The sequence below is a fragment of the Camelus ferus genome, chromosome X, assembly GCF_009834535.1.
Source record: "Camelus ferus isolate YT-003-E chromosome X, BCGSAC_Cfer_1.0, whole genome shotgun sequence".
Classification (NCBI taxonomy): Eukaryota; Metazoa; Chordata; class Mammalia; order Artiodactyla; family Camelidae; genus Camelus; species Camelus ferus.
The window spans coordinates 90,494,149-90,566,237 of NC_045732.1; the positions used below are offsets into that span (position 1 = coordinate 90,494,149).

General features: G+C 38.1%; 1 protein-coding gene across 5 annotated transcripts; it reads left to right on the forward strand.

Moving 5' to 3' along the window:
* Nucleotides 1-6,328: 6,328 nt before the first annotated feature.
* MBNL3 (muscleblind like splicing regulator 3) lies at nt 6,329-46,936 on the forward strand. Of its 5 annotated transcripts, XM_014561668.2 has the most exons (9): nt 6,329-6,443; nt 14,335-14,499; nt 28,040-28,231; nt 29,275-29,511; nt 32,450-32,600; nt 34,236-34,271; nt 36,608-36,702; nt 37,634-37,707; nt 39,550-39,688. In XM_014561668.2, exons 1-8 carry the CDS (start codon nt 6,417-6,419, stop codon nt 37,688-37,690), a joined length of 960 nt encoding a protein of 319 aa, XP_014417154.1. In that variant the 5' UTR covers nt 6,329-6,416; the 3' UTR covers nt 37,691-37,707; nt 39,550-39,688. The 5 variants fall into 5 exon arrangements, with proteins under 5 accessions (XP_014417154.1, XP_032331839.1, XP_032331840.1 ...); XM_032475948.1 differs by lacking the exon at nt 37,634-37,707 and having other exon boundaries at nt 39,550-46,936; XM_014561670.2 differs by lacking the exon at nt 34,236-34,271 and having other exon boundaries at nt 6,330-6,443.
* Nucleotides 46,937-72,089: the final 25,153 nt, after the last annotated feature.

Genomic DNA, 72,089 nt, shown 5'->3' on the forward strand with positions numbered 1-72,089 from the left:
TTTGTCCTTTCAATATATGTTATAAATAAAATGTAACAGCCATTTGGGCAAAGTTAAAATAGAAAAATTACCAATGAAAAAATACAGTGCTCCAAACTTTTTCACAGAATAGAAACTACTTTGAATGTTTTGATTCATTATGATGCTAAAGTGAATTTTCGTTATGTGAGATCTTAAAGTAAGAAGCTTGTGTTGGTGAGAAAGTGTCTCTTGACTAGATAAACGAGTCTAAGCAGGCACTGTCTTATTACCAATTGTAAAGGGAGCAATAATTCCTTTCTCTTTTAAGTTGTTTGTAAAGATAAGACTAAAGCCTGGATCTGTTTCTTTGTCCTCTGCCTTTTCACCTACCATACCGCTGAGCTCTGGGAGCAGCAACTCTGTAACAATATCCAGTTCCAAGAAGAGAAGTGTCCTTGGTTTCTTTAACATTGTATATAAATATCCAGTTCCAAGAAGAGAAGTGTCCTTGGTTTCTTTAACATTATATATAAATTCCCTCCCTAAACATCTGATAATTTAAATTACAAACTCAAGGATTCCTCATATAATAATGCATTATCTTTTGTGGGGAGGTGAAATGGTAAAGCACAATTTGTAATCTGTCAGATTTTTTATACTAATTCACAGCAACCATTTTAGCTCTGTTGTAAGGAACTAATAAAAAGAAATGTAATATTTTTTACTCATTTTTCTTCCAAAGCATAGTAAATTTTACTTTTTCACCTTTATTCTTTCAAAGGACTTAAGAAGTATGTAGGGGCAGAAACTATTCCTAGGAAAACTGATGAACAGAATTGGAAAATAATTTAGCCGTAATCTAAAAGTAATTAGAATCCAGGACATTTAAATCCCTGTTTAGTCTTCTTTCTAATAAAATACTGCATTCATATTAAAAATTTAGATTTATTCCTGCTTTGTCTAGGAATAAATGCATTAGAAGTCAATATTAACTGCCTGTGACAGTCCAAACAATTGGTTCATTTCAACATTGGATTGATTTATTATCATCATTATTTTCCCTATCATATTGTCTTTAAAAATGTAAGTACACTTTTGGATTCTACATGTTCAGTTGTCCAGTCACTTATTATAAGACCTAGATTCCCTACTATATCATCAGCAAGTATCTAGAATGTTTTGGCTTTTAAAAGCTGTGGGAAAACCTCAGTGATAACTTAGATTGCATAGAATTGAAACATATTATTGTTTACCTGATGCATCCACATGTTGATTGACATTTGCAGTGTTTAGTATTATTTTGTGTATAATCTTTGCTTAACCAGAAATAAATTGACAAAATAGAAAAGAAAATAAACAACGTAACTCTTGCTCATCGGCAGGGCTGAAGCCCTGAAAGAGTCAAACCCTAGTTCCCAGGCCCACAGATCACCACCCCATGTTGCACCATCTCAAAGTTTGTCCATCCTCTGGTCATTTAAGTCCATTCCCCACAACAACTGAGCTTTTGATGGCATAGTCTTGTGAGGTGGTACGTGTGTGAATTCTTGTTTGACTGTGCTCTTTGCAGAACCAACACTTCAGAAGAACATTTCGTACTTCTTTGTGATAATGTTGATCTTTTGTCATTGCTCGGGATTTTCTCTGCTTTGTCATAGTGTTGAACTTGCAGCACTCAGACATTTATGGTCTGAGTAAACCTGCTTCTAAGTGGCACTGCCACATTTTGGAAAGATTCTTCTTTTAGAGCGGTGATCATAATAGTCACAAAATGCACATGACCGCCTCTTTCCCTGAGCCGCTTGCATCTGTCCGCCATGCCCGTGGGGTTCTGCAGGACTGTTACTTTGGCCAGGTTGTGATCACTTGTGCTCTCTTAACCCGACTCTCAGTTACATGACACAGCTTCTCCCAAACCAACTGGCACAATTCTGTTGTGCAAACATTTACTAAAAAGCTGTGCTAAGAGATGAGATGTTGGTACTGATTGTCGTGCTTTGGTTAGGACAAAAGACTTAATAATGCACAGAGAGCACTTTGACCGGTGCCCAGCCCATGGTTAATACACAATAAGGTTAGCTGTGATTATTCAGGTGGATGTGGTGTGTGTATGTATATGTGTGTGTGTGTGTGTGTGTGTATAATTTATATATATTTTAATATATATATATATATAAAAAAAACTGGACCTTCAGTTACCTGGTCTTATTCATTTTCAAGTCACCCAAGATCCCTAGGTACTTAACAAAAACATCCCATTTTCCATACATTTATCTGTTAAATAGTTTCTAGACATACCTAACAGCCAGTTGGTATGTAATCTTTATTAGAATCTTAAAGGGAAAATAGTGGCCCAAACATTAGAAATATTTGCACTAGCTCATTCCTCCGCTTAGCACATCAGGGTGCTGTGAGGCAATAGTGTACAGGTTAGGAATGTGAACTCTAGACTTGGAACACCTCGGTTCACATCCCAGCTTTGCCCCATTAGTTCTGTTACATTGTACGTGAGTTTCTACACCTCTCAGTACCCTGGTTCCTCAGTAGAACCCTGACCTAGGGTGTTGTGAAGATTAAAGGCGATAATGCATATAAAGCCCTTGAGCAGTGTTTGGCACGAGGTAAATTGACAATCAAGTCAGCTGTTAATTCAGGTGGACATGGTGTGGAAAAAAAAATGTCAACCAGATCACTGCGTTCAATAGGTCCCTCAGATAAGTTTTGTCATTATGACTCCTTTCAGGATATTAATGGAAAATACAATTTTGCAGGGGCCTTAACTTGGTCTCTAAATGTGTGGCAACAATTGTCATGTGCCAAGTAACATGCACTAAACCCGTATGCACAATTATTCTCTAGCACACTCATAAAGGCTCAGAATTAGTTCACATCTGAAAGGTCATTTGACCCGATACACTAGAGTCTAGTAGGTAAAGCCAAAGTAAAACCTGAAACAAAAGGAAACCAATTAAATGCTCCAGTCCATCTTTAGTAGAAAAAGCAAATGTGAGATGTTGGCATGCTGACCTTTTACATGGCCTCGTTTATTTTGGTTTGTCATTTGTCAAGTATTTTTCTAGAATGGGATTTGATTTATCTTACAGAAGAGACACATAAACTGGACTCTTTATTTCAGAAAGACATATTTTCTGAGGTTTTCTAATTTTATTCTGATTTTCAGGAAAGGTACAATGAAGCTAGAGTAGATGTGGTTTTTTTTTTTTCTTCACTGGAATAAAGATTCCACGAATTAAAAGGGACTGATTAGACCCAAGAAACCTTGTTATGCTTAACATGGAGGGTATATTCATTTTTAAGGAACACTGCATCCTTATAAGAGTACCATTCTCCCAGTAACTCTTGTTCCAGCTGTTAAAACGGACTTGAGGAGCACAATAGATTTTAAAACAAATTAACTTTTGCTGTCCTTTGCTTTACTTTTCCTTGTTTTAGATTTGGAGATAGGCATTCTTTGGCAGAGGTCATATTTCAGCTTCTTCTCTGTAAGGATATGAGACGTTTATGGTTGAGGGATTGATTTATTTTCAAACATAAAACTTGCACTTATCGTTTTATCTTCTTTACACAACCCCATTTCTAGTTACATTGTTTGTGGATGGCCTTGTTTAGTTCTTTAAATACCAGGAACAGTTTCATCATCATCAAATATTAACTGCTCACTGAAAGTAGAAGATGAGCTTAACAAGGTTGCTGTATTTACAAAGTTAGTCTGAGAGGATCATTTAAAAACATAATATTTTTTTAAAAGTAGTCTCCATAGTTTCATCTAGAACTTTGGTCAATTCCATGCACATCTCTGAAACACATTTTGGATGAAACTTAATATATTTGGTAGATATTCAGGCTAGGAGGAATAGATCTTTATTTTTAAAAGAAAAAGAATTTATATCAATAAATTTCTTCTTTTTATGTCTGCAAAAAAAGAAAACAAGCAGTAACTTGGCCTAATTTTCAGATGTTTTTTTAAAAGAATCACTTGACTAAAAACATCACTATTTAAATAGTCAATGTGTTTGGAGTTTGGAGTTTTCTTGGGAGATTTGTCTGATACTCTAAAATGCCTACAGTTTTAATAACAAGTTAGCACAAAGGTTTCAATAAGACTTTTGGTGATAAAAATATATTATCATTAACAAAATGTAGACTTAGTCCACGCGTTAGAGTATTTTTAATGGCAGTCCGTGTCACCAAGTAAACCTTTCTGCTTGGAAACTGCATATTTGGTATTAGTTTGATAGTTGGATAGGAGTGTGAGGAAAATGCTTATTTTTAATTGGATACACTTAGCTCTATTTGAGGTTTAAAACATGATTTCACACTTGTGAATTTAGCAAGACTCTGTAAACAACCATTTGGTATCATACTTTTAAATCTCTATCTGAAAGAAAACTTATGTGTTGCAAAAAATGTTCTGATTTTCATCTTTGTGCCTCTAATTTCAAAAATGCAGGGGTAAATCAGTAACTAAGTCTGCCGATTATAAAACGTGGCTGGCTGTAGAGCTGTAATTATTTAATTTATTCTTAGCAGCATAGTAGCTCTGAAAAGATAAATTGTTTAAATCTGAACAATAATCAATGCCTTTTGCACCTTATACTCCCCTTATAAGTTTGCAAGATATTTGTCTAAATTTAATTCTTCTTTGAAACTTTGTTTTTACTTAGAGACAGGAAATTTAATTTTGCCAAGTGGAAACCGCAAGGTTTAAGTTTCGTGCAAAACTAAGGCCCTCAGGGACTGAAGGGATTGCCAAGTACCTTCTTACTTCCCAAATTTTAGTGCCGTTAAAACTCACTTGAGACCTCTAAGTCATGGAAAACCCAAGGTAACTGGCATGATTTCAAGGGATAGAAGTCACAGTGTAGGAAAGCCAGTTAGACCGAGAAGGCTTGAACTTGTTATTTCCGAAGTTGCCTGACTGAAGCAAACAAAAGGAGAGAGCCTTTTGGGAGAATCTGGCAGAATTTACAGCTCTGGCAAAGGGCTTTGGGTGGAGGATTGTGGCATCTTTGTTGGTAGCAATCATAGGAAACATCTCCATCTCGTTAGCTTTGGGGAGATCAAGTAATGGGCACAAACGTTAAATGTCATTTCTACAGATGATCCAGTTCTTTGGAGCTCACGGTGTGCCATGGGGCTTGCTTTGAGCTTTAGTAGGAGGGAGTTGAATTAGATCAGTTTTTGCATAAGGATACTCTCATGAGATCTGTTCAAAAATGTTTTATGAAAAAAAGGGATGGTTTCTGTGATTGAACTATGTTGGGAAATCCCGAGTTAACAGAAGTCAGCAGGTGTCTTTACTGTCGGACATGTGAGAGAGAACCTTTTACTGTGCTCCAGTGGCCTGTTAATCTCCAAGAGAGGACTGTAGTGTGCCATCTTCCAAGTATTTCACCCGGAAACTCAGTTTCTGAGGCTCGTCTCTTGAGAATAGTGCTCTGTGGTACACACTCTGGCAGACACTGGACTGAATGATCTCTAAGAGCCTTTGCAGCTTTACTATTTAATGTTTCTGTGACATGTCTATAAACATAGAAGCTTCCCCAGTGGAATACAAGTTCATTCTTTCTGACCTTACTAATTCTGACTCTTTGATAATTCCCACGAAGGAGCCTGCAATCTTAATGAATAAAAAAATAAATTCAGCAGTGTATCTAGTAATGTATTCCTAAATGTTCACCGTTGCTCCTTTTGTGATAGACATATTCTGGAATGTGGGGCTGTCATGGATGGCCATTTTTTTCTGAATATATTCTTTTGTTCACTAAAATTAACCATGCCTCTCTCCTCCCTCTCTTTTAATATGAGTAATCAAAGGTTGACTGAAAAAGACATCTATGCAAATAATGGCTATTCGTGTCATTTTTTTTTCTGGCATGTTTTGAATATGTATCTGCATCGATCTTCTGGGTGCATATAGAAACATGATGCTTAAGTAGACATCTTCCCCGGGCTTTAATGGATAACTTTTGCTTGAATTGGACTATGCCACAGACAGAACGGGAGAAATGAAAGTTAACCTGCCCTCCTCTCCCCTCCACACACACTAACAAAAACCTTAAAAACACAAAAGCCTCATAATTCATATGTTCAAAAACTGTGCATAAATGTAGAGTCAGGAGTTAGACATCGTGGTCGTTCACCCTATCCCCATCCCCCACCCCGACCCGCATCCTGGTTTAGAGGAGGAGCTCCAGCAGGCATCAGAGTCATTTGAATATACAGTTGCGCCACTGTGGTTGGGCAGGGGGAGTGGCTGACTGGGTAGGGAGCCCAGTGAAGCTTTTGGTGGGAGGAGCCATAGAATAAAAAATTGCTGTCTCCAGCAGTCAACTTCCTTAAATTCCTTGCAGCTGGTCAGGTAAGCTTGGGCTGAGAGTGCCTTCTGCTCTGCTCTGGGCAACTGAAGGCCTAGTAGAGCCTGGGCTGATTCCATGAGAGGGGCTGCTCATGACCTGAAGGTAAAGGGAGTAAAAGGGGCTTTGGAGGATTTGACTTGATTTAGCTCAGCTCCCCAGGGCGGAAGCACAGAAAAGGAGAGGGTTGTCAGGTAATATATTGGATGGGGCCTACTTATACTCAAAAATTAGTCATTGTGTATCTGAAATTCAAATTTGATTGGGAGTCCTGTATTTTCACCTGGTAAATCTGGCAACCCTGGATAGGATTCCAGGCAGAAGCCCCGGCCTGGGAAGAAAGGGTGCAAGGAGCTCGTGTCCTTTTTGTCCTGGTTCAAAATTGCTGTGATTAGTGACTGAGTAGGGTGCCCAGAAAAGGAAGACGAGAGAATCCTAAGAGCCGGAGATTTGTCTAAGGACCGAGGTTGACACCCCTTTATGTTGTTTCATAATGAAGCCTATGGAGTAAGTAGCTTTTTGAAGTCGCCTGATTTTACGTTTATTTTATTTCTTGGAGTAACAAATTGAGTATCATTCTTTTTCCTTTCCTTTTATTTCTCCCTGTATTTTAATGACATTTTATGTTGGCAGCCATCAACTACTTTAAAGACAGCTTCCATGAACCCTTAACATCGGAAATACCTTCTGACTTTTGGTAACTTGGTCCCAGTGCGCTTCAATTGTCTGTGTGTTTTAATTTGATTCTGGTTGGGTGTTTTGTAAACAGAGGTGATGCATCTTTGGGGAACATCTTACTGAACAGATATTGAGTTCATGTTTTTCTAAAGCAATGGAAGATATTGCATTAGACCGTAGGGGGAGAAATTGGGGAAGGGGCAGGAAGCAGATTTGGGGTCTTGGGGAGGCAGGCTGGGTTTCACTATGAACAGCAACTATGATTTTTAGTGTTATTTGCTCTTCAAAAAATTTCAAGCTCATGATTATTTGAAAATAAATGTTTAAGGTGAAGGCAGTTGAACCTGGGCCTTAAATCACAGTGGGAACATTTTTCTTGGAAGCAGTCACCATAGGCAATAGAGAACCAGGAGAAGGCCCCACCCGGTGTGATTATCCTCAAGCCAAGTATTCCACCTTTGTCTAAGTAGCTTCAGGGAATTTGACTTGCAGCTTGTTAGAGAAATGCTGGGTGGGGATGGAGCAGTCTGTTGACCCTCGAAATGCAGGACTGCCCTAGGGCGGGCCTAGGTGCTGATTAAATACAATCTGCTGCAGGTTCGTATTAGGTATTAGCTGGGGGTGGGGGCTGTGTCCTGGGGGTTCTTGTGGCCACAGACCCCTGAGAATTAGTCCAGGGTTTGTGTCTGTGTCCCTCATGGCTTCCTTTCTGATTCAGTTATACTGAATTACTGGGGGTTTTCAGCCATGATGGTCATATATACCTGAGAGTATATTTTCAGAGCAAAAAAAAAAAAATATTTTTGTTGTTACGAATTAGCTATTTTCTGGACCTGAGTGGAGTAACAGTTCATTTGAAACAGAAAACCAAAAACAGCCCCAGTCCTGTGTTGGCTATTGTTCTCTTCTTGGAGGAGGAAGAGAGAACTTATGAAAGGAAATAGCAAGAGCAACAATTAGGTTTCTAAGGCAGACTTAGTGTTCAGCCCTATAAAGTCAGTCTCACAAAGTTTGTTCAGTCATTCAGCAAACTTTTCTAGAGTGACCACTATTTACCAGGCATAGAAACATCCCCTGAGGTTCAAAGATGAGGAAGATACGGTCCTGCCTTTAGACAAACTCAAAGCCGCAGGGGGCGATAGGCATGCAAACAATTTATCAGTGTGCGCGGTGATAAGTGCAATGATAAAAGCTAGTACAAGGTGCAGCTGGAGGCACCGAGAGGGAGAGAGAAGTGGGAGTTGTGGTTGGGGTGGGGACATGGCTTCAGGAAAATCTTCTTAAAGCCAGAGTCCTTTGAACTGAAAAAATCCATATTGGGTAGTGAGAGTCTGGAAACTTGGCTTCTGTCCTTACCGAGCTGCCTGATCATTTTGGGATAAGTCATCTCATCAATTTGGCCTTCGCTTTCTCTGTGAGATAAAGGGGCACGAGATGTTCCTTAAAATCCCGTTCAGCACTAAATGTTCAGATTCTTATACTCAGGTTATCTTTGTGGGCTGTTGCAGAACAATGGTGTGATTGTTAAGCCTACCCCTCCCTTCATCTTTTGGAGGTCACCATTGGAAAGCTTTCTTGAAGCAGATAGGCAAGAAAATTCTTGTGCCCTCCTCCCAGCTTCTTACCTATTCAAACTGTGTGTCTAGTTTGCACCGAAGTCATTACCTTGTTTCTGTGTATGTATATGGGATGTCAAGACAGCAGAGTTTCAGCACCAAAAAGAAATGAGATGCAGTGCTGACCGAAATGGTTGGGTTGCTTGGCTGATCCTCTGCATGGAGTGGGGGTGGTCCTACGTTCAGCCTCATTAATTTGCCCTCAATATATTCAGGAAATGGTTTACTAAAGGCTTTGTAAAAGACTTCTTCTCTGCATCCCAAATTTAAATTAAAAGTTGTATGCAGGACTTTAAGGATGCTTTTTGTGTGTATATATCAATATTCATAGATGGTACAATACTGGAGGAGAAAATAATGCCGATTATATCCATTTTTATAAAGACAGAACTCTAAAAAAAGTGGGAGATTTGCCATCAGTCTGCTGACATCTGGCTAATACTCAGTTTGTCTTGATCTTGCCTCACTTTTACGCTTTTTGGATTGTTCCTAGCCTTTAATAGATCCCTGATGGTTGTAGGAACCAGGCAACCTAGTACGTATGATTTGTAATTTTAAAATGACTCTCACTTCCTCGGAGAAGCCATGTCTCTACCTGTAAGTATGTTTCATTGGGGCCATGTAATCAATAGGATTTTTCATTTAACACATGATCGTTAAAATGTAATAATTTTTTATCATAGAAATTGAATCATCTGTTCGTTGCCTTTATTGAACTTTTAACTCTTGGTAGTCCAGCAGAGCATCAAGATGTCTTGGAAAAGGTAATCCAATTATCACTGTATTTGAGAAAAAAGGTCCCCCCTCCATAATTCCTAATGTATTTGGAGAAGCAAGTCATTCTGCAAACAGCTGTTCCTGTTAAGATCCTGTGACTGACAAATGGTAATTTTCAGCTTCCTAGGGTCCTTTTCTTATTCTGATGGATGGTAGAGCTTTCACTCATGAACATTAAAAAGTACATTTCACAGGGTTTTTCTGCCACCAAGTGCATAGGGAGTTTTGTATCTGACAGACTCACACTCTCATAACTCCCAAGACTTAGGTGGAATTTGAATCTCTACAATGCTGCTTTTCTCTCTCAGTCAGAGGCTTTGTACTCATTTGTGAAAAGCCTGAAGGTAGGAAAAAGGAAATAGATTGAATTTTGGAGATTTTAGAAATGCTCTGCAACTTTTTCCTTTGTCTGTCATCAACTTTTTGATGCTAATGTGTTTCAGAAATCTCATTGGTCATTTTCTTCCCCTGCTGTTTTTTGGGTGCGTTTTCAAAGAAAGTAGATGGGAAAGGGGTGCTGGAAGATCCCCAGAGGCAGTAGCCCTTATTTCAGCAGAGAATCACTTTCCCCTTGAATCACTTTGCTGTGTTCTTGACTCACTATCATAATGAAAGACCAGATGAGAATGATTTGTTTTTAAGGTTAGAGGAGATGGAAAAGGAGTGAAATTGAGGCGAGCATAAATAAGCTTGCACTCGAATCTTTTCAGTGCTGCTTTAATTTTGTGTGGATACGCAAGGCAGGGAGAGAGAGGTTTACAGGTCTTGACTAGCCTTAGCTGCTGCCTTCAGGATATAGCCAGCTCTACCAGTGGATAGCGATTGTCACAGACACAACATTTATAGGCTCATTTATGACATGGTCTCATACTTTGCACTGAGCACACGGCAGCTGAACCTGTGGATCTAGAAGGGAGGGCTTGGGACACCATTGACTTGGCTTGGGAAACCTGAGGGGTGCTTTTTTTGTCAAACCAAGATGGCTTCTAGGCTGTTATAGACCCAGGGTGATGGGGTATCTTGTGGCCCCATTCTGAGTGCTTAGCTGGTCTGTGGAAAACATTGGAGGCTTTCTAATCCACAGTCACTGGGTTTCCAAAGGACAAAAACAGTAAGTGATTACATATTGTGCTGGGCAGATCCCTCCCCAGCCTCCACTCCATCTCATCCATACATGCTTACCAAAGCCTGAATCCCCTACAAGGACTACAAGCAAATGTTAGCAAACATTAAGAACAAAGTTTGAGGCACCCTCCCCAACTCCAATTAAAGTCTTTTGGCCTATAATTAAGTTTGGACCTCTTGAAAAATGAATTCTACACAGAGGAGATTGATTATCACCAAATGTTGTGCATATAAATATATTATCCCGAGTTCTAAAGTCATTTTGAAAAAACAAGGGGCTTGGTTTTCTTTTGAAATATTGTGTTCCACAGATAACATCGATATTAAATTATTTGGTCTCATCTATTGTTTGGTTAGAGAACGCTGGGTGTTTTTTTCTCTTTTATAAGCTTTCTTGAACATAAGCAGCAGTCTCTGGTAAGGTAGTATTGCTCTCCATTTGCATTGTTATAGAATTAAATTATGGATTCTGTCATTCAAAAGAGACGGCTTTATAAATCAAGTAAAATCTCATAAGATGAATAAGTTTTTAAAAATCTTATGCTGCCTCATATTACATTCTTTAGTTTTATAGCCTAAGTTGATACAATTTTTAGTGTAGTTCTCTTTTTTTCCTATTTCTGTGTACTGTTTTTGCTTTGTAAAACTGTCCTTAGTTTCCCAAGAAAAAGCTTAAGTAAAGTTATTGTATGTAAAGGACAGTGATATAAAAGCACAAAGGCAAATAGTAATTCTTTATCTGGAGATTGGCAGAAAATGTGCCAAATACACTGTGTTCTCTACCTCCCTTCATTCCTCCCCCTTCTCTCTGATTACATTCAATATAAATGACATTACAACTCTAAACTGTAACAAATGGTAAAACCCTAACATATTGTTTTCCCTTTAAAGAAAAAATCTATTGTTTAAAATTCCTGAATGTAAGAGACAGTCCTCATATAGTGGTTTTTTTTTTTTTTTTGAAGGGGGTTACAGATTGTGTTCCGGTTAAATGTTTATGGTCGTGTTTCCCACTTGTCTGGTTAAACTGTCATGGTGGGTTGGCAACCCTAAGGCAATCCTGCTCAGCAGGTGCCTAACTTCTTTTTTCAGGGCTGCTATGTAACTGTCCCAAAGCATGGGAATTGGAGCGATGGCCCTAAATGCTAGTATGCAGGAAGAGGAAAGACTGTCTAAGGAGAAGGTCAGGAATAAGTTATGTAGACCTGGCTAAGGGGCAGGATTTCCAAATGCAGCTGCAGTTAGTGACTTAAAAAAAGGGGAGGCCCCTGAAATTCAGAAGAAGGGTCAGAGGTAGAGATAGAGATGTAAGATCTGAGCAATTGAAGTGAGAGATGAAACTTTACAAGATCTCCATTTCTCCAGGGGAAAGAGATTAGAGAGCAGAAGATTCGGGACTGTACCTGGGGGGAGTCTTTAATGTTACGGTGTGAGAGGAGACAGAGAAACCCCAGAAGTATAAAGTGGAAGCCACCAAGTGTCACTGCTTACCCTGAGCTGTTCATTCGGAGCCAGATCATCTCAGTTATGCCAAGTGGAGGGTGGAGAATCTGGGGACTAAAATCCTTGGGAGTCTCTTTGCCTTGATGCAGGTAGTAGTAGATGTAAAAAGAAGCTTATGTTTTGTCTTAGGGGGCACATGAATGGGGGCAGGGGACCCTCCATTATTGTACTTTTTAGCTCATATATGGATTTCCTCATAGTCCTTACATGTGCTGAAATTATGTAGCCATTCCTAGGCTACTTTTATGAATTCCGGAAGATTCAGGAAGGGTTAATACCATTCTCAACTCTTACTCCCAGTATGTTCTTCCTTTGCCATGATTTGCAGAGGAATGTAAAGGTACATTGAAACAAAGCTACTGTTTGATTTTATAAATAATTTGATTAAAAATAATTGATCAGCTCACAGCAAAAAAAAATGATGAATATACGTATGTTCATGTATAACTGAAAAATTGTGCTCTACACTGCAATTTGACACAATGTTGTAAAATGACTATAACTCAATTTAAAAAATAAATAAATAAATAAGATCAGTGGCTTAAAAAATAAATAAAAAATAAAAATAATTGATCAGTTGGAGAAAGAAAAGGTCAGAAAACAAGAGTGGCTGCCTTGATTTCTCAAGCTGTGGTTTAAGTTATACTCAGCTTCTTGCCAGGGAAGATAAAAGAGCCACCTCGCCCCATTGATCTAACATTGCAAAGAGCAGTTGCAGTGCGCCTGGTTTTGCATTAGTGGAGCTCTATCACGTTTTGAAGGACACACCTTGATTCTCTGAAATGATAGAAATGCTATTGGGTAAACCGTTTTGGCATCATAAATAAGGAAAATGCATAGCATGTGTTGAAAAGGCTTGAGGAACTAACTCCTTTTCTCCTGGGAAGTCAGGTGGCCTAGCAACTGGGTTCAAACACAGTTGCCTTTTTTCCACCCCTCCCTGCAGTAAGCTCCTGCGCTCTAACGCATACGCGTCTTTGCAACTGTGGGAAAAAGAATTTCTAGCAACTGGGCTTCTCTTAAAAGGATTGTGGTGGACCTAGTAATCCAAATGACAGAATCATTAGCTGCTTTGTATAGTGCTCAAGAGTTAAACAAAGACAACAATAGGTCGCATTTGACAATGTGATAAATACCTGTTCAGTGACATCCTTTGCCGCCACATGGTAAACACTGTAATTAGCAGCCATGTCAGCATTTAGGTAACACCAAAGGCATGTTTGGTTCCACAGGACTGACATATATTCCTGTCTGGAAGTGCTTCAAACATCAATAAAACATTTAAATACCCGAGACTCCAAAATACACTTTGCTCTCAGTTATCCAAGTGATCCAGGGCCAATGCTTCTGGAATCTAAAGAACGGCGTGGCTATGAGGTGTAGAGATTTATTCTTTGAGTAACAAAAAGGCACTGGATTTCAGGGTGGTTCTCCTTTTGTATGGATGCAGAAAAAAGGACTGTAAAGCCCAAATCGTCCAGAATAATGGATTTAGAAGGTATATTTGTGTGTATATATTTAACTTTTTCCCTCAGTTTTCTTGATTATTTATATAGGTAGATCCAAATCCTAAATTATATTTAATTTTTTGGTCTTTTTTTGGGAGGGGGGTAATTAGGTTTGTTTATTTATTTATTTAATGGAGGTGCTGGGGATTGAACCCAGGACCTCATGCATGCTAGGCAGGCACTCCACCACGGAGCTATACCCTTCCCCCATATTTAACACACATGATTTTATGTCTCATGTTGGGAAATTTTTATTTAAATCTGTAACGTTATGATGATGTCATACTATTCCTAATGTTATATGTTTTAAACCTAATGTGATATATACCAAAGTAGAGCAGAGCGAAGCGGCTAAGAGAATGAGTTCTGGAATCAGGCTACCTGGGTTTTAGTTCTGGCTTTGTCACATGTTAACTGTGTCCTAAGTGTCTCTTAGTCTCAGTTTCCTCATCTAGAAGATGAAAATTATGAGAGTATCAATCTTAGAGGGCTTGAATGAAGATCAAATAAGTTAATTCATGTAAAGTATTCATTACAATTCTTCACATATGTTAAGTGATTAGTAAACTTTTTTAATTTAATTTAATTTTTTGTTTGGGGGGAAGTAATTAGGTTAGTTTGTTTATTTTTTTTAACGGAGGTTCTGGGGATTGAACCCAGGACCTCATGCATGCTAAGTGCGCGCTCTACCACTGAGCTATATCCTCCCCCCTAAACTTTTATTCTTTTCTTTTCCATACCATATTTTTAGAAATATGAATGCAAATTCAACTAATTCTTCATTTGTAGGGTCGGTGTGCTCGAGACAACTGCAAGTACCTTCACCCTCCTCCCCATTTAAAAACGCAGCTGGAAATTAATGGACGGAACAATCTGATTCAACAAAAGACTGCCGCAGCCATGTTCGCCCAGCAGATGCAGTTTATGCTTCAAAATGCTCAGATGTCATCACTGGTAAGTCACTGCTCTGCTTTTTAAAAATTGCATGTGTATGTCTTTTTTGTTTTTAAGGATCTCCATCTACATTGGAATAACCTTGCAGGGACTTTGGAAAGGTATTTAGGGTGCAAGCTGATATGCAAATGGACACTACAAAGCTGTTGTGCTTGGGAAGGGAGCAATCAAGTGGTTTGGATTTAAAACCTGGGTTGCATCAACCATAAACTGAGTTTGTAGAGGAATATTAATAAAGGAGCAGGGACATTTTAAAATGAGGAGGAGGTTTGATTATTATTACACATAAGCCTTTGAATTTAGGATATTAATTCAAGGAGATCTCTTTGCTCTATGATGGTAGTTTTGTTGTTACTTTTTATTTTAAAAATAATTCTAGATTTAAAGAAAAGTGGCAAAATTAGTACAGAGAGTTCCCATGTTACCCCTCACCTCACCCGGTTTCTCCAACTGTTAATATCTTATATGTCCGTGGAATGCTTGTCAAAACTAAGGAACTGACATTTACACTTTACTGTTAACTAAACTCCAGACTTTGTTCAGACTTCACCAGATTTTCCATTAGCGTGCTCTTTCTGTTTCAGTGTCCAATCTAGGGTACCGCAGTGCACTTCTTTGACCCCACCTCTCTCCCCTGCTGTGTGACTGTTTTTCAGTCTTTCCCTGTTTTTCCCTGATCTTGACAGTCTTGGGGAAGACTGGCCAGATATTTGATGGGGTTTTAACTTAAGCTAGCCACAGAGTTTCCCTTTGCAGAAATTAATAATATTAGGTATCATTCTAGACCAGTGTCCAGTATTTTTTGTGAATCAGTGAATTTAAGTGGATCATTTAAAAAGTAATTTTGTCCTGTGGAGAATTCATCTGGTACTGATACCTTAAAATATAAAGTTGCAGTTTGGTCTTAGACCTTTTAGAGGAAATTGAAAATTGTCCCTTTCTACTGAGTTCTTCCAGGTCTCAAATTCAGTTTCACAGTGTCTCATTCTAATTCCAGCTGGCCTACTTCTCTTAAATCATCACCAGGATACTACTTTGAAAGGGTTATGTTGCCTTTGTTACTCATTTCATTGGTGACTAGGTCATAAATGCACTGAAAGCTGAAAGCTGGGTATAGTATTTAGATGCAATGAAAATGTGGGACTAGGTCAGTCTGCTCTCAGCAAAACCTATCTCATTATAAAGTTGATTCTCAGAATTCAAGGACATCTGTGTAGGTAGGGCACCCCTTTTTTAGTACATCTTTATAAATAATGCAAAAAAAATAGGTGGTAGGGGCATTGACAGGTCACTAAACTTTTGTACCATGATACCCTTTCCAGAATGTCTAGAAAAATTCGAGTAACATAAATAGATCACGTGTTTTATATTATTAGTTTGCCAAAAACATTTGCCTTGGAACTCAGTGCTGATTACATTGATAAATTCGTTCCCAGAAGGTCACCAGTGGGCTCCTCAGCGTTCCTCCTTGACCTTTAGTAATACTTTGTATGGTTGAATTCCTCCTTCCAACTCTCCTTAGCTTTCACGCACTGAAACATTTCAGTTCCTCCCTACTTCTGAAGGGTACAAAAGACAAAGTGTTCTAGATACTGAGAATAGTATGAACAAAGCCACAGAGAAATGAATAGGCTCAGTGAGTCCAGAAACTGTGAGTAGATGGGGAATAAAGCAAGGGAGGCTTTTACCCACCATACTCCTCTTGGCCTCTTATGGGATGTCCCAGTTTCAGACTGAACAAATACGAGCCAGGTTTTATCACACACCTGAGCCCAGCACTGCCTACACAGCTGGAGCATATATTTTTTCATAGGTCAAGGGACATCAATCAGCTGCCTTGTTTCAGGGAATCAGAGAGCAAGGCCTGGGGTGTGAAGTAGGGGTAAAGACGGGAGGCAGACTATCCATCTTTCATTCAGCCTCCAGTAGAGTATCTCCATTCAAGTCCCAACCCTTCATGCATTATTGATCATGCTGACTCACACTGGAGAATTGGGAGTGGCTTTTTTAGAGTCCAGTGAGAGACATCCATTGAGTTTTTCGGCCTCTTGCACTTTCTAATTTGATTCTCTGTGCTTTCTATAATTGAATACATTTCCCTTTTTTCTTTGATGAGGGTAATTTCAGCTCTCAGGCTGTAGAATATGACTGATATGACTCACAGGAGAACAATTTCTTTTATAGCATATCACAAGAAACAAGACATTACTTAGAAGACCCTAGGGAACAATCAGAAATTGCTTTTCTACCTTGTAGGTTATTTAACAATCGCTGTTGTGATGTGATAAACTGATAAAAGATTAATTTCTGCAGTTATTATGTGTACAAACAGCTAATCCCGAGACAATTGATATGATCTTCTTTTGTGGTCTAGAAAGCTGCTTTTGTGTTGTAATTGAGCTAGTGTGAGCAATTTTAAGTGACATTTACCAGTCTGACTTGAAAGAAACGTTCTTTATTCTGGATCTTGGTTTTACTATGGAAGTAATGTAGAATTTTACTTCATCTCTTTGGTACCTACTCTCCCCAAACAACAGTTTGTCCCTAAAATATTCAAGCTTTTGTGTAAATTTCCAGTCCTAATATTTGCATGGCTGCATATTAAGACTTACTAGGTATCACTGTTTTGAACTTCAGGTCTTCCCACAAAGCACACTTTGATCAATTTCTGGGATACCAGAAGAGCACATATGCTTTTGGAAAATTGAGTGTGGTTTGCTTATTATAAGCCTCCAGATAAAAGAAATGTCAACCTAAATGTAGCTGGAGAATGGATTCTGTTCAGTGTGACCGAACAATGAGTAAAAGCCACACCAACTCAATTTGGGTAGAATGCTTGCTGTAGCAGGCAAGTTTGTTCACTGTAATTAACAGGGCAGAATTGACATTTGCTAATATAAAATGCCACCTCTGAAAGCTTTTTTGTTAGTTGTATTGACGAAGTTTAGCAAGTGAGACTAGAGGGTGTGACAGGATCCTTAGTGTTTTTCAGTGCAGTTTAAGAGAGAGTTCTGATGTTCACAGCAAAAAATGACACAATTAAGAACTCCCCTTGGCATAATTAAAAGGCAAACATGAGCCCTGTAGAAGAATTTTAGGGAAAGCAAACACGCTGGATTCCTACCCTCAAGCAAAGCTACTGTTTTAAAATTTCAGGTCTTTTCACAACTTGGAATTTTCATTACCTGGGGGAAGGATTCTCTCTGCTGAATATAATATATGTATTTATACGGTGGATATGATGCTATAAGGCTATTAAAAGTATTTTTGACTTAGACACTTTATGTAATCTAGACCTGTCCATAGCTAGGAAATTCCTTTTGTTTCTCTCTCTGCACGTGGTGATTCACATGGAGGCAGTTCTTTAAAACACAGGTAAATTTGACCCAGTCGAGTGTATTCACCTGATTTATACAGAGGTTATTGGCTCAGCCATTGGGGTGTGCCAAGTCCTCTGATCTGGTGTATACTTTTCATGGCTTGAATTCCTATGGCCACGTTGTGGTGTTCCAAACCACAGAGCCTGTCAACATGGGTTCCACTTCAGGCTTTTTCTTTATCATAGATAGAACCATCTGATGTCTGTCTGGACCCTCCCCACCTTTTTACATCATTTTCACAATTCTGTTTATCAAATAAATTTCTCATAAACCAGCTTATATGTCTGTCTGAAGTTCTAACACTTCAGAACCAAATGGTGAAAAAATAGGAAGTTCCAGTAGATAGGAGGAAGGGAGGTGTACTAATTAATAATACCAGTATTTTTAGACTCCAACGATTTTACTGTTTTTCTAATTTACTTAAATAAGAGCTATAAGATGTTACTCTATGAAACTTTGGACTAGGACAGATTTAGGTGAATAGAAGTAAAATGGCAGAATATCTGTTTACTTTTTAAGAAAATGTTAAGTAGTTGAATGATTTTGTAAAGACAAAGGATAATACCCTTCCCTGATCAAGATACATTAGACATTTTGCATATTCACATCAGTTACAGTTTTTCTGGTTCACATAAACTACCTACCAGCTGAAGTATTTATGCTATCTCCCAGTTGTCAGGGCTCTTCTATTAAGAATTATCATTAAAAGGGTAAGCAAGACATTTTGTACATTTAATGGAAAAGGAAACAATGTGCATATTCCAGATTACCAGTCTCAAAGTCAGTACAGAAATTACAGAGGAGAGGGTATATAGCTCAGTGGTAGAGCATGGTTAGCATGCACGAGGTCCTGGGTTCAGTCCCCAGTACCTCCATTAAAAAATAATAAATAAACCTAATCACCTCCACCCGAAAACAAACAAACAAAAAGCAAAAGAAAAAGAAAGAAAGAAAGAAAGAAAGAAATGATAGTGCGTTTTACTGAAGATTCTTCAGTGAGTTTCTCAGGTTACCTACTCATGAAATGATAAATGATGACATTTAGCTCTCTCATCCTGATGTGATGACATTAAATGTTTTGTAAAGTGACTTTTGCCAAATGTTCAAGTCAGTAGATTTCAAGACAGGTGTGTAATTATAAGGTTAATATGCTATTAATATAATTATGACTCTCATGATCATGTGAAGTTCCACTTTGACTGAGGTTGACCAGATCTCATCACAGGAGTGTGTGGAGTAGTACCACCTGATGAGCTCAACATTTTATCGTGATTTTACTAAGTTTTCTTAAAAAAAATTAGAAAAGATTTTACTTTTAGGTATAGCAACTAAGACCTCACACATGTATTTGTCCTACAAATTGTTCCCAGGGGTCAGCTTACCCCGAGGTGAGTAAAGGCTCGAGACCCCTCATCTGCATGGTCTCCTTCCAGGGCCCTGGGAGGAGGCCTGGCAATGTGTTTACAATGTGTTTGGAACATTTGCCAAAGATATTTGTTCTTAAGGCTCCCCTCCCCCATCCAACTACCTAAACCTCAGACCCTGGATTTACTCCTGACTGCAATTACTGGTCCACAGTAGAGCAGTCATTCAGGTCCTTTCCCCAGAATATATATTGTCACACAGCTTAAAGCTCCTTTTATAGTAAAACAAAATAAATCACACCAGCGGGAGGTTTGCTGCCTTGTCCCCAACTAGGTTTAATACGCAATGTGAAATCTGTTTTTTTTTTTTTTAAGTGAAACGAATATGCTACACTTTTGCCACCAAACAGAGGGCATTTGTACATGGTGTCTTTTACAGTATGCCCAATTTCTTTGATAGTAACAAAACTCAACAGTCTCCCTTTATCCTCCCTCATATATTCCCAGGGGATAAATTAAATGTAATCTCCTTTCAGCCCATTCTGTGTCCTTCCCCTCGGGGGCTGGTTAGCTCAGTTGGTTAGAGCCTGGTGCTAATGAGACCGTGTGGGCCTGTCCGCTTGCCTGCTCCCGGTCATAGTCTGAGCCACGGCCAGCTGCCTCTGAATGACTTGCTGTTGAGCATGAGTGAGGTGAAGGCAGGAAGTTTGGAGGGTCTCTGAAATTCTTTTTCCCCTGAGGGAAATAAACAAAAATAACAACAGCAACAATACACCAAACCAATGCTTGACAGTCTCACCTATAAAGGATGCTTTTTCCCCCCTTATCATCAGCGTCCCCTTGCTCAGATGTTCAGTAGTTTGTCACTGAGAGGGCCATCAGGAGGCCTAGTGTAAGAAACTGTGGTTGCCCTCCACACCTGGTAGTAATCTTAAAGTGCCCCCCCCAAATAATCCTAATTTGCCACAATAATCTTTACAGATGTACTAAATATCATTTGAAAACCTTCTTTACCTAGCCCCCTCTCTTAAACCATTCTGTGGCTGTCAGTCACCTTAGCAATTCACTTGTTGTCCCCTGGAACCACACATTTTGTAATAAAAAGTTGCATCTTTTGCTGTTCACCAGAAATGGACACAACATTGTAAACTGACTATATGTCAATTTAAAAAAAAGGAAGTTGCGTATTTTGGTCTCTAGTATCACTAAACTTTTTGTTCAGAACTCTTCGTTGGATACCTTCTGGTACTGATGATTTAGCCACTGCAATTTAAAAATGCATGCATATATGTGCATGTGTTACAAAATACCCTGTGCTTCTCAATACTGTTTGATCTAACATTTCACATCTGTATCAAAAGACAGTTTGGGAGTGGCCTTCTGCCTAAAATTTTCCTCAGTACACAGCAAAACTGAGGGATTAATTCAATCTGCCACTTCTTTTGATCCCTGGGTGTGTCTTTTGTATTATGATTTTTTAATTTGGATTTTTCTAACTGGTAAGCCTAAAATGAATCAGTGGCTTAGGAATCCCTTTTTACTCCATTAACTAAATATTTATTGAGCATCTACTCTGTGCCAGGCATTTAAAGAGGTAAGAGGTGAATAAAAAGATGAATTAGAAACATTCTCTACCCTCTAGGAATAAATGCCCTAACAACAGTAAGATGGTGGATTAATGTTTTTGTGATCCCCATCATTTCTGATTTGTACCTGATCCTCTGTATTTTTATAGCTTTGGGCTCTTCTTTTTTACTAAGTAGAGTTATTTTTCTATTAGCCATGCAAGGTTTTGTTTTAATTTGTGTTGTCTTTTGGTGGTGGTAGTGGTGGTGCTTTGTTGAACCTCTCATAATTATAACCCTTTGTATCCATTTATCCTAAACTTGCATTGAGATGTGTCTAGTCTCCAGGCTTCCTGTGGGTTCTTTGCTTTTCTCAGCTCCTACATTCCCTAATGCTCTAAAACTCATATTTTGTTTCATACCCTTTGTTAAAATTGGGTAACCACTTGATTTTTTAAAAATACTTTCTCTTCCCTAGTGGTATACTAAAGTTAACTGAATTGTCACTATTATTACCTGGTGGTTCACCAACAAATAATTTCTAAGTCAGTTCTTGTTCACTTCTCAGGAACAAAGTCAAAATCCCCGTGCCCATCTAAGGAAGAAGTCATTTGCCCTTTTGCCAGATCCTTAGCTCTAGGAATCACTTGGTGTTAATGCTGATCTGGGTTAGGCACTCGATTACAATTCCTGGCCTGCCCTGCCACTTCTCCTCCCACCACATACAGGCAGATCGAAACCATGACTTGTTCTCTCTTGCTTTTGCTCTACTTTATACCTTTTATACCCACAGTAATCTATGGCTTCTTCACCAGCTGCCTACCTTCCATGCTTCCCCTTATTTGGAGACTTCTATGATTAATAAGGTCAGAAAAGCCAGGTCTAGGTAGAGATAACTATTCACTTCTGACCCTTGAATTTGGTTTTCTTCCCTCTCTCTTGGGCCACAGTGACTTATTCATTAACAGGTATGATTAGTACATAAACACCACTATCAGCATGCATCTGTTTATAAAGTTCACTCTCAATTATTGAGGGACCAATTAACTAGTCTGGAGGTTATGTGGGCCTCCTGCAGTATGCCTTTTGGCCAGCTCAGTCCCCGCAGAACACCGCTCAGAGTGTGGATATGACCAAGCAAAAACTGGGAAACAAAGATTACTCAGTTGTGCTCCGTGTGAACGGCTGGTAAAGTCTGATGGAAACGAAAATTATACATTTCATTGTGGTTTGGGATTATCTAAGGATAGAAATATGCCTGGTGACAGTGAAAGGGCTTCTTTTTATACTATATGAATGCTTGTAAGTGAGTAATAAAATTAAGGTATTATGAGGGCTAGTTAAAGTTAAGAGTGCTATTTTTCTGGTATTAAGATCAAATCAACAAATTGTTACCAAATGTTTACCAGCCTATAAAAGAAAATGTTTAGACAGGAGCTTAGAGAGGGTAGGCCTCAATTATTACGTTGACTTCAGGCCAGGATTAGCCTAAGTGACTTAAGTATTTTGCATTCATCCAACAATGACTGTAACTGACCTTGGATGTTATTAAAGTAATTACAAATAGATCTAGGCTGTTGGGGAGATACAGAGGTGGATTTAGCATAACATTTAATTTTTATTTCTTTATACTAGCTTCAGGAAAACCCCACTTTAAGTAATCAGTGTTCCTAAAATGTATGTGTAAACTAGACATATTTATTTGAGGAAATGTTTTTCATTGAATTGTATTATTATTCCAAGGTGCTTTAGAATCCTTTAAGACCAAAATGCAGTGGCTCCTAAAATTTTACCTTTACAAGATTCCATCTGTCTCCTCATTCTTAGTCACTGAGTAGTTATTGTTCTATAAACAAATAGTTAAGAACTCAAATTTTAGTAACTATCCAAAAGAACATTTTAGTGAATTTTAGTAATCATTTCTAAAGCCAAATTTTTCAACTTGTGGCATCTTGCCATGAGTATTAAATTCACATCAATAGATTTTTATATAATTAGCGCTTTATTTCAGAAATTGATGGAGTGCTTTATTTTTTGGAATCTTCTAGAATGATGATTAGTAAAATTTTCTCTAAATAACTAAATAGTAAATATTTTAGGCTTTGTGGGACAAGAAATAAGGAGTATATTATGTAGGTACTTGTGTAACAAGAGAGAAAACAGATAGCCACATTTTTTCTAATACAGGTCTACTAATGAGCATGGTGGAATTTATGGACACTGAAATATGAATTGTGTATAATTTTCATGTGTTATGGAATATTATTCATCTTTTACTTTTTCCCAACCATTTAAAAATGTAGAAACCATCTTTACCATTCTGGCCATACAAAAACAGGGGAGGCTGGATTTGGCTCAGGGGCTGTGGTTTGCCAACCGGTACCCTAGAACACAAGCTCTTAAACAGTAAGTAGTCCATAACCGCACCCCAGGGGTGAGTTTCACGAGGTCCTTGAACTTCCTGAGATGACATGCAATTTGTGCACACGTGAATTTTTCCATGGACAGGGTCCACAGCTTTCATCAGACTCTCAGATAAATCCAGGACTCAGAAAAGGTTAGGTTCCACTGTTCTAGAGACAATTCACTGAATTTTAGAAAGCATTTCCCAAGGCCCTGATAGTTCCTAGGTAGGGTGCAAATAACTGGTAGCTCGTGGGAATTCCTATCCTAGCAGCGAATGCTGTTAGAGACATGAAGGATAAATAACCGTCTAGGTGATCTTTCTATTCATATAGCCAGTTGTTGCCACCATTCTTGTTGGTTTTATAAAACTCAGAGAAAGATGAAAATCCATAACCCTGGTTCTAGGGTTTCAAAATATTTAGTAAATAATTTAGGTTTGGGTGAATATCTGAAACGTATTTAAGTCCCCAGACCATTTCAGTCTATAAAAAGAAATCAGATTCAAAGAACCTTTTTCTTTAGACTCAAGATTACCCCACAGATTGGTTCATGTCAGCTCAGCTGACATCAAGGGCTGCAGTACAGGTATAGGAAGGATTAAAGTTACTTATTAAAATTGAATGTGTGAACTTACAGGCTGCTTGATTTAACAGGTGCCTGTTAGCTAAAGCTAAGCCCTTGAATGTTCAAACTCATGAAAATGGAGTAGTTACCCTGGGGCAGAGGTGGTGGTGAGGAACAGAAATGTCCATTTGAAAATAAATAAGAAACTCAGCAGTTACCTTCCTGTTCCCCGAGGGTTGGGAATAGAAGAATTCACTTCTTCTCAAACCGTTATAGAATGAAGCTTATACCAAGGAGGAAATTGTCACAAAAGTTACAGTACTAAATTTTAAAACCTAAAGATGTCATAATATAGTTTGTGGTGAAACCTTACAAAATCTAAACTTTTTCAGCAAGCCCTTTTTACATAGACGTTTAATTAATTTACAGCTTGTTTTCATACAATTGAAACATATAACAAACCCAAGAAGGTTAAAATATATTCGAAAGAAAGCAGAAGTTAGCCAGGAAAATTTCCCCCAAAAAAGGAAGGAAAAAAAATATGGAAGCTGAGAGCTATTATAAATAGGAAGCACTGCTTACATGTACATTATTCTTAAATATTCTTCATTGATCAGTATTTATTAGTGATTCATAATGTTTTAATCTGGACCATTCACTCACCTGCAAGTTTTTCGTTCAAGTCAATAGTTTTTTTTAAAAAAAATGTAGTAAGGGTTCTTCTCAGTTCTGTGGCAAGCAAAAGGCAGAAGCAAGAATAGGATGGGGAAAAATTGATTTTGAAGATCAGAGAGGAAAAAGAAGTCAAACAAAGACTACTGTTGTGTGGTTCAAATATGGAGTTTTTACCATTAGAAATTCTTGCTAATTTTGAAACAACCATGAATCATCAAGTTGATAAAGTCGGCCTTATCTCATTATACTATCACATCAACTAATTCCTAGAGCTTCACAGCCCATTCAACAAGAAGTATGAAATGTCCCTATAGCCTGTTGCATCACAGTGCCTAGTTAGGCTGGGTCAGCCCTTGGCTTTTGTCCTCAAACCTTAAAGCACCCCCCTTGACTGCCCCGTCCTCTTTCCTGCCACCTGGTGTCACCTCTTTCCCCTTAAAGCTCTTGGCCACCATGCCTTCTCTACTTACCCTAGAGTGCCTTACCAGTTTTGGGGGGCCCATGTTCTTTCTGTCCTTCCTAATGTGCCAAGTAGCTAATTTAATACACTCACCTAAGGTAGAGTGCTAATGGGGAAACCCTTCCTTCCAAGTTGAATGTGGTTTATGAGAGGGGTTTCACAGAGAATGTTGTGCTGGTGAAAATTTCAAGTCTGTCTAGGGGGTGGCACCATGAATATAAATTGCCCCTCATGTCTTACTCCACAGCCTCCTATTCTACATGCATTTAGAGCTGTTCCTATTAATGTGATATAGCAGAAGGTGTGGGCACAGCTTGGCAGTGCAAAAGGTTCATTTTTTTTTTTTTTAGTGAAAGAAAAAGCAAGAAGGAACACATGCTATTAGTAATACAGAGTGAGATTGCCAGTTACACAGCAATGCACGACCTACCTTATAAAGTCACGATTAGCAATGCTCTATATTTAAAACCCACACACCTATGGTCAATCAATCTTTGACAAAGGAGGCAAGAATATACAATGGAGAAAAGACAGCCTCTTTGGCAGGTGGAGCTGGGAAAACTGGACAGCCGCATGTAAATCAATGAAGTTAGAATTCTCCCTCACACCATACACAAAAATAAACTCAAAATGGCTTAAAGACTTGCGTGACACCATAAATCTCCTAGAAGAAAACATAGGCAAAATGTTCTCTGACATAATTTGTAGCAATGTTTTCTTAGGTCAGTCTCCCAAGGCAATAGAAATAAAAGTAAAAATAAACAAATGGGACCTAATTAAATTTCTAAGCTTTTGCACAACAAAGGAAACCATAAATAAAACAAAAAGACAACCTACAGACTAGGGAAAAATATTTGCAAATCATGCGACCAACAAGGGCTCAATTTCCAAAATATACACACAGCTTATACAACTCAATAACAAAAACTAGAAGAACAACAATGACCCGATCAAAAAATGGGGAGAACACCTAAATAGACATGTCTTCAAAGAAGACATACAGATGGCTAGTAGACACATGAAAAGATGCTCAGTATCACTAACTACCAAAGAAATGCAAATCAAAGCTACAATGAGGTATCACCTCACACCAAGCAGAATGGCTGTCATTAAAAAGTCCACAAACGATAAATGCTGGAGAGGGTGTGGAGAAAAAGGATCCCTCCTACACTGCTGGTGGGAATGTAGTTTGGTGCAGCCATTATGGGAAATTGTATGGAGCTTCCTTAAAAAACTAAAAATAGACTTACCATATGATCCAGCAGTCCTACTCATGGGCATAAATCTAGCAGAAACTCTTAGTTCAAAAATATACATGCACCCCAGTGCTTGTAGCGGCACTCTTTCCAATAGCCAAAACATGGAAGCAACCTAAATGTCCATCAACAGATAACTAGATAAAGAAGTTGTGGTATATACATACAATGGAATATTACTCAGCCATAAAAAAGAATGAAATAATGCCATTTGCAGCAAGATGGATGGGCCTAGAGATTATCATACTGAGGGAAGTCAGTCTGACAAATAGCATATGATATCACTTATATGTGGAATCTAAAAGGAAATGATACAACTGAACTTATTTACAAAACAGAAACAGACTCACAGACATAGAAAACAAACTTACGGTTACCGAAGGGGAAAAGGAGTGGCTGAGGGATAAATTAGGAGTTTGAGATTAGCAGATACAAACTACTGTGTATAAAAGAGATGAACAGCAAGGTCTTAACTGTATAGCACAAGAAACTACATTCAATATCTTGTAATAACCTATAGTAAAAAAAAATACGTATAACTGAATCACTATGCTGTACACCAGAAACTAACACAACATTGTAAATCAACTAAACCTAAAAAAAAAGATATGTACTACATTTAATCATGACTTGTTATTAATTCATTAAAATGTTTAAACTTATTTTTAAATGATGGTATTGATTATATCAATCATTCACTATATACTGGGTACTATAGGGGAGACAAGAGAACTATCAAAAGACAGTATGACCACATTGAGAAGAAAAGACACCCACATGTGGAACAAACTGGAAAACAGCACAGTAAAGTGATAAATTATGTGCTTTACAGATAATAAAGGCAATACATGTATCAAACTCTATGAGATCAGGACTTTTAAAAAAATAGAAAAACCAGTAAGAGCCCTTTGTACTTCTAAGACTTTTCTTTACAAGTTATACTCTAGGGTGTGTACCTTGTAATCCTGTTACATTATCTCTTCCTGCTTAATAGGGATCCTTATAGCATTTTTAGGGCCCCCTTTTAAACTGCACATGTCATCTGGTTCCCTAGATAAAGACGAGGCTAGGCGAGTCAGATGAGTTTGTGAAACAGGACTGCTAAAAAACACGACCAAACCAATTTCATTTTAGGTAGACAGCAAGACGTTGTTAAAGCTCTCACTTTTTAAAATCTATCCCTTTCTTCCTCCCTCCTTACTGTCCTCCACAATTGATAGTCGGTCAAGAAGAGAAGCATGCGTTTGGTAGGGCAGGGGGGATCATGGTAGGACAGGAAGCTTTGGAGCCAAACAGTACCGCCGAGCACGGGGAAGGAGGAGGGTGGGATGAGGGGGGCTGTCAGGTGCCTGTGTGAGGAGACCGGGCAGATTGCCCACATATATGATATCGTTGGCGACGTGGTTTTTAGGTAAAAGGGGAAGTGCTAGAGAAAACACATCTGGAAAAGACTCCATCAATGGGGTTTAATTCAGCTAACTCATGACTGGTAAAATTATGTGGCTTGGTTCCTCAGCTTACCAATAAATTAGTTACTCAAGGAGATTTGTTGGTTTAAAAGCAACTCCTACATGGGAATTAGTATGAGACTAAAAATAAATCAGAAGACACAATGGTAAATTTTGATATGGCTTAGGCTTTTTCTCAGAATGCTTCGTTGTGTAATAATAGGACTAATCGGAGGGGAAGGTGTAGGTATAGGGGAAGGTAGAGCGCATGTTTAGTATGCACAAGGTCCTGGGTTCAATCCCCAGTACTTCCATTAAAAATAAATAAACCTAATTACCTCCCCACCACCACCACCAAAAAAAAAAATTAGGACTAATCTATTTACCTCTAATACTTTTTATTTTCTGTTTTAAACACACAGACTTCTTTTCCCGTGACTCCATCACTTGCAGCTAATCCTGCCATGGCTTTCAATCCTTACTTACCTCATCCTGGGATGGGCCTGGTCCCTGCCGAACTTTTACCAAATGCACCTGTTCTGATTTCTGGAAACCCACCTCTCGGATTGCCAGGAGCTGCTGGTCCAAAACTGATGCGTTCAGATAAACTGGAGGTATTTGTGTAGAAATAGATAAATATTTATAGGGTAGATATGAACTTTATGCATGAACATTCTTAGAGTCCAATGTTTTGAATGCTTTCAATAAGTGCATCTGGATTTTCCACTTATGGAATATAACCTCAGAAAAATGTTAAACGTTTTACTCCTGTAATTTTACCCCATTATGAAGCGCACTGATTCAGTTGTACAGTAGGTCAAACAACATCTTAGCGTGACCAGCCGCAGACTGGGCCTCATCTCCTTTGCTATGGCACAGAAAGTCTGGTGGGAATGCTCCTTTTACCCCTGGCTCCAGCTTTACAGACTGGGATTACTGTATTCGTTGATGAATGGCTACTTGCTAGAATAATCAAGCTGAAAAAAAAAAGTTGACTAATTAACTATCTATGAATGCAGAATGTAAAGGAGTCTCATAGGGTCTAAACCTTTTTCTCTGTTTTAAGAATGATGTACTAGACAATAAGTATCTCTTGATGCCTAAGGAAAGGAAACCTAAAAAGAAATTTTAAATGGCTTTTTGATCTATAGAACTCCTTCAAACTACATCATTCTTCATAAATTGGAGTAAATAACAAGTGGATTTCTTACAAAGTCAGCTCCATTGGCCGCTCCTTAAATGTTTTGCCATGTATCCAAATGGAATCTGTACATGTCCCATGGTCCACATGTATGCTTGAGCAAAAGCACATGGCTGCGTGATAGACACATCTTGGACCTTCACAAAATAACCTCCTCTTGCAAACTTAGCTGATGAGACTGCGTCAAGTGTTGAAAATTGGTTTTCAACAATACTGTTATTTCATTGTAAGGAAACCAGACAGACTTTCCCTTTGGGAAGCATGGATTTTTTTTTCTTGGAATAGAAATTGTATGTTTACATCTCATAGTGACTATGGCTTGACGTTAGCCTTCAGCTTGTAACATTTTTCCTGAACAGATGACAAAATAATGTATACTGTTGCTCTTACATTCCCTGGCAAAATACATAAAAGCTAATCACCTACCAGGCATCAATGTGATTTTTTTTCTTTAAGGTTTGCCGTGAATTTCAGCGTGGAAATTGTACCCGTGGTGAGAATGACTGTCGCTATGCTCACCCTACGGATGTTTCCATGATCGAGGCAAGTGATAATACTGTGACGATCTGCATGGATTACATCAAAGGTCGATGCTCCCGGGAGAAATGCAAGTACTTTCATCCTCCTGCACACTTGCAAGCCAAACTCAAGGCAGCTCATCACCAGATGAACCATTCGGCTGCCACAGCAATGGTAAGAACAGGCCAGGATGCGTGGACTTTCTGTCTGGGGGTAAAGGATTAATATATAACTCATTTTGTCTAATTTCCTCTGACCACAGTCTTGAATAGTCATGAGTGGGCCTTAAAACGAATAGCCCAGGTTATGAGCTGGAAAACAGAAAACCTATTTATTCTAATTCATTCACTAACGTTTTCTAAAGATAATTATTTAAAAGCTCTACTAATGATTTTAACCTACTGTGCCTTTTCTCCTGTTTTTTTTTTTTGAGAAAGAGTACAAGTTAAACAGTAAATTATTTTTGAGTAGCTTTTATAGCCTAACTAACCTTTATATCCTAAAAAGGCAGAAAGTTGCCTCTGTGCCCTGAGAGCTACCTTCCAGGGTAATTTGCTGGTTAAGAGCCTTAATGCCTTTTGAAAACAGGACTTGGAGGATAGAGTGGTAAATAGGTTCTAATTTCCCAAAGGTTAATGATTTCAAGGCAGCAGCCAGGCAAGGCTAGGGCAGGGGGTGGGGGGGATATTTCTACATGATGGGGAGAAGCCTGCCTATTGAGTTGCCCTAGCAAGTCTGTTTTGGGGAAATGTTAGTCCTACTTAACCCAGAAAGGTAGGAGGTGGGAAGAGTATTTGCGTAACACTATAGTGTGATAGTTTGAGAAATAGGAATTATGATTACTTAAGTTCGTCACAGTTTCAATTATTTTGATAGGCTGTATGCTATTCATTTTTTCTTTTCGCCTGAGATTTGTGTCATAGGGTATAACCCCAATAAGGAACAAAACCCTAAGGAAACCTCATTTTTCCCAACTGTGGAAAAAAGTCACCTCCAGGACCCTGAAGCCCATGACAGAGACCTTTCCTTTTCATGAGAAAGATCCATTTCTTTTCAAACATCCCTATTTATTAAGTTTTTCCTCATACTGAGTTGAAATCTACCTTGCTAGAACTGGAACTTACACTTATTTTATTACAAAAAAATAAGTCAATCACCATTTCATAGGAGCATGATTGTCGTCTTCTTTGTCTGGGCCAAATACCCCAAGTTTCTCCAAACTTTTCTTATAAATTATGGCTTGAACGATACAGCACCAGTTTTGGACTTGCTCCACGTTCTCAAAATCCCTGCTCTCTCAGAACTGAACCCATGACTTCAGGAAAGATCTGAGTACCAAAGTAGAACAAACTTACTTTCTCCCTTGATCTAGACAACAGAATCTGTTAACAAATGGTAAAAAAAAAAAAAAAAAAAAAGACTTCACCGAATTTTTTTTGTCATAAATTCTTTTGAATGAGGAAATTTTAAGCTATGAAAATAGGAAGGTATCGAGAATATTCAAGGCAGAATTTTAAGCCTCCAGTTGTTAGGTTATTTCTGTTGGTGGCATAGAGTTCAAAAACAACATGGACCTAAAAGGAGAGGAATACAGTTGGTCCCCTAAAAATAAAGGTTCTCATATGCATGGGATGTACAAGGAACGGCTTGCCTGTGACGGTGTGTACCTGTTCCATGCTCAGTTATGGGACCTTCATATGAATGTGTCCGTTTCTGATGATTTGGGTGTGTTTGATAGAATGCATGTAAGTCAGCCCCAAATTCCCATATAAGAGAGTTAAATACTATATAGTAGGCCTTCAATTGGTACTTTTGAACGTCAATATAAAATTCCTTTCCAAGTGACTGATCAGAGCACAGTCTTAAAGGCAAAGTCACATTGGCCCGTAGAAATTTGTTTGAGGCAAGATTAAGTAAAGGAGGCTTCACAAAGAAGTGTGAGCTTTCTATATTTTAAGGATTCAGAGCTGAAATGCTTTGTGAAAGAGAGATTTTTACCTGGTTCATATTTGTGTGCATAGCTCAGGTTAACTTCACCGAAGGCAGTTTGTATGCATTTAAAAGAAGACTTGGGGGGATATTTAGTTCCCAAATGAAAACAGAGATACTGTTAGGCCTTCTTTATCCACAGGAATCAGGAGGACTTGCATGCCCGTTTTGGGCATGTGAAAGGCTAGTTACTCAGCCTAAGTGTGCCTGTCTCCTTAAGAATTAGAAGCATACCAAACTGTTGTCGCTGGGACAAGTTTCTAAAGTCCTGGGCAATTTGCTGAGAAAAAAAATGTAATGTCAGATTTCTCCCATGAATCTGATCCCAGGACAGATTTGACTGAATATTACAGGCACAGTGGGATTTTAAAAGAATTGTAGGCATGAAAGGAGGATTTTTAAATGCCAAGAGGTTTTAGAATTAAGCTTTACCCAGCCTTAACAAAGCAAAGAATACATACTGGAATGTTTTTGTAATTGAGAATTGCATACATCTTGCTAACTATCTAAGGTATCTGGGTGAGGTGGCTGGTGGGGGAGGATTCATTCATTTACTTTTTCCTTACATGTTAGTTGGGAAAGCTATAGTTACAGGACTTGGACCTGAAGTCCTTGTATCAATTGTATTTTTGGAGTTACAGAATCACACTCTGATCTACTGACATCTTTTTTTTCACCTATATACCATTTATTTCCTAGATCTATATGGAAATTTTAACTGGCAAAAATCTCTTTCCTGCTCTGTTGCTTCTGCTGATCTCATTTTAATAGCTTAATAGATGAGCATCCGTGACATGTTAATTGTAAATGATTATTTGCTATTAACAGCTTCCTGTCACATCCTGCCCAAATGATGAGATACTTTTTTAAAAAAATTGTTATTATTTGTCTAAACTAGTTAAGTTGAAAAGCTCTTTTCCTCCGTATGTTTATTTTCTGTTTTGGACTAAGTATGTACTCATGGAGTGAGTGCACTGATGTAACTCTGCGTTTGGTGACCTTCCTCATGGGTACCCTGGCCAAGGGTAGCCAGGCCAGACTTTCTCTAACTGCTGCTGGCTTGGTTGGAGTATATATTTTTACTTTCTTTGGTACTACTTATTAATCCATCCTTCCCTCACAGGCCCTCCAGCCTGGTGCAGTTCAACTGATACCAAAGAGATCGGCGCTTGAAAAGACCAATGGTGCCACCCCGGTCTTTAATCCCAGTGTTTTCCACTGCCAACAGGCTCTGGCTAACCTGCAGCTCCCACAGCCGGCATTCATCCCTGCAGGTGAGAACAGGGCTCTGGGCACCGTGAGTTGAGTGATGTTGCGAATGAATACAATGCACCATGCCAGCTTCCAAAGAGTGTTTATGTGAGGGCTATCAGCAGGTATTTTGATTAGAAATAAAACAAGGCAGTGATGCTTGATCTGCTTGTATAGAGAACAAACTGTGTTTCAGTGATTCCTGACAGTTGATGGTTTGCGATCCAACTAGCAAACTCTTCAACATTTTTCTTTTTAGCATTTCTTAATTGTTGCTTCTTATGTTTGATTCACTTGTTTCGACCTCAAATTAATTCCTTGACTCTTAGGTATCAGTTTCAAAGACAATGGTCTGCGCTCAGAAAAAAAGTTTCTGAGCTTCAGCATTACAGAAGTAGGGAGTCCATATATTTTTGATATGCCAAAGATAGTTATAATAAAAGTACCCTTAAACTTACAGGACAATACAGTATATTATATATATAAAAAACAACTGTCTTTAGCGTCTAACTCTTAAACCAGTTAATATAAAATATATAGCCGTTTATCATATTTTCCTGACACTTTGTGGCATATTATATTACCTCCTACATTCAACTATATTTAATAGCATAACTGTTTTGCACTAAATTGAAAAGAAAAATTTAAGCCATAATTTTTTTCAAATAAATATCAGATGAAGTGAAATACTTTTCTTCTAGTGGTTCAATACTTTGAGAACAAGCTTAAAGTCTCTTGGGAATAAGTTGAAACTACTAACCGCTGGGAATATGGTAGATTTTTTTTTGGATCAGAATCATAAATGCCTCAGTTTGGAAATTGTTATTAAATTAAAATGACATGCTTTAAAAATTAATTTAGAAATCTTGCTAATTATATAAACACACTAAGTACATAATATTGTATACCTGAACTTGAAGAAACCCATTGGTTAACTGATACATTAATCAGTTAATTCATTTTGAAAGAAGCCATAAAAAACCAGTCTTTTGTCTATTTACTAACTACAGTAGTTCTTCAGGATATCATTTCAAAAACACAATTTTATCATTTTTTGGCTTTTTTTTTTTTTTGCTGGATTTGAAGTCTAGATTTATAAGCAGAAATATCAGAAGAATCCCTTTCCCTGTGATTAATAGCAAAATAAAAACCTGTCAGGCTGAGAGCACTTTCTGGATGAAAAGCCTCTTTGCCAGATGTTCTAATGAAGTCCTTGGCTGCGAGGTGGAGGAGGCAATGGTGATAGCTTAGTTCTCTAAGTAAAACTTACTGGCATGAGGGACCACATCCTGGTGCATATTTTGAAAATCATATGTGTTGATTAAACACAGTTGGTTAAAACTCTCCCTTTTATAATAAAACTCATTTAGGATGCATTTGTCCAAAACACATGTCATTTAAGTGAGATAAGGACTTTCAAGAAAAAGATCAATGTTCATTTTCATACCTAAGAATCCAAGAATTACTTTGATTACTTGGGCTTGTGATCTTAAAACTCAGCTGTAATTGTAAGCATGGGACATTACTGGATTTGCATGTGCTGATTAATTGATATTGCTGAGAATATCTTTCTAGTTAAAAATTATCTCTATCAGTAAAGCTTTAATAATGAAATCTCTGTTTTCTTTACTTTTCACGCTTTTCTGCATGGTGTGCAGGGCCAATACTGTGCATGGCACCCGCTTCAAGTATTGGTAGGTTTTGTACAAAAATTCTCAACTTTTTCTAATCTGAAAAGAAGTGATTTTCTGTTGTGACTGTGAAAGGGATGAGTGAGTGAATGATGTGGCTGGACATTTTCTGAGTATTTAAGGTTTACTATGGTGTGGTCTGTTTTTGTGGAGTCGTAATTGGCTTACACCATGAGTCCTAGTTGGTTGCCACTGTGGCCAAATACCCTGCCACTTCTCTGTTTTCACCCCCAAAATTGCAGCTGAAATATTTCAAAACATTTCCTTATCTAGCCAGAAAGGGCAGTTTTGTTCTTAACTTCACATCTATCACTAAGAAATTATTCCTCCCCAAACAAGTTATCCTTAAGGTCAAAATCATTCAATACTCAGATGTTGCGAAAGGGTGAGTTAAGCAAAGCTAGAGCATCCTGTAGTGATTTGTGAGGATTTCTGTAGTGTGCTGGGATGAAATGCCATCTGCATGGAAACCAGGCACATCAGAATCATTTCAAAATGACTCTTTGTGGGGTATGTGTTTTTTTAAATAATCAGTTACACACATATCCTTTAATCAGCCACCAGTACAATATGGTAGCCATCTTGAAACCATTTTGTACATCACTAATACTGAAGAAGACAAGGAAAGTGACTTGTTTCCCTCTCAGAATGCCTAGGGAGTTCACAGCTTCTGTAGTTCCCACAGGCCCCAGAAACACACCAGAGGAAAATAGCACTGTTTGATACAGGGAGGAACTATCCCACCTCACCCTGCCATCTCATCTCAATCCAGTTTCTTTCGTCCTTTTTGAGGGTTTGCAACAGCTCAACCTCTATCCCACTGGTCAACCAAAGTAGACGCAGAGCCCAAAAGGGACAAACAGGATTACCAAGATAAAAAAAAAGTCAAAATGGCAACCACATAGTAGTAGCATTCACTGGTAGGTGAGGCCTCTGATACTGGCTTTGCCCTGTAGGAATGAAAAACATTTCCATTGATACTAACAGAAGCATTATATGCATATGATTAGAATAGACTTTGGGAAGTTGGTGAACCGTGTCTCTGTCTTTACATTTTGTGACTCTGCTCCCTTGCCCTTTCCCTGAAGGGCTCCGTGTAGGAATGCAAACTGCATGCTTCAGTGCTGCTGCTGCCCTGTGTAGCTGTTGCGCCCACCGAGGGAAAACAAGGGTGTTTTCAGAGTTGGCATGTGATACAATGAGGGCTGTCTATAGGTAATGGATAACCAGAGATGGGCAGGAGAGATAACTACAGAGTTTCTGTTAATCACCATTTGGGGTACATTTGTGTTTCCTATGATGTCCCATGGGATGATTGTCCTCTCTCCAGGCTGTTCACTTTCTCTGTAGACTGGCCGAAAATCTGAATTCAGTCGATGTAGATGTCAGTTATTACCTACGCATGCTTACCATTTAAATATTAATTCTTTGGTTTGCTTTCCAAAATGAGCTCAAAATAAGAAAAGCATCCCAAAAGCTTTCAAAATGACATAGAAACTAGAAACGGCAAAGAGAAATCATCCCAAAAGAGATGTTGCGGCTGCTGGCCATTGTAGCTGTAATATTTGCAATGAAGACAGGATGTTGTCGGACATTTACTATGAAGCACCCCCTTGGAAAGTTAGGTTGTTTATGAAACAATAAACAAATAGCCTAAGTTGATTCATAAATAGCCTATGTTTCCAAGGGGCTTGCCAGAGGTGTGCTTAGAAACCTGCATGCATAGACCACTGTAGTCTTCATATCTGTTCCCCTACCATATACCCACCAATCGAACTACCATTTTTATTTGCATGCAGATCAGGTAAGTATATATCCACATATATCTATATATATATATATATAAAACCGCCCGTTTGCATCTGCAAATCAAGTGACAGCACTCATGTCTGTCATGAGTGAGTGACAGACACCAGTTCCTGACTCCCATTTTGAATGTGCAACGCAGTTACTTGTCCGCTTGACTAGCTATTCAGATAGATAGCCTTGGTAAAATAAGATTTGTCATAGACATCTATTGTCACCCCTTCTGAAAATTTGGCCTTTGAAGTCAACGACAGTGTGATTCTGCTCAAAAACTAAATGTTGAGAATGATTCCATTTTCCTTAATGGTAACTATAATTGGCTTTCCCCTTTTCTCTTTTGAAATTTTTCCCCCTTCCATGCTGTGTTGCTTTGCACTGACTGTGATTGCATGTTGCACCCTGGTGTATCCGTCATGATGTCGTCATGTGGCTTGTTGCTGTGATACCTACCACGCCCCATCCCATCATTTATGTCATGGTTGCATAAATCCTCCGCCCTCTCGTGTGTTGCTTCCGTGGTTTCCTACTGAAAGTGCCCATGATGCACGGTGCTACACCTACCACTGTGTCTGCAGCAACAACACCTGCCACCAGCGTTCCCTTCGCTGCAACAGCTACGGGCAATCAGGTTTGGCCATTTATTTCACCTGTTCAGACCTAAATAACTACAGTGTGTTGGTAAAGCACAGTATATGCTTTTTGGATTGGTGAGAGACTTCAGTCCATATTCTTATGTGTTTTATAAGCAGTTGTTACATTTAGAACTTTTATTTTTGTGTATATTCTGGAGGGAAGCATCCGTCTTGCTACTCATCCTGAGATGAATGGGCAGAGTTGTCTCATTTTTAATCAGTTACAGATGTTCCTCTTGATATGCTGGATGTAGAGCTGTTGCTACCACACCAATCCTCAGATGTATATACTAAATATTGTTTTGATGTTCCCTCATTGGTTGAGGGGAGAATTTATTTTATTTTACTACCATCTTTGGTTATTGCATTTGAACTTTCACTTCGTACAGTCATCACCTTTACTTGCAGATCTACTGGAAAGAAAGATAACACGTTTCTTTCCAAGGCACATATATGCTCATCATTACTCAGTGATTACATCAGAAATTCCTTCTCATGCTGACATTAGACGTGCTTGTGTTGTTTTAATTTTCATTTGCTTTAGGTACTTATAGGCAGAGTCACAATGCAAATTATGAATTTTGGAGGAGTCTTGAAATTGTAAGGAGATACAATAATTATTGGGTAATGTTATGGCCATTTTGCCTTATTAAAGTGGTAACCATGCTTAAGGACAAGTCCCACTGCTGTTTCAGTTACAAGTATGATAACCATATGGGACATAGAGCATTAATTTATTGGGGAAACAAACCACATTCTAACCTGTGCTTTTTTTGAAAAATTAACTATTAGTGGATATGGTTAATATGTCTAAAGTTTCCTGTGATATTGACTATAGTTATTGATTACCATGTCCACACAGTGAACAAAATAAATGGAATTCTCTCAAGAAACTATTTTAATCTAAAATCTTTTTCACTACTATAGATACCCCCATTATCAATAGATGAACTGAATAGCAGCATGTTTGTTTCACAGATGTAGAAGTTACCAGTAGAACAGTAAGTTTCTTTAAGTATTAATATAAATAATATTTGTAGGTTATATCTTTTATCTACACAATTGCATTTGCTAAAAGCTTTGGTAAATATTTTCTTTAATAGACATTGCTTGTAACTTAGAGCTTGATTTAAGCATTCCCAATTTTCCAAACTGAAATGTGGAGAGCAAATATGCGATTTTCATATGAAAATAACAGCTGGTATTGTATTTTCCCAAGGAGCTTACAAATTCCAAAATGTTTTCCCATTATTAACGGGGTATTATTTGTTAGCCAAAGGCACAGATCATTTTTGAATTTTAATCTTTTAACATTTTTTCTACTTTGTTTTTTTTATTGAAATAAAACAAAGTAATTTTGTCACAATTTGATGGAGGTGATTATCTTAAAGACAGTAAGCAGTGCTTCTCCCAAGACATTATACAAAACAGCACTTCCACATTCTGCCACTTTGTTGCTTCCCATGTAAGTCTATCAGAATTGCTCCAGCTGTTCTGAATTTTGAGTGACATACTTTACTAATTTAATCATTATTTTCATTCAAATCGTGGCACTTTTTGGAGTAATTTTTGTTGTTGTTATTTTCGGATTTCCCCCCCTTCCCCTCTGATTTCCTCTTTGCCTAGTCCAGGGTCTGTAATAGCCCACACTTAATTTGAGCAGTCGTTCACCTGGAACATGTGACTTTTGAAGTCACTTAAGACTCTTAGGCATCATAATGAATTAAGTAATTATAGGGACTTACTAAACAAATACACCGATTCTGAACTGCATCCATGAATCATTGAAAGCTTGAAATTCTTACAACTGGAGTGCTTCATTTGGTTGAAGGAGGGAACAGTTTAATTCTCTCAATCAACTAGTTCCCCAGAACCTCACTCATGTTTCTTTCCTGCTGAGGACACACAGGCCCAGAACACTCACTGTTCTGGACAGAGCATATAAATCACTGCACATTAGATAAATAGGTCCCTTCGATCATAAGGAATGTTTTAAAAAGACCTTTGAATACACAGAATAACTGAAGTAGCTGTATTATTTGTGATAGTTTTCAGGGGTAATCATTTGGGATAGTGGCAACTTGGGAATAGCGCCAAACATGAGAATACAGGTTTTGTAAAACTTGCCTGATTCTCATGGGCTGCTTCACATCGAACAAAAGTTGTCAAATATAATTAACTTCATACCAGAACATGTTTGGGAATGGTGATTCCATTTTGCTTGATTCCATCAGAAAATTTAGAGGTATTTGGCCACCATAATCATTTCACTATGTAACGGATGCTGAAAATAAAATGTAATTTTCTAAAATACTACATACCCAAATTTCACACTTAGGCTAGTTCTGCGTGGCTCCAAAACATTCAGATAAAAAGTTTAAAGTTTATCTAATATTTGCATACTTCAAAATGGTATCAAATATGTTTTCTCAATATATGGCTGTTGGAGGAAGTAATGGGCGGGTGGGTGTTCATCAGAATGTTTTGGCATTGTGGAGATAACGCCTTGAACAACTGAGTGCCTCTCTGTTAACCCAGGGCAGTTGTCCACATTAGCACTCGGTGAGAACCACAGACTATCATGGTAGATGACTCTTTAGTGACCATTTCCAACAGCTCAGTTTTCATTTAAGTATTAGTTGTGTAGTGTAATTGTACACTACAGTTTTCAACAGCTCAATTTACATCCGCAGATGTAGAATATGAAATTCAGAGTGGGGAATATGTTGGCATATGGTTCACACACACAAATGGACCGAGAACCAAGTATCCTGACTCCTACTTCGATAACCACTCCAATACCAATATTTCTCACTTTCTTTTCTTTTTTTTTTCCATTTCAGTTGACATTCTGAACAACAGAGTTACAGAGTATCAGAATCTCTCCGTGAGAACCTCCATATGGCCTTTTTATATATATACACGTATGTCCTCTTCCACCAACACAACAATAAGCATGGTGCAGTCAATATCTTAAACAAAACAAACATACCAACCAACAAATTCAAATACAAAATAAAGCATTAAACAATCAAGGAGATGTTAAAACACAAATAGAAAACTAATAACTAACATCTATCTCTCTTATTTGAATTATTAGGTAGAACACCATAAAATTTTGTAATTCATCACACTATTCTTTGTGATTTCCCAATAACGATTATGCTGAGTGGATGTCTACAGTGGACTGCTTACTGTGCATTCTTGGTGGATAAATGTCCGTTTTGAAGTGTTACCTTACTGTTTTGTTTACACAGTAGTCTATTGGGTTGATTCAGAATGTAACAAATAGATCCAATACCAGTTTCCCCATTATTGTACCGTGGTGTGTTGTGTTAGGTTTTTAACATACTATATAGTGTTTTGCTATAATGTGTGGTGTTTGGTTTCAACTAAAATGTTATTAGTGGGAAACAGAAACACATGTGCTTGAAAAAACCTAACAGGCTAATGTTAATATGCTCACTCTCTCTTTGTAATAGTTCTGTAAGTTTCTTGAGGCAGACATTTAAAAGGCCTCACTTTTGAGTGTGTCCAAAACGTGATCATAAACATGCACGTGTATAATTTGTGCCTGTAGATCTGACCTTGCATAATACAATCACGTTACTAGATTTTTGGTTTTTTTTTGGTGAGAGAGAAATAATTACCTGATAAAAAACACCGGGAATTTCTTAAAACATTAACCCTAATTTCACTCCTTAAATAGCTTGAAAAACTAGAATTTACCTTTAAATGCATTTCTCAGCATTTATACTAAAAACTATGGGAAGTGCCCATTACATTTTCTGTGGCTCAAGGATCCTGTCTTCTGGGTAGAGTGTCTAAAACTGAGCCATTTGTAATCTTCAGCTGAAAAATTGGTTCTTGGAAGCTTAAAGGTATTCTAATTACAGGTTATAAATTAAGCAGAGAGATGGGGGCGTGGAGAGAGTTCTTACATATTGAAGGAAAGTATGTAAAAACCATTGCAATGTAACCTTTGATACAAGTGCCATTTTCCGAATGCAAATGGCTTGTGCTCTTTAGGCTACTCTTTGAATAATAAGATGCAATCTGGAAAAGTTCAGTCAGGGTGAAAGAGAATTGGCTCCAGGTGGGGCCTTTCCTCCCCAAATGGACAATCTTTTCCGTTGATCACAGTTGGAGCCTGAGTATAGGTTTGGAGAGATGGCGGGGCTGAGGAGGGAGGTAGGGAGATAATTGAAATTACTTTGATTTATGTAAAAGTTCTAGGAAGGATGTCCACAGGCGTCTTCAGCTTCAGTTCAACTGAGTTTCCAGTTTTGTCAGTCGCTTAAGTGAAGGAGCAAGCGCCTGTGATATATGTTAAATGTTGCCCATCCCAAACTTCATTAACAACAGAATCTCTCATAGTATAACCAAGCCTCTCTTTTGTTTGTTTGGATTTTTTTGTTTTTATATGTATTTGAAAATGATAATAGAGAGGAATAGAGAGATTTTTAGCAACCTTTGGATGAGACCGAGTGGCCACAGTCCACAGAACTGAACTGAACTCATATTACTAATACTTATGAACTCGTTGTATAACCAAGTAAAATAGTCATTCATTCCTATGCTATGTTGTATACCTCCTCCACCATACTCAGTTGTGAAACTTACTGTTATCATATAGTGGTAGAGCTTTATGACATTTTGCATCAATTTAGATAGTTTACTATTTTCTACTAAATATATGTCCTCTCACTGAAAAGTAAAAAATCCTCAAATTTGTTGTGTATAACAAGTTTATTTTCTCCTTCATGAAAATGACAGGCAAAGGGACAGTTTGATTTAGGATACCTTAAGCTAGCTAGTAGTGTTTGAATCATAGAACAAGAGAGTTAGCAAAACCTTTTCACAGCCAGGGCATGGTGACCTGCCCAGGGCGACCTAGCTAGTTGGTAGCAGTTGGACCCAGAAACATCTCCTGACTCCTGGCTGTTCCTCCGCTTCCTATAGTTTGTGCTTTAGAACATTTGTGACTCCATCCCAGAGCAGACCATTTTGGCTCAGTGCAAAAGAGCGAAATTAGCTCTTGGGTAACTGATATCCTGTTGATCTGAATTCTCCATCCAAATCATGATCATCAGTGATTTCCAAATGATCTTGCTTGGATCGAGCCATTGTCATCTGCTAACAGTATTGCCTGGAGTTAGAGAACAAGAGTGTCTTGATTTTTACCTGTTGGTTCTTTGAACCACTTAATTTCTGTTTCTTAAAATCTTAACTTTGCTAGAGAAGAATATGCCTTTGTGAAATAACTTGTGTTTAGAACTGGTTTTGTTAAACCTGTGCCAGTGCCTCTCTAGAAGGGCAGCTTGATCACATGAATCCAGAAAGGGTGTACCTGAGCTACTCTGGATGTATTCCTTAAAAGAGACAGAGACATTTTCAGTGAAAAATGAACTTTTTTGGTGTTGTTTGACATTCTGATGCAACACACTGTCTCATTGAACTTTTTAAACTTCTGACAAAGATATACGTAGACTAAAAAATACCTCAAGGTCAGCTGTTTGCAAGTTGCTTTCAGTACTAGAAGACATGAATAATGATGTATTTTTTAGTAAGAGTTTCAGTGAGGAGATTCAGGGTAGTTGTATTTTTTGGTGCCACAATTTTTGATATTGTTGGCATTTTGAAGTTACTTTGTATGTGAATTTAAAGAAAGAAAACTCAAAGCACTAACGTTTTGATCAGATGCAAAAGAATTTTGATGAAATGTAATTTTGAGATAGCACTCTTTAAACTAGTTGTGCAATGACTTATTCAAAGTATCTTTATTCAAGAAAAGAGAAGAAGAAAGATAAGTCATGAGATTAACTTTTCAGTTAAAAAGACAAGTCACAAAACTAATCAGTGACTCTAAACAATAATTTACTGGATGAAGTGTATATATAAAATTCTAATCACTTGTGATTCTTTTAGTTAACATTTTATAAGCTTTGTAATCTACAAGGGCCTCTATTTTTATTTATCCAAAATTCATGTTTTTTGTCCATTTCTCTCAGCCTTTTGCAAAAATAGGCAAGCGTGCTGAGACTTGGATAAAACAGTTCATGTATACAGAGAAAATAATCAAAAAGTTTTCTTCAAAGAGGGTTTTAGTAGTGTCAAAAATTTGTAAGAGCACTGTGTGACCATAAGCATATTTTAAAGGGGAATTAAAATCAAATGGATTCATAAAATTGCTAAACACAGTATTTGCTTTTGTAATTGGAGCATGATGCCGCAACTTGCTGTTGCATTTCATTTCACTTGTCTAGAATTTTATTTGTAGTCAGTCGTGATGTCAAGAGCCATCTTCTCCCTACTCCATCAGTCTTTTCCATCCATTTTTGAACATGCTAAAAAGCACTTTGATCTTGCCGTAAGTGTTGTCCTACACCATGAGGCTGTGTTCATGAATGGGCAGCCTCAGCTCACCAGCTCTCCATTTCAGAAAAAGCAGGTACCTCCACCCTACCATCAACAGGAACCAAATCAAATTAATCTTTACAACATGAATCTCTTTTTAATGGCATGACCAGTGAGCGTAGTGACGTCTGAATAAGGACAACATTGGCATTAAATTTTATCCAATAGTATGTAGGGAAGGCCCATGTGCTACTTGGAATGTCATTTGGTCCTCCCCACTCCTTGGAGAGTAGATGAAGATGCTCTTAGGTAAAATGCAGCCACAGGTTTTCAAGTTATTTTAGTCTGTAGGGTAGGCTGTGATGCTTAAAATGAATAGAAACTGGAATCCTCTTTCTTTCTATCTCTTCTACATTTCACACACATTGAAATAGAAACAGGGGAATGTGATTTCCCAATTCTGTTGGCTAGATTTAGGAGGATAGTGGCCTATTAATTTTACCAGTGCCTCTCAAAGGAAATAGAATAAACACTATATAAAAGAGTATAACAACTTTTTTTTTTTTAGCAAGTTTAGTTGCTAGCGTAGTCAAACTGTAAATATAATTGCAAATAGACGTTCTGAGCACCAATTCGCTAATTGGTGCCATGTTTTCCATTTTCTTGTTAGTTAAGGTTTTTATTTTATTCCTTTTTCATATCTTTAATTAACTAGTGAATTTAATTTTGAAGGAGCGTTAGAGAAAGTTTAAGGTTTTACTACATGTATTCAACCCGCCTGGATAGGTCCTAAACTGACACTGAATGAAGCAGGACAAGATACATAGTTCATACCTATTCTTTACAGTTCACAGTTTAAGAACAAACTTAACTTTATATACAAATAATAATTTTTAACTAATTGTATATTTAGTCGTTGCTTTAGCAACAAATCTACAACATGGCTACCTTTAGACATTTTTTTTTGTGTGTGTGTGAAAATTTTACTTGTAAACGATACATGGCTTTTGATAGTATGAGCCAGTAGACAGTACAGCTCAAAGCTCAGAAAACAGATATGGGTGATTTTTTTCTAATCCCAAATTCCCATGTGAAAGCTGAATTTGTGTCCTTGTGTGACTTTTTGAGCAAAAAGTTTACAGCATGTGGATTCTAGAATCAGGCTTTATAGCTGATAGAATTGTGTGGAGAGGGTTATTCCACAGAATTTAGATTTCAAAACAATTACTGAGCAGAGGTGAGTATATAGCTCAGTGGTAGAGCTCATGCTTAGCATGCACGAGGTCCTAGGTTCAAGCCCCAGTACCTCCATTAAACAAACAAACAAAACACAATTGTTGTATTTATAGTACAACCAAATCTCTTTCATAACTTACTGAAAATTATTCTATACAAGTGACATAACTGTAGCTACAAAAAATTTTTAGGGAATTATATACTTATACAAATATATCCAAATGAGGATTAAAAGCCAACAAAAGCATAGATTAAAATGAATTCATATTCAGGAAACCATACATACAGATACTGTGGAATGACCCCGTAACAGTGTTGAAGAGACATATGCTGCAATTAACTGATGGTCTCAGTTAGGGTGCGACCGTGTGAGACACACCTTTTTTGCACTTATGTACATAGTCCATGAAAGCAATCCTTGGAGCTTTTTCTTTTAAATATAAGAAGTCTGTGATAATAGTGGGAAAGTTAGTAAGAGAGAGTTATTTCTAAGGCTTTGAGAAGAAGGGTTTGTTTGTTCTTTTTTTTTTGTCGCTACAAGACGTAACTAAAGCATGATGTTGCTTTGCTGTTGTGGAGGCTTTCTAGTTTGCTACAGCTCACCATGAGAGAAGACTGGTTACAGGTAACAGGTCAACTTCAGCTAACAGCCCTAAGCAAAAGTAAAGGTACTTCATCTTTTAGCAAGACTGCTAGCAAAGATTGTTTGGTTTTTTAAATTAAGCCTCACTGTACACGTACACGTACACACACACACACACACACACACACACACGGCAGGTTTCTGGCTGAGGTTTTCTTTTTTCAATGGTTACAAGCAGTGGAATACCCTGTAAATTGCAGGCTGGATATTCCCAATGGGATCAAGTTTGATTTCATCTTTTACTGAAAATTATCAATTGATAAATATCTGTTATATCAATGAATATGTATTTAAGTGACAAACTGTTAACATTCACCATTATTTCCCCTTCAGGATTCAGAATCCAAAACCAAGTTGGCAACCCTTGAAAGATGTAATGTAACAGTTAAGCCTGGCCAGCATGGAGCATTTTATTCTCTTCAACAAGGGAAAAAAATGCTCCTGGCACAGTTTTATATATGGCTTTATTTACTTTATACTTGTTCAGTGCAAGCTGTTTTCTGATTTACCTTTACCAGATTAGACAGTGCTTCACTGTGTCATTTCAGCCTCCTAATGTTTTAACTAAACAGAAGAGTACCAGCCAAAATCTTACACACATTGGAGCTGGAAATGAATGTTTTAATCAGACCATCTCTGCCAATTTCAGCCCCCAAGTCACCAACAGATCACCATTTATCTTTTTGTTGCCTCCAGGCAATGAGGCCTAGAAAAGGTCAAACTTAGAAAGGTTTTAGGTCAGATCACCATACAAACTTTGAATCCTTTCTATCTTGAGACCTGTCACCCTTACCCTGGAGAAGGAGCCCGTCTTGGGACGGAGGGAACTGGTATTAGTATTGCTACACATTTGGAGAGTTCTCACTTACAGAGAAATGAAAGTAAACCAAAGCCAGAAAGCAATCCAAGCCTTACAATTACAGTTGTCCAATAGCTCAGGGCCAGTTGGTTAGAAATGTCTTTTTTTCCCCTTCACCCTACACTCACTTATAGTTAACCATACATCTAACAGCCTGACCATCTGACCAGCATTTACACTGATACAAGATGTAAGCATGCATTCATTCTGTAGTCAGAATTTCCAGTTGTAACCTTCTCACCAATGTAGTTTCCCACCTTAACCCATGTTCTTGTGTGGACATATCCTTGTGAATCTACAAGCCACATACCTAAAAGGAAAAACGTGTATCACTGTGAAATACATCACAGCTACGTCATATTACTTTGTTTTTTTTTTTTTAAAAAAACACCTCCGTTACAAGACCTCAGAGTAACCCAACTTTAAGCAGTGCTCATTTCTCCCCAATCACACAACCTAAAGATTTATCTGTCACAGACTTGCATGATTTCAAAGCTTTATTTCTGTATGCAAACGCTTATCTGTTAATGATGGAAACCAAATTATGTTGTTTCTATGTCTTTTGTGTCTAGCAGTTGAGAGAATTCCACGATCATTCTATCATTGGATTCTGGGGTTGCCCTTTTCAGAATAAATTTCCTATTATTGTTGTTGTTGCTTTAATTATTAGAAAAATGAGCCATTTGTTACATGCCCCAAAATTACAATAATTTAAATTAAGATAAAAAAAAAAGATGCTCCTAAGTATACTTTTTTAAAGGGCTAACTTTATGCATTTACAGAACAACAATCCAGTATAACATAGGAAATGGAAGCACATATTTTGGGCAGAAAATGTCAATTTAAAAATACTTATGAATAAGAAAAATTTTTGTCCTGTATAACAATGATAGATTTAAATAATGATGACAATATTTAATAAATATGAACTGTTCCTATAATATTTTGCTTCCAGAATGCAATAGCTCATTCTCTCGACTGCTATCAAATAAGGCAGATGCTTTGATTTGGTTTTTTTCCCCAAGTTATAGTCCTGTACTGCTTGTTTGTGTTTAGACATGTGCATTATGTGATTCATTTTAGTATGCTCTTTCTATGTTTATTTTTTGTTCTTTTAATAAAATGTGTAAACTTCTTTGTTGTCTTTTTTTTATGAATCCATATTCACACACTAGTTCTCTTCAAATGATTTGTCTTCTAGTATATTAATCCTAATATTTGGTAATTCTAATATAAAATTTAAATCTGACTTGGTTCAATGCTATATTTCATACATAGAATAAATTTCCAAATATATACCTTTGAATTGTCTAGCTAATACATCCATTGTGTTAGGTGTATTATTATACCTATACGATTGATGTCACTAACACAAGAAAGACACAGTTGTATCTTACAAGAGAACACTAACATTTTTCAGGTAATGCTTACTGGTTTCTGTTGTGCTTCAGAAATTCTGAGGCATGTTCTAAGATACATTATTAGAAGTTTCTATTTTCTGTTGCTCATTTCCAGCCTGCATCCTCAGTGTAACAAATGAAACCAGTGTCATTTATTTCATTCTTTTCAAGATGGGCATTGGTGGTTTCGTAACAATGGGCTGCATGAATTTTTCCATGAAAACATTTTTCTCTCCCTTAAAATTGGTTTTCGCCAACCAATGGCACAGAAATGAAAGGATACTCATTTTTGTTCTTTAAAGAAAGCAAAATGTTACTTGGGAACACTTTATTCTGTCAGATTTCTAAATCCTTAGAAACACGAATAAGGAACTTTGCCACATCGCCATTTAGTCAGCGGGGTGATGGAAAACTGAGGTGAAGAGGCTTTGGATGAGATGCTGTGGCAGAGCAAAGTAGTAGTCATGTGTCTGCAACAGTGACAAGGCCCAGGAAAGAGGTTGGTTCCTGGTCCTGTATCAGCTGAATCACACAGAGCTACTGGCTCCTCTCCCCCTTGGGTCCCAGTTTACTGTTTCTAAATGTGGTTCCCACTACGGCATTTCTTGATAAGCCAACTTTGAGCCCTTTGATGTGCTGTATATGTTTCTGTGACTGATAATTCCAGCACTAAAACCAGTTCAGTATATAGACATTTACAAGAGGTCTTTGGCCTCTGAAGAATTCAGTTAATGTCTCTCTCTTTGAAGCTGCTGAATGATAGGGAAGAATTCAGGCCAGGCGTTCTGAACCATCAGCAAAATAAAGTTTCTGTTGGCCAGGAGAAAGCTGACCCACAGGCAAAACGCTTTGCACATTTCAACCTTTTCCCAATATATTTTTAAGTCCTTCCTTTTCTCATCCCCCATGGTGGCCTCTTGCCTTCTAGAAGCCCCATGGGTGCAACTTATCAGAACTGCCGCCCCAGGTAGGTTTGTTTTTCCTTCAGAACTTTCCTGTTGGGCATCTGAGGCTACGGAGGGCAGCTCATAACTGAGCTCTAGGAGACAGATCACACTGGTGTGTGTTAGAGACTGCCAGTGCTTAATGGGCTGCCCCTCCTGGGAGTGTTTATATTTAAAAAGGCACGACTCTCCAGTGGGGGAATATCAGATGGCCACCTGTGTAGATGAGGAAGACATGTTTTACTGAAACAAACATCTAGGCATTGGAGTCACAGCATTGAACCAGCAACCGAATTCCTATGGATGGGCAGTATAGGCGTTCACTACCTCAGGAAGGCCCCAAAAGGAATGCTTGTCATTTTGTTAATGGTCAGGAAAGTTCTCTTAATAGTGAGCCTAAAACACTGACTAGATAGTGAACACCCCGAGATTCCACAGACCTGAGTCCACCCATGTTGTCAGCACCTGTGGTATAGGGCATGGCACAGTGATGGGCCTGACAAATGGTCCCATTTCACGAGCAGCCCCACGCCAACACTTGCTAATATCCAGCAGATGGATGCATGCTCTGCGACTTCTTACTTGACTATTTCCTGGACCAGAAGTGCCCACTGAAACGAGCCCTCCCAGATTTTCCTTTCAGTGCCTGGACTTGCACGTCTCCCTTAAGCAGGAGGACAGCAAGAGTCCGGGGAATAAAAGCCAAGAGCTTTTGATAGAAAGGGTGGCCACCTGGACAGAAGGGTGAAGTCTGTGAGAGGAACAGGAGATTTGACTCCTGTCCTTTCAAATAGGCGCCCTGATCAAAAGCACAGCATTCCAGAGAGGGTGCGGGAATTGGTAGAAGAAGGAAGTTCTGGGCAGCCCAGCATTTTTATGTTGTGCATGAAAAGAGCGCAGTGCAGAGGCAGGCAGGATACTTGGGGCAAAATAGGCAAAAGCAGGGAAAAAAAAAATCAGAGATTTTCCTGATGACAGGGAGGTTTTTCCCCATAAATGATTCAGCACATGACATGTGTGAACACGTGCAAAGAGAGACATTGCTGAAAAATTATACAGTAACTGGATAAACAGCAACAAGCAGCAGCAACAGTGCCTGTGAAGGCAGACAGCCTGCGCCTTAACTGGACCTGAGAGAACGCAGAGGGAATCAGGAGTCCTTGCACGCAGCATGCTTCTAGAGACATGGCTACAGAAAATGGTGGTCAACCCATCAAGGATCAATGTAGTTCTCAAGAAGAGGGTGGAGAAGAATAGGGTCAGGACTGAGACTTTGCCTTTTGCCTTCATGACCTGAAGAGTTGAACAATTCTTTGTTGGGGAAATTGACAGTTAAGAGAGAATCCTATCTGTGTTAATTACATATATAAATATTGTACGTGGTTATTGATGTGCCTTTGTTAACTATTTAATAAATGTATATGTAGTTCATTCAAAGTGTCTTTGGTTCTTCTCAGTTTCTAGTTACAAAGTCCCATCTTAAAGAAATCCATTCATGGGTTGTTATACTAGGAAAGCCTGGACCCACATGAATCCAGGCAATCGGTGGTCACAACTTGGGGCTTCCAGTTGGGGCTGCCAGTAAATGAGGCATTTGCACTAACAGTCACACCTCAGCTTGGCTGGTGTACAGGACCTCACTGAGTATCAAGCAAGTGTTTACCATAAACTGATCACCCACCAATGGGACAGACCCCTATAATAAGCAACTCCTTTCTCATGATAGAAACCATCAGAGATATTCTAGATCCTGAAGGTTCTTGGGGCCTCAAGACTCATTAGGATGAGACTGTGGGGCCAGAGGAGTACCCAAACCACTCAGAAAAAAAGTGGCCAAGGAGCATTAGACATGCAAGCTACACCCACTATTGTTGCCCTCCACTCTCCGCTTCCTAGAGTAATGTCCCTGTGGTAAAAATACAAATATACAAATCCAGGTATTGTTAGGAGGCTCAGGGAAAGGTCAGTCCAAGAATAACCTTTGAGTAATAACAGACTAAGAAAACCCTTAAACAGCATTCAAAAATCACTGTGTCCACATTCAGGGCTGTGACACTTGACCATTCTTCCTTTCAGTCCACCCTCCACATTACCGCCAGAGTCATTTTTCTAAGGTTGAACATGACTTCATTTCTCTAAGAATCTTCCAGAGGTCCTCACTGCCCACGGAGTAAAGCTGACACGCTCACGCAGGGCTCTTCTCTGCTCCGGCCTTACGCTCGTCCTGTAGCATCATCTCTGCCTCTGCCTCTGTGACCTGTACGCCCCAGACGAACCAAACCCTGGCTGGGGAAGTTTAAAACTGAGATCTTCCTCCAACCCCCAAATCCTCTCCACAATGGTAGTCATGAAAGAGAACATTTTTATTATTGAATAAATGTTAAACTGGAATGGGAGGAGCATCAGAGGTAACCCACTAAGTGACTGCAGAGACAGAAAGGACTCTCACCCCCTTAGAGAGTCAAACAGATACAACCCATTTCAGATGGATTTTTAAGATCAACAGTAGCTAGTCCTCAAGTCAGAGAATGTGACTGCACCTTTTGTCATTCTTAGTTTGTCCTAACTTTACCATCACAACTGGGGAGACCACCCGTGTTGACTTTACCCATAGGGAGAAATAAACGTATATCTTTACTACGGAGATAGTTTTGCAAATTAGAGCAAGACGCCCAGGGAAGTTAGGCTCTTAAACTCGTACAGGAGCTGAGAGATGGGGCTCTAGCTCTCTTGATGTTTGCATTTCAAGGAGGCGGTTCCCAGGTCCTTGAGGAAACATTTCCAAGTTTTGAGACTACTGGGAGACTTATTTAGCCAATAGAAAGATATACGTACAATGGAAAGGGACCTAGAAAGAAATTTTGAAAGAAATGAGAGAAGTGGGGAGAAGCCTCTTCCCTTATTTTCAACAAGGAGAATTAAGTGTCTGGTTTTTAATTTGCATTTGCCCTTACGACACTCACTGCTCCCCACGTACACATCATCAGTTCCTGTATCTTTGTGCTATTTTCCTATTTGGAACACCTTCTCCTCTTCCTCCTCTTCTTTGTAGACTCATCTTTCAAGGTCTATATCAACTATCACCTCTTCCTTGCGGTCTCCTCTGGCCTTACTAGATATCACTGAAATGCAAACACACAGTCTCCAACTTAGATTTTTCGACTTTACAGTGTCAGTCAACCACGTGATCACGGGGGCAAACGTCCAAAACACTTACAACCATCTTGTATGCATACAACCCATACAACCTCTGTTTTCCCCTTTAGCATAGTATTCGATAAATTTCATTATGTGTTCCACACTTTATTATAAAATAAGCTTTGTGTTATATGACCTTGCCCAACTGAAAGCTAATGTAAGTGTTCTGAGCACGTTTAACCTACGCTAGGCTAAGCTTTGATGTTCAGTAAGTTAGGTGTATTAAATTCATTTTCAATTTAATGATATTTTCAATTTATGATGGATATCTAGGAAGGAAGATCTGTATTTATTTAGTTCTTATCAGGTAATCTCAAAGCTCAGCAACCCCTACAGTGCTTCTAACATTGCCTATGTTTCTCCTACATTAAACTGGGCCTCTCAAGTGCAAGAACCCGGTCTAGCTGACGTCGGTATCCTTTATGATGTCTTATGCAGTAGCCACACAGTTAATGCACAATAGAAGATTCTTGGAAAACTAATCAACTACGAAATCAGAGCACTATTACTATAAAGGAGGAAACCCCATTCGAATAAAAAGGATTTATGTAATGATGGAGGGAAATTTCACAAACTACAATTGCAGGAACAGCGAGGACTCATGGAACTGGGAAGTTATTGGGCAGCTTGTTTTCAGGAACTTTCTCTGCTTACTTATTAGCACTTGGGGGACTGATCAGGGCTACTCTCAGAATGGTAGTCTGATCCTACGAATCTAGATCAATGATAGCTGGCACCAGAAGCGCCTGAAAGGTTTATAAAACAGATTACTGGGACCCATTCAAGAGTCTCTGACTCAGTAGCTATGGGATGAGGTATGAGAATTTGCTTTTCTAACAAGTTCTCAAATGATTCTGATAATCTGGGGACACGATCTGACAATAACTGATCTATGTGACCTTCAAGCTTGGCTCCCCACAAACAACTGACTCCCTCACAAGGCCCCAGTGCCTGATTCTCAGGAGTGGTCCCTTGATTGGTGAGTCAAATGTTTGTCCCTGTTACATTCAACTGTGGACCAAGTTTGGAGTCTCATGGTATCTACAAAAGGTTGCCTTTTTGAGGCTGTGGGCTGAAAACTTTTCAAAGAAGGTGCATCTCTAGTATAGTCATTCCTATAAGAATTTCCACACTGACCTGGATTGCTGGTCTATGCAGCTCAGTTCTCCACAGCCAACAGAGCCAATAAGAACATAATGACCATCTATTGGACATCTCTAGTCAGTCACCTCAAAGTAAATCAAATCTTTACATCCAGCCCTAAATTCATAACCTTCCCTCTCAACTATGCTGCTCCTCCACCTGGTTGTCCAGGCAAGAAACCTCGAATCAGCCCTGACTCCTCCCCAACTCTCTCGCTCCGATCTCTCAAGTCCTGTCAGTTCTACCTCCTAGTTGTTCTCTCTGTCCCTACTATACCTGGCTGACACCCTGACTCCGGTGCTGTTTTCCTCCAACCTGTTCTTCACGTGACTGTCAGCATGATCTGTCTAAAACAATTTTCCAATCTTAGCTCTTGTGACAGCTGTGTTGGGCCCGGGGCAGCAGGAGCCTGGGCCCGGGCCCGTCATCTCCAGCAGCATGCAGCTGCAAGTCTACCCACCTCCGAATGCCACGTACTCTATGATGTAAGATGAAAAAAGATTGCAAAGGTCTGATCTAAAACACAAGTTTCACTAGACAACTCCTCTGCTTGAAACCCTTGAATGACCCCCCATAGCTCTCAGGATAAAGCATTAACACACCTTACAACAACCTGTAACATCTGTCATGATCCAGTCCCTGTCAACCCCTCCCACCGCATCTCTTGCCACTGCCTACCTTAGATTTGCTACTTCAACAGCAGGTAAATGCTTGTAGTTTCCAGCACATTCCCTGCTGTGTCATGCCTGCAAGTCATTGCTCATTTCTTTTCTGCCTGGAATGTGCACCCTCCCCCTTTTTGCCTGGCTAGCATCCTTTGAGACTCTGTTTAAGTACCATATTCCCAGGGAAAACGTCCATGTCTGCTTCCCACCTTCACTACTGTACCCCATTTGAAACTCTCATAATACCTTGAGCATATAATTATCATTGGATTTACCATACTTCATTCAAATATTGTCTGCTTCTCCCACTAGTTTGTGAGTTTCCTGAAGACAGTCTATGCCTTATCCATTGCTATGTTGCCAGCACCTAACATAGTGATTTAAAAAGTAGTAACATACAACTCAAGAACAACAAACCAAATAATTAAAAAATGGACAAAGGAAGGACTTGAACAGATATTTCTCCAAAAAAGATACACAATAAACACATGAAAAGATGCTTAGCATCATTAGCCATTAGAGAAATGCAAATCAAAACTACAGTGGGATACCACTTCACACTCACTAAGATGGCTATAATTTTTATAAAATGGGAAAAGAGCAGTGTTGCTGAGGATGTGAAGTTGGACCCCTTCTGCATTGTTGGTAGCCATGTAAAATGGTACAGCCATTTTGAAGAACACTTTGGCAGGTTCTCAAAAATTTAAACATAGAATTACCATATGAATCAGCAATTCCACACTAGGGTATATGCCCAAAAGAATTGAAAGTAGGGACTCAGACACCTGTACACCAATGTTCATAGAAGCTTTATGCACAATAGCCAATGGTGAAAACAATCCAATTATCCAGCAACAGATGAATGGATAAATAAAATGCAGTACATGTGTACAATGGAATACATTCAGCCATTAAAAGGAAGGAGATGCTGACACATGCTACAACATGGATGAACCTTGAGGACATTATGTTAACTGAAATCAGGCAGACACAAAAGGCAAACATTGTATGATTTCACTTACATTGGTCTTAGAATAGGCAAATGCATAGAGACAAAAAGTAAAATAGGCGTTACCAGGGGGTAAGGGGAGACAGGAGTTATTGTGGAGTTATTGTGTAATGGGTAGAGTTTCTATTAGGGATGGTGAAAAAATTCTGGAGCTGGATGGTGGTGGTGATGATTGCACAACATTGTGAATATACTTCACTGAAGCATTGTTTAAATGGTAAATTTTATGATATAGATATATATATAACTACAATTTTTTTTAAATTAAAGTATCATATGACGAATGAACAGATCACAGGAAGGCCCTTTTGTCCTCTCTGGTAGCTTTATTTTTTTTAACTTTTTTTATTGAGTTATAGTCATTTTACAATGTTGTGTCAAATTCCAGTGTGGAGCACAATTTTTCAGTTATACATGAACATATATATATTCATTGTCACATTTTTTTTCTCTGTGAGCTACCACAAGATCTTGTATATATTTCCCTGTGCTATACAGTATAATCTTGTTTATCTATTCTGCATATGCCTGTCAGTATCTACAAATTTTGAATTCCCAGTCTGTTCCTTCCCACCCCTCTCCCCTTTGGCAACCACAAGTTTGTATTCTATGTCTATGAGTCTGTTTCTGTTTTGTATTTATATTCTTTTTTTTTTTAGATTCCACATATGAGTGATCTCATGTGGTATTTTCCTTTCTCTCTCTGGCTTACTTCACTTAGAATGACATTCTCCAGGGACATCTATGTTGCTGCAAATGTGTTATGTTGTCAATTTTTATGGCTGAGTAGTATTCCATTGTATAAATATACCACTTCTTCTTTATCCAGTCATTTGTTGATGGACATTTAGGCTGTTTCCATGTCTTGGATATTGTAAATAGTGCTGCTATAAACATTGGGGCACAGGTGTCTTTTTGAAGTAGGGTTCCTTCTGGATATATGCCCAGGAGGGGGATTCCTGGGTCATATGGTAAGTCTCTATTCCTAGTCTCTTCAGCAAATGGTGTTGGGAAAACTGGAAAGCAGCATGTAAATCAATGAAGCTAGAACACTCCCTTACACCATACACAACAATAAACTCAAAATGGATCAAAGAGTTAAACGTAAGACAAGATACAATAAACCTCCTAGAAGAAAATATAGGCAAAACATTATCTCACATACATCTCAAAAATGTTCTCCTAGGGCAGTCTACCCAAGCAATAGAAATAAAAGCAAGAATAAACAAATGGGACCTAATTAAACTTACAAGCGTCTGTACAGCAAAGGAAACCATAAATAAAACAAAACGACAACCTATGGAATGGGAGAAAATTTTTGCAAATGATGAAATTTACAAAGGCTTGATCTCCAGAATACATAAGCAGCTCATACAACATAATAAGAAAAAAACCAAACAACCCAATTAAAAAATGGGCGGAAGAACTAAATAAGCAATTCTCCAAGGAAGAAATACAAATGATCAATAGGCACATGAAAAAATGCTCAATATCACTAATTATCAGAGAAATGCAAATCAAAACTACGATGAGGTATCACCTCACACCAGTCAGAATGGCCATCATTCAAAAGTCCACAAATGACAAATGCTGGAGAGGCTGTGGAGAAAAGGGAATCCTCCTACATTGCTGGTGGGAATGCAGTTTGGTGCAGCCACTGTGGAAAACAGTATGGAGATTCCTCTCTAGCAGCTTTAGAGTTGAGATTTATCGCTGATCTTTTAGCAGTATTTCCTACAATTAACCTTTTTTTAAATACCTCTACTATGGGGAATAAAAAGAAATTACAAAGACTTGGATTCTGTTGTAAAGACCTTAGAGACTAACAGAAGAGAAAATAGAGTCAAGCCTATTTTACAGCAAGTAATAAAAACTTAGTCAAATCAGTGCAATGGTTATGAAAATACTCCACAAAATTGGTATAAGGAATTTCATTTCTCCAACTTAAATTTAATGTTCTCTGAGTCCCCACCTGATGGACTGTTAGAGAATTCAAAACTTTCCCCTCCACTCTGGACCCCTCCCCTGGATGCTCATTCAAGGACCTTGAGGGTTTTACACAGTCATAAACATTCAGAGAGAGGTATTCTGGTCTTATGTCTACACTAGTCACCACCAATATAATATGATCTTTATCTAAGCTGGAAAGTTGTAGCAACTTTCAAGTACACAATGAAGTATTAACTACAGTCACTATGTTGTACATTATATCCCCAGAACTTACTCAACTTATAACTGGAAGTTTGTACCCTTTGACCAACATCTCCCCGTTTTCCCCACCCCTAGCCCCTGGCTACCACTATTCTACTCTGTTTCTATGAGTTCAATATATTTAGGTTCCATATATAAGTGAAGTCATATAGTGTCTTCCTCTGCCTGGCTTATTTCACTTAGCATAATGCCCTCAAGTCCTGTCCATGTTGTTGCAAGTGGCAGGATTTCCTTCTTTTTTATGGCTGAATAATATTCCATTGTATTTTCTTTATTCATCTCAAGATGGTAAATTTTATGTTATGTGCATTTTTTAACAATTAAAGCAGATGAAACTGCTACTTCTAAGCTTGGACACAGGAATCACACTTGCAAGACTGGGAGACACTTCTTAGGGATCAGCCTCCCTCACTGAACCACCCAGTCATTTCCTTCTGAGGTTCTGCTGTATCTCCCAGAGCACCAAGACGGTACAGGGTACCCAACAAAGTAGCAATAGCTTCCTAATTGAATTCCCTTCCTTCTGTCTTCTAGATCTCCTATGAAGTTTTCCAAACCTCTCTCCCATTTTGCTTTCTCTGTCTTTTCCATCTCCAAGCCTTCACCATTACTCCTTCTCCCTTTGGGACTGTCCGGAATAGTTCCTTAAACAAGGCAATGCTTAAAAACAAGTACCACCAACAAACAGGATGGCAGTTTGCTTCTTATGTGAGGTTCAAAAGCAGATCAGACAAGGAAGAATAAATATGGAAGGGAAAAATATCTATAGCACTGAGAATGAACCACAAGCTACTATCAGTAAATGATTCTGGGCATAAGTATAATGGGTGCAGGGGTGCATTATAAGGATATGGGTGTCTATCTGTCAGAGTTCTTCTAGTTATAAGTGACAGAATTAAAAATAAGCTGGTTTAAGAAAGGAGGGCATGTATTAGGTCAAATAGTTGAAAGGTCTATGGATGACTTCATTTCAGGCACAGCCGTATGCTGATGGTCAAGCTCTGCGTTTATCATTGGAAGGGTTAGGGTTAGGGTCCGCACTTGCATCTAACTAGGTGAGCAGTCCAGAAGAAGAGAGTTCATTGTTCCCAATGGTTCCACATAATTCCAAGGGCTCGTTCATTGTCCTAGTTTTGGGCACATGATTATACCAGTTTAGATCACATGCCCATTCTTAAAGCCAGGAGACTTAACATTCTATTTGGCCAGGCTAGAGTTTATGCTTATATTCTTTGAACCAGGGAATCTATGTTGGACAGACAAAAACAACATATGAACTTGATAGCCCACCCAATTTACAAAAGGTCTTCAACTCATATTATGCCACTATACCACATGCAAATGAAAATGTTCTCCTGCCTCTATACAGAGAGACAATCCAAATTCACATATCCCAAGTGCACCCAATGTTAAGTTCAAGATCTTTCAGTGGATTCACAGTCATCGTGGGCAGGTCTTAACATAGTTTCCCATGATCTCACACTTGTAAGTAAATGATGCATTTGACCCCATCCAGAATATCCAATATCCAATACTGGAGGAAAAACAGGACAAATTAAATAAAACCTCCCATTTGGAAATGGAAAAAGCAATACAATATAGAAAGATTACCAATCAAAATTGTTTCAAGTTATGTACCATATACATAAATAGCAAGAACTCCTTGACTTGGCAATAGAGTTCTTGGTCGGCCCAGCTGGATATCTCAGACTGTGTTCTCTGAGAGCATCTCCCGTGTCCATTTACATACTTGGCTACTCCTGAAAGGGGCACTGGGAAGATTTACTCTTCTGGGGACTGCACAATTTCAGCAACTTACTTCCTGTAGATGTGAGTTCAGTGATTTGGGGATTGCCTTAGGGGTTGAAAAATCATAGGCCTTTGTTTATTTATTTATTTTTTTGGCCAGGCTTCGCTTTCCTCTGGCAACGCACTTCCTTGAAATTTAGTGGATATATGACATAGTATTAAATTTAGTTTTCTATAAGATAAAAACCCAAAGAACAGTTCCCTATCCAAGATTACAGTTTATTTCTTCCTTTCACAAAAGTCTGGAGGTAAGTTGTCCAGAGATGGTATGAAGGACACAACTTTCTTTTAGCTCCCTTTTCCATTATCCCTAGGGTATGGCTGTCATCCTCATGGCCCAAGATGGCTGAGAGAACTCCAGCTATCATATCCATTATTCCAAGCAGTAGGATGGGGAAAGGTGAAGAAGAGGAAGCCTCCTCCCTTCTAAGGAGACTTCTCAGAAGGCCCACAAAACACTATTGCCTATGTCTTATTGACCAGAACTTAAAGGCATAGCCTTGCCTAAGTAAGAGAGGTAGGAAAATACAGTCTAATTTTTCATTCCAAATGGCAATATGTCCAGATAAAAGCTAGGAATCTTTTACTAAAGAAGGAAAAACTGATGTTGGGGTAGGCAAGTAAAATTCTACATTTTACCACAAAACCTTTGATTTCAATTCTGTTTCATGAGGTAGTAGTCAAAGGAACAAGTGTCATCAGCTCATGTCATTGAATCTTCACACCAGCTTAGAGATTCCTGTCTTAAAATTAGCAACAAGCCTTAGAGTCTTCCCTGGCCTCCCAGCCCCTCAATCACCTTAGAGTCAGGGAGGCACAGCTAATCTTCCTCTTTCTTTTAAGATGCACCTGAAGTATTGGCCTCCTTTTGATACAAGTAGGTGCTTGAAGGATACCTGGGGGATCTGAATTTTTCCAAGACCTATTCTTATCTTCCACTGTGTTTCCTTTGTTTTCTTTTTTTTAAAGTGTCCCTTTTTGATCTACTCATCTCTATACTCTACCCATTTTCCTAGCCCTAAAATAACCTTGGTTAAGGAGACATCACTCATAATTAGATCATTGTCAGTAGGGTTTCCCACTTGGTCTGCAGAGAATTTTTTAACAGAACCTACTTGAGAAAGGCCCAGATCACCAACTGTATCTTCTGCTATGGCTGCTGCCGTTCTTTGCCACTGATTGTACCAGCTTCAGTTTTGAGATACAGAAGCCCTTGGTTTTTTCAATCTTGTAAAAGTCTCCAAATTATAGGACAATTGGTCAATTTAAACTACAGTCCATAGACAAAGTACTTATCTTAGAAATGCTGTATTTCTTTTTTTATCTACCTGCAGACTTCCTCAGGCCTAGTTTGAGTTAATTCCTCTCTTGTAGAACTTCAGTGAAAGCAACGAGTAAGTAGTAAATGCCAACATCCTGATTTTTTCCTCTGTAATTTCTCCTAACACTACAGCCATTTCTCTTTGCACATATACTTTATTCCTCTTTGTTCAGAACAACTTTCTTTGTTTCTCTGAGCTTTCTGTTGGCCTAGCAACACTTGGGTTAATATATCTTCAGTTTAATCAAAAGTACTAGGACTCATCGGAATCCCTGAGTCTCAAATCAAATTCCCTAGGGAGAGAAACTTACTGATTCGGTTTGGTCAGTTGTCCACCCATCATCAAATCAAGTATGATCAGAGGGTAAGGATAATGTACTATGAATATGGCAGGCAGACATTTCCCCTGCTGTTCTGGACTGTTATTTCCAAGGTAGAGGTTTGACTGTTTAAGCAGACAACTGAAAAATTGCCTACAACAGACATAATCATAAATAACTGTGCTACAACATATACCACATGAGAAAGATAAGAATTAGATGCCACAGCAGTATAAAGGAAGAAGACATTTCTTACAGTGAAGAAGCTTCATGGAAGTGATGATGGAAGTGATGATGGAATAATTCATTGATGAGCCAAGATAGGCCAAGGAGTACCAGCAAAGAGCAGGAGCTACAGGAGACAAGGAAGAATTATCCCCTATAGGTTTCAAAGAAAGCATGGCTGGGATGATAGACTTTAGACTTTCAGTATCCAGAACTGTGAGAGAATAAACTTCTGTTGCATTAAGCTACCCAGTTTGTGGTACTTTGTTACAGCAGCCCTACAAATCTAATACCCACTCTAAAGTGACAGATGCCACGTGCCCCAAAGCCTGAACTTAACCCTGAAGAACAGCTTCATTAATGACTCCACCATTACCAACAAAGACTCCAAGTGGGGAAATCCTTACCACTACGCATGCCACCCCTCTGGCCTCTCATTCTCTCTAAGGCTCTTTCCCCTGTAACTTTTCTTAGCCCAAAATTATATGTAACTTAGACTTTCTAATATTACAAAGAAAGACTGTATTAAAAATTAATTACTTTTGGTAATGATAGTTTATTGTGTAATTGGTATGGATGCTACTCCTCAAATGTGGGCGCATAAGAAATATCATATGTTCTTATTTACTTTAAATCAAGCTTATTTCAACTCCACATCTCAGCGCTTCCAGACTAACAAAAATTAAATCCCAAACACTTTCTGGAGCTCTCTACCCTGCTGAGGATCCCATTATCATTTGGGAAACTTGCATGACAAATGTCAAATAGTGAGAGCATCTCTAATCCTCAGGCCATCATGTTTTTTAGTCCAAGCCTGCATCGTGCTGGACAAGCAAGCAGTCACACTTCTCCCAAGCCCAGTGAAAGCCACAGCATGAGTCTAGCCGGCCTCCTAAGGCTGACCACAGATACACTACTCCCAGGGGTTCTGCTAGGAAGTGACCTCCGATCTTTACTACTCCCCAGCTGGCAGCTGGCAGTTCTTCCCAAGGCTTGGAGAAATCTCACTCCTTCTTCTGCCTACTCTAAAGTCAACTCCTTCCTTTCTCTCCTTTCAGCGTAATCCTTACAATATGCTCAGGATTCCAGGTAAACAAAAGCTAGGAAGACAGACTTTGGGCCCTGAAACCCAACCCACTCTCTACCCAAGAAAGAGAAAACTAAAGACTTGGAGTCATCTTTGGGATACAGAAAAGGAAAAACAGAGGAGAAAGAAACACAGTACCTCAGCAAGTCATTCTGCCTCACTTAAGAACCAGGATAAAATGACAAGAGCCTCCTGTCTTTTTGAGCACTTACTCTGTGCCAGCCATCGTTCTGCGTGTTAACATGCATTCACTCGCTCATTTCAGCCTCACAATTCAGCCTGCTAGGTACCATTATTATCCCTGTTTTCCAGATGGAGAAACTAAGGTACAGAAAGTTGATGTCACTTACATAAGATCACATAGCTACTAAGTGACAGGGCTAGGATTCAAACACAGGCAATATGGCTCCTGAGTCTGCACCCCACCTTTAGGCTCTCCTGCCTCTCAGGGGAACTTACCATCTTCTTATCTACATAGATTTTTCAGATTGCAGTAATTTCTAGACTTGGATGATTACCGGGTTTCATTCAGCACCTCAGAGACTCCTTCTTCTCTACCTCCTCTATATCTATAGGGCCTCCGAGAGCAGGGTTTCTCAATAAGGCACCACAAGGACAGACAGGCTTCTTCACACTCATCCGATAGCTGCTAGCCCTTGTCACCAATACCTTTTAATACAGAGCACTGTAATAAGGCAATGTTCCAAGCCAAACAATCTTAGATAAAGTTGGCCTTGATTATGTGCAGATCTCTGGTTCAACGTATCATGGCTGGAGCTAATGACACCCCCAGGGTTAGCTGCTCCCAAGGCATATGACATAGGCTCCAGGAACTTTATGCAGAAAGAATCCTGGGGCTGATTTCTTCAGAAAGGGGCTGGGGGAGTGGTAGTTACTAAGGTTGTCAGACACTACAGCCCAGGATCATGCAAAATAACAGAGACCTAACAGCTTTGGCTGGAGCTTAGCAGGTGTTCTAGTGTCAGGTCAGGCTATGCAGGAGGTCAGGCCCTCCTTTCCACATGCCTTACGGTGCTGGGCTGCTGTTTTTTTCAAAAAGAACTTCCAACTTAATAATATGTTCTGATGGGGAACAAATGCCTTCTTACCACTCTTCCTCCTTCAAGTGGTGACTATGGCCTCATGTAAGAGTTCCTTGTAATCAATCAATCAATACTAAAAACACTAAAGATGAATGTAAAAGATGTCTCTGAATGTCTACTGGTACCAGCCAGAAGGATTCTAGGTTAGGAAGTGAGAGCTTTTGCCTGAAGATATAAAGACATGATGAGACATAATCAACACATTCACAGCTTTTCCAGTGCATCAGTGTGAGCTACCCAAATAGGTAGAGCTGTTAGGCGCGGGACTTGAGAAATTTAAGCAAGAAATATATGCTGAGACATTATATATACATATATCAATATAAAATATCATGTATTCTGTTTTCTTATTATTACCCAGTGATAATAGTGACATGTTAGATCTGGAATCAAAATAAAAAATAGGACAAGGTCAGAGAAGCCAGATATAATGAATGTTAAACTCATGAAATGGAGCCTAAGGAAAAAAATCTGCTTTATTCATTTGATAAGGAGTCCAGGTAAAAGAACTAATCACATGTGGTTAGTCCATGATCCCATCCCTTTTCTGTTTTTTAAGATAGGAATTATAAAGATTTAAAAACATAGTTAGTGATATTTTTCATCTTCCTGCTTGGAATATTTCTTAAGATCAGATCATAAAGTTCATAAGATCAATAGAGGATTTTTGAAGTCATGCACCAGTGAAACTCCTCCTCCACGTGATTATGTCTCAATCCTCTATCCTTTTATGTGCATAAACTTAAATTATAGTCAAGGTGAATCAGTCTGCAATGCCTGGGCTGGACAATGAGCCCTGCCTCTTTCTATTCTTTGTACTTACAATGCAAACTCTTCTTTTGATGCTTTCATCCCTGCTAGCTTCTCCCGAACTCTTCACTTCCTTGTCTTTAAAAATCTGAATCATATATTTCCTTCAAGATTCAGTTTATTGCCCAAAGATAATCATGACATGTTAGATCTGGAGATACCCTTAGAGCTCTCCAAAGCTCACTCACTTGTTTTATAAATGAGAAAAGGGAATCCCAGAGAAGGGAAGTGACCTACTTGCTGGTCTTGAAACCTAGGTCACCTGGTTTCCAACTGGGTACACTGCTTACCCCTGCACACCAATTCAAGTGGTATCAGTCATATCTCTTTGACCACCTACATTTAGAAACATTTGAAAAATAGATATGGAATCACAGACAAAAATATCAGCCTTATTGTTGATAAGGCTTGACTAGAGAATGTGGTGTAGATCTGTGGCCACAGATAGGATTCTAAAACCTGGCATTTTGCCCCTCCTCCACTTCAAACCAGACTGACTTGCTACCAACGCAAAGAACAAAGAAGCCTAGACTCAGTGCATTTACCACCTGACAACATCATGGTTGGGGACAGCTGGTCTGAGCTACACATACTAAATCTTTTTCCCCCAATTTCAGCAAACATGTAAGTCACTCCTCTTGGATAGAAACAGTGAAACAGTGAGTGAGAGGTAGAGGAAAAGAGCATAAGCTCTATTCAATATTTATGAAGGGGCAGAAGCCCCTCTTTTATAGACCAAGATTGGAAGGAAGACATGAGGAAGAAAATTGCTCCAATAATTTTCTATTCCCAAAGAGTATGTAAGTGACTCAAATCTAGTTTTGCCAAGATATTGTAAATAGACAACTGCTATTTATAACTGCCAACGTCTTATTCCCCTTCCTTAAGTAAAAAAAAATCCAGATTTTCCTTTGGGAAACCCCAACTCCTCTTAACTCAATCAATAGAGTTGCAGAAGAGCTCATACCCCAACCCCATTCCCTACCTAGTTCCAGAAGTGGATATACGACCCAGGACAGACCAAACAGGCACAGAATCAGATTTAGGGATGGGCAGGTGACACAAATCAAACCTGGGACTTTGTTGTAATTATTAGGAAATGAATGCTACTCTCTTTCTGCTGGGTTTGTTAAGCCTAGAGTTGCTGATAGCCATCTTTATCATCATATGGAAGAGTCTACCAACTAAAGATGCAAGCAAAGGGGAAAGTAGAGCTGAGACAATGAAACAATGGGCAATGCAAGAGAGAGAAACACGGGGAATATCCTGGTGATACGATTGATCCCCCACACCCAGTTTTTCCTTAAGCTAGATTGACCCCCAGACTTTTTAACTGCGTGAACAAATTTCCACAAAATTTTTTAGACATCTAGAGTAGGGCTTTTATCATAAGCAAAAGGCCATTGATGAAAATAACTTATGTTTTGACAAGTCTAGAACAATTCCTCTCACTTTTCTGGTTTTCTCACCCACACTGCTTTTGCCTATCTCGAAAGCCATTAACTTAGCATTGGGATGACAACAGCTCATTCCTTTCTTTTTACTCACTTGCTTTCTAATGATTTTCAATGCATTCATTGCCCTCTTCTCAGTTAGTTTATAAACATTATTTGGATGCTAGAACTAATGTTTTACTCTTCTTTTTTCTCTTTATTTCCAAATTTGTTGAGACATTTAACATTAAGTAAGTTTAGGGTGTACAGTTTGATGATTTGATATATGTATATGTTGCAAAATGATTACCATAATAAGGTTAGTTAACACATCCATCTCTGTTTCTATGAGTTGACTTTCTTTTAGATTCCACACATAAATGAGATCATATAGTTTTTGTCCAGAAAAAATGAAAAGGCAACGTATGGAATGGGAGAAAATATTTGTAAATCATATATCTGATGAAGGACTAATATCCAAAATACATAAAGAACTCATACAACTCAATAGCAAAAAAATAGCATGATTACTCTTCTTTAATTCTCACATTGTTAGTAACTCAACAGATCGATTGAGTCAGCCTACTAAGTGCCTTATACAGGCCTGACTACCCAACAGGAATCTGAAAATTTAACTTTAGCCAGCAAAAGATATGTTAATCTAGGAAACCTTAATAATTATACTAAAATATATTTTATTTGCCCATTTTATTGTGAGCACAATTATTAGTCTTGTTTTATTTTCTTCATAGGTACAACATTTAATGAGTTCAATGAAGTCTTGAGAGAGAACATATTTTTTGTGACTAAATACAAGCTAATTTTTATCTTGGTACCCACTAATGTAAATGCTTTTGCACAAGAATATATACTCTTGTATATATTCTCTATTTTTCTTTCTTTTTTTGTTTCTGGTGCATCTTCTGTAATAAGTTCTTGGATTAGAGTACATATCTCAGACGTTTTTCCACAGGAACATCATTTTCTCTGTGTGTGTGTGTGAGATATTTAACATTTGTCCTTCATATCTTGTATTTTATGGCTCTCAGTTGAATGAACATTGTCCACATTATGACCTTACAAGTTGATTACTGCTTATTGATTACTCATATACATAACACTTCCATTTTATTGTCCTGTTTTTCATTCTTAATCTTATGCATAATTCTTCTTTTCCTTCAAGCTTTTCTCCATTTTTATTATCATTGTTTCATCTTCATTCTGCAGTTTATTTTTTTCCCTCTAACACTTCTTCAGTATTTCTTACGTGGTCATAGTTCTTCCATGAACATCACTCATTTACAGCTCTAAAAATACTAAACTCTATTTTTCTTAATTGTGATAAAATTCACATAACAAAATTTACCACCTTAACAATTGTTAAGTGCACAATACAGTAGTGTTAAGTGTATTCACACTGTTGTGTGATCAATCTCCAGAACTTTTTAAACTTGCAAAACTGAAATTCTATATTCATTAAAAAATTCTCTTACATTATAGGTGTTACAAGATATTGAATATAGTTTCCTGGGCTATACAGGTAATCCTTGTTTATCTATTTTACATCTTGTAGTGTGCATTTGTTAATTTCATACTCCCAGTTTATCACCCGTGAAACTACCGTAGTATTATAAGTCAACTATACTTTAATTAAAGAAAAACCAATTCTCCACTTGCCCTACATTCAACCCCTGACAACCACCATTCTACTTTCTTTTTCTATGAATTTGACTATTCTTAATACCTCACATAAGTAAAATCGTAAAATATTTGTCTTGTGACTGGCTCGGTTCACTTTACATAATGTCCTCAAGGTTCATCCTGTTGTAGCAGTTGTCAGAATTTACTTCTTCTTTAAGGCTGAATAGTATTCTATTTTATATATATATACCATTTTAAAATTCATTCATCTGTTAATATACATTTGAATTATTTCCACCTTTTGACTATTGTAAATAATGCTACTATGAACATGAGTATACAAACATTAAACTTATGATTAAACTTGTAATGAAGTAGGTAAAAACTGGATAAAATTCTTAGAAACAATGTAACACAATGTACTACCTTTAAAATAAGTGAAAGTAGTTAAGGTTATATATTATAGAAATTTTAAGATTAATTGCAAAAAATTAGAAAATAAATGGTCAGAAATGCATATTATTCTAATCTGTGTGTGTCTAATTTTATAAATTAATAGACATGATTTTTCCCATAACACCAAATACTTGCATATTCATTAATTTTTTTGATTATGTGAAAACTATGCCCTTTCGACCCTGAAGAAATATGCCTAAGCATTAAACACACACACACATACATACACACACACACACACACACACACACACCCTTGCATAGACTCAAGTAGGAAAAGGGAGGGGCTAATCCCAGCTAAGAACCTCTGAACTATTTGGGAAGACTTCAATGATCAACATTATGAAGGGAATTTGGGGACTGATGGTCAGATTCCTAGGAAACTGAGGTTAGAGTCATGAAAAAGAGGCCAAAGACTGGTCCTAAACCAAGGAATAAAGGCATTGATGAATGCATTGTCTGGAAGAGTGAACGAGAATGACAAGAACTACTGTAAAGGAGTTACTGCCAGACCAATAGAAGAGGGAGAGCAATGGAGTTGGGGATGTAAATAATAAAATGAGATGAATGAAAAGATGGTATATGTAAATAGATAATTATAAAAAGAATTAAGTGGACATTCTAGAATTACAAGATATAATATTTGAAATTAAGAACTCATTGGATGCATATAAGAGCAGACTGCACACAGCTGAAAATAGTATCAGTAAACTAGAAGATAAGCCTATTGATAGGTCAACAAAATGTCTAAACTGAAGTTCAAGAGAAAAAAGAATGTAAAAATCAAAATAGCACATAAGAGAGTCATGGGATATTGCTAAAGTTTCAACATATATGTAATTGAAGTCCCAGAGAAAGAGAAGAATGGGACAGATGTAATATTTAAAGAGATGATGACTGACAATGTTTTAAATGTGATGAAACACATTAAGTCACAAATTCCAGAAGTTCAGTAAACCTCAAGTAGAACAAGTATGAAAAAAAAAACACTTATGTACACTGTAGTCAAGCTGCTCAAACCACAGTTAAAGCGAAAATCTTAAAAATGCCTAGAGGGAAAAAAAAACAACACATTTCCTTAGGAGAACAATATAAGAAAATAGCTGACTTATCAACAGAAACTATGGAAAGCAGAGGACAATGAAATAACATCTAGTAAAAATATATTTCAAAAATTATTGAAAAAGAGACATTCTCAGACAAAACAGGCTGAATTTTTTTAGAGCAAGCTTATAATAGAAAACACACTTAAAAGAAGTTCTTGAAAGCTGGAAGGAAATTATTCCAGATATGAGCATGGAAGTGCAAGAAAGAATGAACAGGACTGGTAAGGGCAAATATTTTGGTAATTATAAAAGACTACTGACTATTTAAAATAACAACAATAATAATGTTTTGTAGGGTTAAATGCAAAATATACTATGTGATAACTAAAAGGGTGGGAGGGGTAAACAGTGCTAAACTGCTATAAGGTTCTTGTATTGCTCTGAATGTGGTAAAAATACTAATTTAAGGCAGACTATAATAAGTTATAGATGGATTTTTTCAAATTTTAGAGTGACATCTAAAGGAATGATACAGAAAGGCATAACCAAAAGACTAACAGAGGAGATAAAATAGAAAAAAACAAAAAATACTTCATTAAAACAAAGAAGGCAAAAAAGGTAAAATAAAGAAATCAAGAAAATAGATGAGACAGAAACAAAGCAAATAGCAAGAAGGTAAACTTAAGGTCAACTATATCAGCAATTACACTAAATATAAATAAACTAAACACTCCAATGCAAATAACTAAATCATCAGATTGGATTTTAAAAAAATAGAGCCTCCGACTATATCTACTTACCAGAAACAAGAAAGATACTTTAAATGTAAATTCAGAAATAGGTTGAAAGTAAAATTAAGGAGAAAGATACACAATACAAATACTAACCAAGAGAAATGTGACTATATTAACATCAGACAAAATCCACTTTAAGAAGTATTATGCACGATAAGGAAATTTTATCATTGTAAAAGGCTCAACTCAACAGCAGTAATATGCATAACTAAATGTGTATGTATCTAATAATACAGAATGTATGTATGTGTTTAGACAGCTGCTGGAGAACATGTAATTTGAATCAGCTGGCTAGTAACCAAAGCAAGAGATAATACTAAATCATGGTCCTTAAATCTGGGCCAACTCCCATTTGAGGATATCTGTCTCTTTGAAACAGAGTTTCTCTCTCTGACAAATGGGCTGGAGTAGAGGTAGGGATAATTTATTCCTTGTCCCCAGGCTGTATTCCAATGGATGGTAATTATTAAATTGTTTCAGGAAGGTAATATAGGTCAGTAAGTATTTTGGGGATGGAGCTAATGAATCAAGTGTCCCTCTTCTTAGGCTCACCTGGTCACCATCTGATTTATCACTGTTTCCAGACTTCCTACTTCTTTCTCTCTCTACATAGGCTTAAATATCTACAATGGCTCTCAGCCATCTAATATTTTTGGCAGAAGGAAGATATGGCCTCATCTAAGAAAATTTTATGCACTTTCCTTTCTACTTACACATAGGTCACCATGGACTAAAGCTATAAAAAGGAGCAACCACCTCAGCATCGATCTTTTCCAAGCTCTAGACCAATAGGTACATGAAATGATCTACAAGATTCAATAAAACCAGTTTAACCAGATGGCTTGAAAATTCATAATGAAGATTACCATCTTTCTAGCTGGAGATGAAGGGATCCTCTTGCCCAACTTCCCATTTCAATGCAACAAATTTTACATTGTTGGTCTGTCACTTTCTGGACACCAGTTCTGTTTCCAATTTTGCTTTAGTCAGGACTCTTTCGGATACAGGCGATGGAAACCAGTGTCAAAATAGCTCAAGCAACAAAAAGATGTATTGGCTCACACAACTATAAAGTCCAAGGGGAGATCTGGCAGAGCTAGACCCAGGGGCTCAACAATGCCATCTGGGTTCTCTTTTCATTTCCTAGCTCTGTGCCTCTCTACATGCTGCTTATTTCTTAGCTGGGCTCGCTCCATTTGGCATAAAAGATGGTTGTTGGCAGTTCTCAGGCTTTATTTTTATGACTCAAAATTTAAAATGTACATAGACCTCTCCCCTAGAATATTCAGAGAAAATCTCGTGTATGACTCTGCTTGGTGCATGAGCTGTTCTCTGTAGAAACCACTGTGTCTATGGGAATTCAGTACAAAGATTGGCCTAGTCTGGGTACTGAACCCATCTGTGTGTCCACGAGAGAAATGTATCATTTGTGAAAGCAACCTATATAAGGTAGTTAGGGAGGGGATAGTTCCTAAAACAAGTGCTGTTGGGTAATCAGAGAGGTATTATGTTCACTGCAGACCTTGACCCTTACATGTATTGTTTTTCTACTTACAAAAATAATACATGTTCGTTGTAAAAAAAAAATCTAAATTTACAGAAATGCAGTGTAGCATTTGGTGAAAAGTACATCTCTGAAATCAGATAGGTCTGGGCTTTCAATATGACTCAAATGGGTAAGATGCTTAACTTTTCTGAACTTCAGTTTCTCCCCTGTAATGGGGAACACAATAATACTGACTTCATGAGTTATTTATGAGAATTAAATGTGGTAATGCATGAGAGTGCTAAGAATACTGTGTTTTTATAACAAAGGCATATAGCAAATATGGGCACACAAAAATAAAGGCATGCAATAAGCCCTTAATCAATGTTAGTGAAAATCATTCATAATATAGAATATTCAAGTCATCACTATTCCCATCTTCTGATCCCAACTTCAGCCCATCAAACTGTTTCTCCGTATTTTATCCTATATTTAAATTGACACATGCTTATATTTATTCCTAAATACCTTAATGGTTTTCTAGCTATTATAAATGGTATCTTTTTAAAGAAATTATGTTTTCTGTTTGTCGCTATAATATATAAACGCAGTTAAATTTATATGTCGCTCATATTGTCAGCCATATGCTAAACTCTGTTATTATTTGTAATAATTTTCACATATTCTTTTTGGTTTTCTATGTAAAAATCATGATTTGCAAGTAAAAACAGTTCTGTTTCATCCTTTTCAATCTGAGTTGTTTCACATTTCAGTCCTTAATCCATATGGAATTTATTTAGCTGTAGGGTGTGAAGTGATGGTTTTATTTCATTTTCCATATAGATAACCAGTTGCACTAGTTCTATTTATTGAACAAATACATCTTTCTTACCCAGTGATTTTAATAAATGCCTCTGTAATATACCAAGATCCTATGTTTCTGTTTCTGGGCTCTCTATTATTTTACACTTATTATATCATTTTCCTTCTTTAAAGAACTTTAAAAATTTCTTACAAGGCATATCTACTGGCAACATTCCCTCAGTTTTTATTTGTCTGAGGAGGTATTTATTTCTCCTTCACTTCTGAAGGATAATTTCACAGGATACAGAATTCTAGGTTGATTTTTTTTCCTCTCAACACTATAATATTTCACTCTACTCTCTTCTTACTTGTATGGTTTCTGAACAGCCATCAGATATAATTATCTTTGCTCTTCTATAAACAAGATGTTTTTTTCCCTCTGAATTCTTTCACAGTTTTTTCTTTCTCTTTGATTTCCTGTAGTTTGATTATGATGTCTTTTTTGGGTCATTCTGCTTTGTCTTCTCGAAGCTTCCTGGATCTGAAGTCTGGTGTCTGATATTAAATTGGAGAAATTTTTAATTATTATTCTTTCAAATATTTTTTATTCCTTTCTCTCTTTTGTCTCCTTCTGGTATTCCCATTACACATATGTTATAGCTTTTGTAGTTGCCCCACAGTTTTTGGATATTCTATTCTGGTTTTTTTTTTTCTGTCTTTGTTCTCTTAGATTTTGGAAGTTTCTTCTGAGATACCCTCAAGCTCCAAGATTCTTTCCTCAGCAGTGTCTGGTCTGCTAACAAGCCCACCAAAGCCATTCTTGATTTCATTTTTTCACCTCCAGCATTTCTTTTTGCTTCTTTCTTAAGATTTCCGTCTCTTCGTTTACATTGCCCATCTGTTCTTGCATGCTGCCTACTTTGTCTATCAGAGTCCTTGGCATATTATTCATTGTTGTTTTAAATTCCTGGTCTGACAATTCCAACATCCCTGCCATGTCTGGTTCTGATGCTTGCTCTGTCTCTTCAAATTGTGTGCTTGGCCTTTTGGTATGCTTTGTAATTAAAAAAAATATTCCGACGTGACGTACCAGGTAAAAGAACCTGTGGTAAACAGGCCTTTAGTAATGTTGTGGTGAGGTGTGCGGGGAGGGGGGCATCCTATAGTCTTATGATTGGTTCTCATTCTTTAAGGAACCGATACTTCAGGACTGTGAACTTCACAAGTGCTTCTGAGTACCTCCCTACCCCCACTTCGTGGGACATGTTGGTTGGAGGGGGCTGTAGTTTGCTATTCCCCTTCTCAGTTAGACGCTGATCATACTCCAGCAGGTTAAGCTCTTGTTAACTAGTTTCCCCCAAGGGCAGGCCTTGTTAAGAAAAAC

Coding starts and splice junctions, on each gene's coding strand:
- MBNL3 (XM_014561668.2), top strand. CDS start 6,417: ATGAGAGGGGCTGCTCATGACCTGAAG. Junction 28,232..29,274: donor TGCGTTCAGATAAACTGGAG/GTATTTGTGTAG, acceptor TTTTTCTTTAAG/GTTTGCCGTGAATTTCAGCG. Junction 34,272..36,607: donor GGCACCCGCTTCAAGTATTG/GTAGGTTTTGTA, acceptor TCCTACTGAAAG/TGCCCATGATGCACGGTGCT.